Below are 70,638 nucleotides of genomic sequence, written 5' to 3'. Positions count from 1 at the left end.
AAGGTTGGTGTTGGACAAATATGAATGTTGAGTAATCTTTTCTATAGGAACGTTTGAGAGAAACATCTGGCAGAAAGGTATTTAACCATTTGTAAATTAACTTTAAGATTGTCCCTCTATATCGGGGGGTCAAACTCAAATACACAGTGGGCCAACATTTAAAAATGGGTACTAGTCGAGGGCCGAACTTGGTTCAATGTTTATTGCAAAACTTATTGAAATGACTTATTGCACATATTAAACCTGGAACTAACAAAGCTTAAATTATTGCCTATAAAAACAACATTAAACATTAAATACTCAGTTGCATTAATTTCTTATGGCTCTATCTGCAGCTTTTTCGGAGTCATTTCTTATGATTACATTTTTCCACAGGCCAACAACAGCTTCAAAAAAACGATTTCCCTCAAAGAAAAAACTAGGGATACTCCGATCGAGATCGGCCGATACTCACTCTCTAAACATGCCGATCGCATGACGTAAAATACGTGACACTTTTCTCTGTGTGCGGCAAAACAAGCTCGCCAAAATGGCTTCACCGGTCTGGCAGTATTTTAAGGTGTCCGAAAAAGACAGTAAAATAGCGGAATGCAACGTGTGTGTGTGAAGCAGAAATCCTGCAGCTCCGCCCGCCGGACCGGTGAGCGGAGCGAAACACACAAGAGTTGAACCTAACACACTTAGCTATTTGAACTAGCTAAACTAGTTATACATATATTTATTCTTAACTGTCGGGTCACTCATTACTGGATCAGTGAGCTGCATGAGACGATACTGACGGGCTTTCAGGAGAGGAAAAGAGAGCGCTTCCGCTCATTTCTCCCGTGTTATTATCCAAAGTGAATGTAAACTTGAATAATGTACATCATTTAAATGTAATAATTATGTTGGTGGTTGTTTCTGGAAGCTCCAGTGAATGAATCTTTAAATAGAAGATTTAAAGTGATGTTTAAATCTTCTATTTAGGCCCCGCCCACCAACCAAACATGCCCTGTTGTCACAAGAAAAAAAGTGCAGAAGGAAACATCCATTGAAACTCAGTTTGCTGCTCTGTGATGCTAGTTCAAGCAGATACTTGGCATCTCATCTTGGGTGCAAGTTCATCAATGTTTGGGCTCAGGCTCTGAGCGGAGGAAATCCTCAGGGTTGAGTGAAGGTGTGCGTGCAATATACCAGCGGGCCAGATCTAATAGTAATTAAAATGATCCTGCGGCCCAAATTAAATCCACCAAGGGCCTGATATAATTGTTTTGGGGGAAACTGTCCCTTGACTGATTTGAATTAAAGTCCAAGGTTATTTTATACCAGTCATTGTTCAGATTTCATTAATAGATGATATCCTACTGTTTGCAGGTGGATTTGAAGGTCCCCAAAAACATCTCAGACGGTGCACGGGACCTGATCTCCAAGCTGCTTCGCCACAACCCCGCCGATCGTTTCCCACTACAGAGTGTCATTGATCACACATGGGTGCGTGCCAACTCTCGCAGAGTCCTACCGCCCGTCTGCCCTGGGGACCAATCCTGAGCCCGCTTGCCTGCCTCCCACTGAGGGGTGTTTTATCTGTCCTCCACAAGAGACTGGGCCTTTAGGTGTCAATGGCATGGACTTCAAACTGCCATCATATCAGCACATTGTATGATTGGTATTGGGATGGTTTACCCACTTTTTTTTCTTGTACAGTGTGATGTCCTTATCTATGTTTATCTAGAGGTGTTTTTATGGTCTTTTCCTTCTTGAACCTTTGTTTTCTTTATTTTAAATGTACACGGTTCTATTTTGACTTTCTGTATCAGTGTTGAAAGTACTACTGTTGGACTGATTGAAGCTGACTTTTCTCAATAGTTTGAGGGTTGTGCTGGATGGCATGTTTTATTTCCCCTCAAGCTATGCTTTTAAATTCTAATAAATATTCTAAAACAATGGGTTGACATTTAAGTAATTGATCTAAATGTTTTTGTCATTCTGCCAATCCCAACAGTTGGTCATAACAAATGTTATATTCTGCTTTTTAAACAGTTTTACAAAGTTGTTCATCCAACTAATTTTGGAAGCATTTTTTATTTTGTATCAACCTTATTTACATATATGAAGCAAAAAGAGTTTAGTTAAAAACAAAACTGACCATTGGTTGATGTATGAATTACTGCTGTAACAGGTTTTTCTAGTTCAACCTACCAAAACAGAACTTGGTGTAAGAGATTTGCTGAGATTCTGGCCCATTATAAGCCTATCCTGAAAAGCATTTTCATAAAGCTCCAAGAGTAAAACCTCTCGGTATAACTTCCTTGTAGGTAATTTGCTACCATCTACTGACTGTTACGGGAACACACAAATGCTCACAGAATATGTGTATGCAGGTGAGATTTCCTTAAAAATAGATAAGACGGAAGAATTGTCCCAATTGTGAAAAGTAATTCATAACATTTAAATCATTGTTACGTAATTGCAACAAAATCTGATCATGTGGCATTTTTTTCAGATTCGCACTTGATCACATGGCCGCACGGTAGCGTGGCCGAGCGGTCTAATAATAATAGATTTAATTTGTTAGCGCTTTTACAGGTGCTCAAAGACGCTTTACAGATATAGAGAAAAGGAAGGAACAACAAATAAATACATAGTTAAAGTCATAATACAAAAACAATCACACATTAAAAGCCAGATTGAAGCGGTGAGTTTTTTGAAGGTGGTGAGGTCAGTGCAGTCTCTGATGGGTTGTGGGAGTGAGTTCCAGAGGGAGGGGGCAGCGACGGAGAAGGCTCTGTCCCCCCAGGTCCGGTGATTGGTGCGGGTGGGGATTGATAGGAGGTTGGCTTCTGATGAGCGGAGGCAGTGGGAAGGGGTGTGGTGGTGCAGCAGGTATGTGAGGTAGGGGGGTGGGCTGATTGTTGAGGGCTTTGTGAGTAATGAGGAGGACTTTGAAGTTGATTCTTTGATTCCACTGACGCCAGTGGAGGTTCTGGAGGACGGGAGTGATGTGGTCTCGGGAGCGGGTGAGGAGGCGGGCAGCAGAGTTCTGGATATGTTGGAGTTTATTGAGGAGGTTGGATGGTATGCCGTAGTAGAGGATGCTATTGCAGTCGAGTCGTGAAGTGATGAATGCATGAATCAGGGTTTCAGCAGCAGAGGAGGGGAGTGATGGGCGGAGACGGCCAATGTTTTTGAGGTGGAAAAAGGCGGTGATGTGATTGATGTGGTTGTTGAATTTGAGCTGACTGTCGAAGATGACTCCGAGGTTGCGGATGTGAGGGGGGGAGAGAGAGTGTGGCTGTCAATGGTGAAGTTGAAATTCTGGATGTCTTTGATACGGGATGGGGGGCCGATGATGATGTCTGATTTGGCACTGTTCAGTTGGAGATAGTTTGTTTGCATCCATGCTTTTATTTCTGAGAGACAGTTGGTGAGAGTGGAGTGTGTTGTGGGGGTGATGGCTTTTGTTGAGATATAAAGTTGGATGTCATCGGCGTAGCAGTGAAATTGAAGGTTGTGGCGACGAATGATTTTGCCAAGGGGGAGCATGTAGAGGATGAAGAGGAGGGGGCCAAGCACCGAACCCTGGGGGACGCCTTGGGACAGAGGAGCAGTGGAGGAGGTGCAGTTGTTGATGTTGATAAACTGATGTCTGTCGGTGAGGTAGGATTTCAGCCAGGAGAGTGCAGTGTCGGTGATGTTGAGGGATGATTCGAGGAGGGACAGCAGGATGGCGTGGTTGATGGTGTCGAATGCTGCGGTGAGGTCGAGGAGGATGAGGATGTTCAGATTGCCGGAGTCAGAGGAGAGGAGGAGGTAATTTGTGATTTTGAGAAGAGCTGTTTCGGTGCTGTGTTTTGATCGGAAACTGGATTGAAATGGCTCAAAGAGGTCATTGGAGCTGAGGTGGGATTTTAGTTGTGAAGCAATGACACGTTCAAGTATTTTTGACAGAAAGGGGAGATTTGAGATGGGCCGGAAGTTGGACATGATGTCAGGTGTGAGTCCAGGTCTTTTGAGAATGGGTGTGACAGCAGCCAGTTTGAGAGAGGGGGGAACTGATCCAGATCTGAGGGAGGAGTTAATGATGGTGGTGATGAGTTGGGAGATGGCAGGGAGGCTCTCTTTAACAATTTGGAGGGCATTGGGTCAAGTGTGCAGGTGGAGTTAATTCCAGTATACTTTTTTTTAAATTTTATTTTATTTTTTAAAATGGTGCTATATATTGTGAAGTACGTTATAAAAACTGTTATGGAAAACCAAATGAGAAGCTCTTGATGTATGAAATAAGAAGACTGTCTTCAAGGTTATTCATATGTACTAGAGATGTTAAGATTCACCGATTCGCATCGGTGCACCGGCATAAACGTTCAAGATGCGAGTGCACCGGTTGAAAGAGTGCACATCGGCTACAGTTTGGGTTGAACCGGGTTGAACTCGCGATGCATCGATTGCGTAGCGTCTTTGCATCGGTAAAAAACCGATTCATTCATATAAAATCCCCTCATCTTGTCAACGCTCAGCAGAGACGATCTTTGATATTTGCTTTGCCATTACGGAGGCCGAGAGTCTCAGTTATCAACACACACGGAAGTTGAGGAGAAAGAGAAACACAGCGCACCGAAAAATACCTACAAATCAAACGTTTGGCAACACTTCGGATTGTTCAAGAAAGACGGTGTAATAGTCCTTTATGCTATATAGTTGACCGCAGGTCATGGAGAGTAATAAGGTATCCGTAGACCTTTGTATGAGGTATCTTTATTACTTAACAGGTCTACAGCCATGATACATAGATCCGTCCTAGATGCGGGCTTGCATACACACAGTATCACTCCGCAGCCGCACCCCATCAGTAACGTCCTGATGGTATATGTGTGCGGCACTATATACTACAGACGGTCAACTTGAAAAATCGCTCGCAAATTGTTAACGATGCCGAGCCGCTTTAAAGTACACAAGTAGTACGAGGAACTTAGCGACGCACATAAAGAGGCGACATGGGGTCTGCGGCTGAAAAGATAAACCTGAAAGTTAGACATACGAGTTAAATCACTCAGTGAGGTGTTCTGTCAGAGAGAGTGGTGTTTAGTTTACAGCAGCCTGTGACGGCCAATAATAATGTAAATGTCTTCCTTACTGTAAGCAATACCTGTTTGTGAAAGGTTATTTGTGTTCTTTATTGTTCATATAGAACCCACTGCTTTCTGCTCACTGGTGAGTTAGCCTATGAATGAGTGTTAAGCACATCAGGATGGCAGCTGTATGGGCATTGCACTATGGTAGCTGTTATTTTCACATTGTTAATGTGAGCAATGCATCCTTACATTGTTGGATGTGGACTGTGAGGTGTTATAGAATTGTACTCTGGAGAGCTTTTAAAGGTAAAAAAAATAAACGGCATGATGGGATGTGCAGTACCAAATATGTAAAGCACTTTTTTGTTAATGTATGATTTGCTGCATATAAGGAATAAAACAAAAATCCTCTGTCGTACCATATTGAAGTATCATTATTTTTGCATCGTGTTGAATCGCATCGTATCGCACCAAATCACATAATGTTGAATCAAATCGTATCTAACTGTATCGCAACAGGGGTGAATCGTATCGCATCGCCTGGTGTTTCAAATGTATCGTTAATGTATCGTATCGTGGCAACGTATCGAGATGCGCATCGCATCGGCCTCAGTGATGGAGATGCACATCCCTAATATGTACTCTTTAAAGTCACACTAAAATAACACATTATGAAACTGTCACAGCTAGAGGGTGAAGCCACAAGCAGGCGTATAACAGGAGCGTACCGCTTGCACTTGTTTCCTGTTCCTTCGCTTCACAATGTATACAATCAGAAAAAACATCAACATCTGATACAAGCAGGCGTTTGGTTTTGGTTTGACAGCAAAACAGCAAGGGATATTTAAATGAGTCTTTAACAAGTCCCAATTCTGTTTCACTTTTATTTGTAGAAATAAGAAATGGTAATTGTTAATGTCTGTTTGATGTGTTATTGAAAACCATTAATGTATTATTGGGAAAACCATTGCCAATATACAATAGTGGAAAACATGGAAGATGTATGTCTTTGAAATGAATTGTGATGCATTGGTACCAACCATTTTCACTTTAACACTGTAGAATACATATTAGAAATTGTTCAGAATAAAACTATTTTGAACAAATACATATTTTGTATCATTTGTCTTTTTTTTCTTCTAATTGCACCACATACTAAAAACTCCATAAAAGATCTAAGTTTTGATTGATAGAATGACATTTATGCATATTAGAAAAAAAAACGTGTAGGGGAGAGAGGGGTAAGTTGAGCCAGTGGGTAAATTGAACCACCCCCTGTAACCAGGCAACGCCTTATAGTTGTAATCAAGTGACCAGAAATTATGCAAGCTCCACCCATTTCTCCTTGCCTGTGAAAGAGAGATCCTCATTGTGTTCTAGTAAGTAAACATTTTTAGAAAAAAACGTTTTTTGCTTGTCAAAGTAAATGTTCTAGATGTTAGCTATATTGGCTGGCATGTAAAAAAAAAAGTATCCAGGTTTAAACACTTATATTGTATATGTTGATGTGTTGGCAGCGTATTAAACCATGTGAATCATTAAGCTAAAGATGACTCTGAATTGTAATGCTAGGCTATTTTTTCTAAAATGGTGGCTGTGGGGTAAAGTGAACCATGGGCCTTGGGGTAAGTTGAGCCACTTTTTCAATGGAGAAATGAATGAAAGTAGGCCAAGTTGATGATAAGAGCTCATTGTTGGCTACATTTAAAGTTGAATTTACCCTGTGTTTGATTGGTAAGATGTATGAAATTGTATCACCATTTTTTAACATGTTAAAAAAAAATCAATCAATTCAATAGAAATTTATATAAAAAATATTTGAAAAACTAAGCTTGTATTTGGTTTGTTATTTATTGTTTATAGTTACCTTTAAGATGTGTTGTAGGCAGGGGCGTCGCCTGGACCTGGAAACATTCGGGGCTTAGCCCACAGTGGCGGCGCTACAGTCAAATTTTCTACTCCAAGACTCCCCACATGCACATACACAATTGCGCCATCTGATGTCACAAACGTGTGCCTGCATTAGCTTTGTTACGGCAATGGATTGTGGGAGATTCTCATAGCACGTGAGGATCTCTTGAGGGTAAGGTGCCTGTATTATCTCGGTGGACAAAATGTATGTTTTTATTTTATAAGGACAATAACGTACTGTTGTGTTTGTTTAGTTTAATGTTAATTGTTTAATGCTCACAGTCACAGCAACATGTTTTTAGTGTGATTGGCTATTTGTTTTATATGATTTATCAACGTGATCATCAATAGCTAATCTGAGCACCAGAACCCAGCTCACGAGTCCTTTTATGCTGTCCATTGAAATGCAGGTATGCGAGTTTTGTACACCAGTTTATTTATGTTTAATGTTTCACATTGCTCCACATGATGCCTTGACTACAAAGTAGGGCTGAACGACATACCGTGTCATGGCGATAACCGCGGTATGCGCATGCGCGGTATTCACACCGCAGGGACGTGCGGTTTTATTCATTTAAAAAAAAAAAATATGCTAACGCACTTTAACACAGAATTCAAAATAAAGATACCCTTATTACTTATCGAAACTGCACATACAATATATCCGATTAAAGCTGAGACTCCACAGATTATTTAAAGTATAGTATTCTAAGGCTTCTAAGCGATCCGATCTCGCAACAGGGGAAGCAAACACAGACATCACAACACGTACCTTTTACGGGAGATCGTCTCACCGTAGCTGTCAATCTGATCAAATGACGTGTTCAATGGCATTAAAACGAGAAAGAAAAAACGCGGCTGAATCGGTTGATCCATAGGTTGATAATGTATCTGTGGCTTTGAAGCAATGGTTTATAATCCATAATTCCATTTTTATGTAAAAATCGGAGCACAAAAGTTAGCTGCTAATGGTAGCCACCTTGGTGGTATGCAGCTTCCGGTTTTGGCTACGCGTCGTCACTCTCACTCCTTAGTTGGTTATGTGTTGGTGTGTGTAGAACTTCCCCTGATATTTGACCTTTTTAGACAGATTTAGCACCAAAGAAAACCCTCTTTTGGGGCCATTTTCAATATCTCTGGCCCACCTTGCTGGATTTTGACATGTGACATCTCTTTCTGACCGTCAGAGCCAATGGAATCGAGGGGAAATCACACAGTCCTTATTTGGTAATGTGTGTGTGAGAGACTTCCGCATAGCCAAGACCGAAATCAGGCATATCTTGCCTCAAAACGATGCAGAGAAACTAGTCCATGCATTTGTTACTTCAAGGCTGGATTATTGTAACTCTTTATTATCAGGGTGTACCAAGAAGTCAGTCAAGTCGCTTCAGCTGATTCAAAATGATGCAGCTCGTGTACTAACCAGAGTTAGGAAAAGGGACCACATTACTCCTGTTCTGGCTGCCTTACACTGGCTCCCTATAGAACACAGGATAGAATTTAAAATTCTTCTTCTCGCCTACAAAGCCCTTAATGGGCAGGCGCCATCTTACCTTAAAGAACTCATTATACCCTACTGTCCTACTAGGGCATTGCGTTCCAAGAATGCAGGGTTGTTGGTTGTTCCTAGAGTCTCTAAAAGTACAATGGGAGCCAGAGCCTTTTCTTATCAAGCTCCACATTTGTGGAATCAGCTTCCAGTTTGTGTTCGGGCGGCAGACACCCTATCCGTTTTTAAGAGTGCGCTTAAGACCTTCCTTTTTGATAAAGCTTATAGTTAGGGCTGATTAGATTCAGCCCCTAGTTTTGCTGATATAGGCTTAGTTTGTCGGGGGACATCTTACTTCTTCCTTCTCTCTGTCTATACCTGTGTACTCTCATGTTCCGATTAACCCAGCTTCCCCAAATGTCTTTCTTTTTGGTGTCTGTATACGACGGGATTCGGAGTCATGGATGATCCTGCGCTCCTCTGTCCTGGATCTTGAGTCGTGGCTGTGGTCCTGGATCATAGGTCCTGGATGGATATCCTCGTGGATTCATCTTCCTATTATACACACATGCATTTCCAAACATTTGGACTACCTATGTTGCAAATGTATTATCTTTTCAATTTACACACGGCATCTATTGCACGTCTGTCCGTCCTGGGAGAGGGATCCCTCCTCTGTTGCTCTCCCTGAGGTTTCTCCCATTTTTCCCTTTAAACTGTGGGTTTTCTTCGGAAGTTTTTCCTTGTACGATGTGAGGGTCTAAGGACAGAGGGTGTCGTATTGTCATACTGATATTTTGTACAAACTGTAAAGTCCACTGAGACAAATGTAACATTTGTGATATTGGGCTATATAAATAAACATTGATTGATTGATTGACCGGAAGCAGCAGCCACTATGGTGACTACCATTAGCAGCTAACTTTTGCTCTGCGATATTTACATAAAAATGGAATTATGGAGACATCTCCCCTCGAAGCTACGTAAAGGTACGTGTTGTGATATCTGTGTTTGCTTCCCCTGTCCGAGTTCAGATCACTCAGTGATGATACTATATACCTAAATAATCTGTGGAACCTCAGCTTTAATCGGATATCTTGTAAGTGCAGCTACGATAAGTAATAATAAGGGTACTTTTATCTTGAGTTCTGTGCCAAAGTGCGTTAGCATTTTTCGCTCAGGGGTCATTGAGATGCTTCTTATGAGACTTGTGTTTTATTTTGGTATAAAATGGTTTGTATCGTCAGTTAGCTGAGATTATTTCCGTTAATCTGGTATAACACATTAATAGGTTCTTAAATATTACGATCCCCTGAGACACTGTCGTGAAAAAAAAAGTAAAGTACCCGCCGGGACTTTGGGGTTTAACAGGTTAAAAAAAACGCAATATATACCTACCGCAGGGGGGGGGGGAAACCGCGATGTCAGTTTTTTTCAATACCGTGCAGCCCTACTACAAAGTCTTCCATGTTTCTACGCTTCTTCCTCTGTGTCACAGTTTCGGGAATATCAAGATCATTGCACAGGGCCTTGGTCTTGTCATAGACCTCATGTGCTTTCTCGTTACTTTGGTAACTTTTCAGTGTGTTCTCAACTGCTGTTTTGTAATCTACTGCCTGCACCAAGTCAATTGTTTCTTTCTGCAGGTATTTGTGCAGGCCCTGAGTGGTTGAGAGCAGTGTCTGGAACATGACAGCATGTAGATGGTACTGCATTTTCAAAGCTTGCTTTCCAGTCCCTTTACTAGAGGGACTGAAAGGCTCCCTAAAGTCTTGATCAAAGCAGGGAGGTTTTTGACATGCCAAGCAAACAAGTTGTTTGTCCCCTACCTCTAGCTGTTTCTGAAATGTTTGCAATCTCTGATGGTGGACAAGAGATGTGGAGAAGAAAGAGTAGAGACACTCCAGGAGATCAACGCAGGTATGTGAGTTTTGTACACCAGTTTGTATAAGTTTAATGTTTCACATTGCTTGTGAAAAATATACTACCACAATACGATCACTGATGTTTTGTTGTTGACTGGACACTTATTTTGTAAAAGAGATAGCATGAGAGGATCTCTTAAGCAATGCAGCTCACGTGTCCTTTTTATATGCTGTCCATTGAAATGCAGGAAAGTAATCACCAGCTCTGAGTGATCTGTTGACGAGGGGACACTACACCGGAGTTACATAAGCAGAGATAAAGTGCTATTTTGGGGGGAACTCACCTCCTCTGGGGTCCCCCAGGAAGACTTTTTTTAAATACTGAAGTTAAAAGCATCAATCTTGTGCACTTTGAGAGCAACATTAAGAGATATAGATACATCTCTCAACACCCATATGTCAAAAAGAAATCAAAGAATCAGAATCAGAAACGGGTTTATTATTTAAAAACACTTCATTTTCCAATTAAATCATAAACTATGTCAAATTATTAGAAGTTGTTGGTAATCAGATTAAACAGAAAAAAGGGATGGAAGGAGGAAATAATAATCCCTCATCACTTGCTGTTTGCGGTTGAAATGATCTTTTTTGCTGGCCAAACATGCTGGATGGAAAGCAGTGATGTCTCACTTGCCTTGGCCCTGTATCTGCAGTCCCTAAATCAGTCATGTTACTCATTGACTCTTGTCTGTTCTGGTGTTCCTGTTCATTGTTGTCTCCATTGTCGTTCTTGTCTGTTGTATCTCCTTCTTGTGTGTCCCTTTCTCCTGTTCTCCTTTCTTCATCCTCTACTCTGTTTGGCTCATCTGTGATGACTGTGTAGGTAAACACAAACAAGTATGTATCAGTTTCCAGCTCTGTCAAATAAATGAATTTCAAGATACACACATTTGTCTTCATTAAAATGAGTGTCACCACACTGTCACAAAATGTAATACTAACCAATTGAAAATAGTTAAATTTACATCTCTTGTAGATATCACTGTTAGAGTAGTTATCTGCCAATAGGACAGAATCATTCCTATACAAATGCAATTTGAGTAATTCACTTAATATATTTACTTAAAACTTTAATATAGTCATTTTCACTTAATACTCTAATATAGTCATCTTTCTGCATTCAACACTAAGGAAAGCTGTACAATTTGACATGATAATGAGGAAAAAAGGCCTCCGACAATGCAGATCATTTTTTGATCATATCAATTTTAAGATGCGGGTCTAGGCTTAATATTTGGGAGCATAGTGTCCCTTGCTCCCTTTCAGGAGCCTCACTGGATTGGCTTTGATCTGAAATATTTGTATAAAAAGCTTGTTAGCTGGCTGTCCATCTCATAATGTTCACATAGAAACTAGCTGTCAATAGGAAATATAAATCAGAAGAATTATATTTTCATGCAAAATCTGTCACAAAAAGAGGTTGCACATTTAAATGCAGGTGTTGTTATGGCAACGTCAGTGGCCAGACAGCCACATTTACTGCTGCAAATACGTTCAAACCATAGACTGTATATATATAAATGGACGTAGGGTCCGTGACGTCACCCATAGGATTCTGCAGAGTTGCCGTGAAGCCCTTAGTAGGCGGAGTCGGCCACTAACGGCTCGACAGTGACGCCTGAGTTCAACTCCCGTCTTCCCCAAATAAGGGCAAAGAGGCGGAGCCGAGGCGGGATCTGCTGCCACCGAACTGGAAGTTCCAGAGCTAGCTGAAGCTACCAAGCTAAGCTAACATCTGCACCCATGATCTGCATGCTGCCGTCGCATTTTACGTTTCTAAGGTAAGCGGACATGAAACTATACAGCAAAACTATAAATAATAATCTAAGTTATTGAGCTTTTAGCATAATACTTCAGAATCTTAAAACCCCTTAACGTTTGTATGCAATTGTACTAAATTCAACACTGGAATCAAGCAAATATTAATATGTTTGCATGACATTAGTTATTTATATTTTGATATCACTTAACTATACGTTTAATACATTTAAGTCAAGCTAAGGTACATGTGATGGTAGCTAGTTAGCGCTCTTACCTGTGAAGCCTCCTCCAAACAGCATAATAACCAGACTGTATCATTAAAACTAAGTACCAGTTATAGATCCTTGACTTTAGACAAACAATTCAAAAGACAAAATGTATTTAAAGACCAATCTTTATTATTTGAATATGCCTCTTAACCTGAGATATTAGTTATACAGTAATAGTATTGACAATCTAAAAAAACTGAGCAACTCAACAGTCAACTTTATGTTTCTTATTGTCTAAAGCATTTATTATTTTCATTTTCCCAATCTCATATTCAGTGTGGACGGATTGAGACAGCATGGTGTCCAGAGAGCAGCAGAGACTTCAGGGAGAAACCTCCGTGTGATGGACGTCCTGTCTGTTGGTTTGGAGAGGACTGAGGGTCTTTCCTCAGCGAGGAGGACCAGGCCTGATGAAGGAGCCCATGCTGGGCAAAGCTGATACCAACTGCACAGGCCTAGTCGGTCACTTTATTTGACTAAATGTGTTTAATACATTTAATAGGTTTACACCTTCTGTCCATATGTGCTTTATATTTAAAACATTTGATTAACTTTTGGTTCACATTTCAATAAATTGTATTTGTATTTGCTCTCCTTTTGTCCATTATTCTTACTGAAAATGTTAGATTACACATTCACATCTGACTGAAGATTGGCCCCATTTATTTGTGACGTTGCAAAACAAGGTACATGTTGTGAAGCTCATAAAGTGAGGCACATAGAAATAATCTGCTGATGGAGTGTAGATGTGGAAATAGCTGCATTCGATCAGCTGACTGTTTTTACAATAAAAGTAGTTTCTTAGTGAATGTCCTGTACTGGTCTTAAAATCTCATAACATCAGCTTTTAATGTTCCTCTTGGATGTTCTTCTGGACCCTCAGAGAAGGAGAACATATCGTGTCTTTCAGGCATGTCCTTTCCTAACAAAAATGACAGGACACATAAAACATATTATTGCAGAACAAGTGTGTTATTTATGAAAGCGGTGTGTTTGTGTGTTTAGGGGCTGTAGATATAATTATTTTGTAATTGTAATGTTTTTTTTTTATTTCAACAGTGAGCTACAAAGACAATCAGATTATGAATGAACAGTATGAAGTTCATCAACATATAAATATATGTTATTATCAAAATAATATTTAACTGTTATCAAAACGTAGTGCAACTGTAGAAGCTTGCTCTGTTGTCTCACTGAAAGAATCACTTTTACCACGTTTTTTACAGACAATATTGAGAGATAAATAGTAGCAGTTAAATTAGAAAGCTGACAAAGTCATATTGCTTGTTATCATCTAAATGTAACTTTTTGCATGGAAAAAACCCTCAACTTCACTGATGTGTAGGTGATCTAGTATTTAGTATTGTTTAATGGAATGTATATCAGTGTATTCAAGTCAATACTTCATTCATTTAAACCAATATCTTTCTTGATTCTTTGTACAGTATGAAAAAAGAGTCTTTGTACCTGTGCTGAAGTTCACTGCTGTGAGGAGTCCAGTTCTGTCTCTCACTCTCTGGTCCAGCCTGTCTGCATCACCTGGACACCTTAAACAAACAGATATATATATGTAAAGTACCATGTGTATAAACAATATAACTGATTCTCTTCTGTTGAACATGTTGGATTGTGTATTGTCCGAGTCAGGGGCCTTTTTATTTTACTGTAACTTTGGAAGTTGTGTTACCAATGCTTACTGTTTATTTCATAACCATTTGGTAATGCAATTAATAAAAACAACAAGGTTTGGGTTCGTTCTTCATATGACTGTGACGTTACCGTGTAAGCTCAATAATGAACTCCAGCTCAACCAACCATATTGTAATATCTAAGTAATCATCTTGAAATATGACATTAATAATTGTAATATACACACATCTTATTGTGAGGTTGATTTCACATACACTACTTCGACATTAGCTTGTCTACATACTTGAGCATAGCCAATTTAAATTAACCTTAGATGCATACAGTCCTACCTACATAATAAAATATCTCTAAGTTACAAGGATGTAACCTTATTTTATCAACCTCAAACAGAAGCCGTTTGTTCAACAGTATTATCCCACTTAACACTTGTCTATTTCGTTGTAACCTTTATATATACAGTCTATGATTTTAACTTGGAGGCTACGATTACAATCGTTAGCACCGATGTAGCTACCACTAGCTTACATGCTAACCCAAGCCTTACCATTCATTACGTAGATGATTAAAATCATTAACACATAAATAAAGCACTAGAATTTCACTTACCGCAAAACCGCATTCATGCACCGTCTGTTTTAACCGCAGAGCGAGTCACAATAGTCCGATATATAAGCATGAAGAACAAACAACCACGGCCGGCTACAAGTTGTGTTTCTTGGATGAGCTGAGCAGGCAGAGTCCCTGTAGCTAGCTTCACGGAGCAGCTAGCAGAGAGACAAGAAGCTAACAGCGGCAGGCACTTGACAGAGCCGTCACTCAATGTGACCACGCCCTAATTTATGCACAAACTTTAAGACCTAATATAAATAAAAGGGTCGCGTTAGAAAACAATTCACTCACAGATCCATAATCATGAAGGTGGAATCTAACTATATCGATAATAAAATGTATGGAGCCAGGGGTAGAAACATGTTTTTTTCTGCTGTAAAGTTGGGCATTTTAACATGGGGGTCTATGGAAATTGCTCCTTTCTGCAGCCATCGCCTATCGGCCAATATATGAACTGCAGTGTGTGGCACTTCCGTATTGGTTCAAACATGCTGTCGACACGTAAAGCAGTGACAACTATGCCACCATTTCAGCTGACTTTTTCTCAGAAATACTGTCACATAACATCCATATATATATTCAGGGTTTCCCACACATAGACTATACTTGGGCGGGCCGCCCAGGTATATTAACGGCCGCCCAAGTATATTTCGCGACCCATTTAGTTTTTTTTTTTTTTTTTTATAAGTTTTTTTTTTTAATATATCTTTTTTTTATTCGTCCGTGACCACGACGCCATCTGCGATCGATTAACTTGTAGACAATGATCCCTTGCTCTGATCTCGCCTCCTTCTGGCCTGTTAAGTGGCCTGCCTCACACAGGGTGACTGGCTGTCCACATGATGTGGCCTGCCGACATGGCCACTGTCATACAGATCATAAATCAAAGCCCTTGATTGGTCTCTGTGTGTCATTCAAGCTCGGGATAACCTCAGCTCAGGTGAGGTAAAGGACTCTCTGAGTGTTTAGATAGTTAACTTAGTCTAAGTTCTCAGTGGGTCTCAAACGGTGTGGTCACCATTTATGTAAACACATATTTCCATTTGAGAGGGTAGTGATTGGTCTAATGGATAGTGAGGTGGGCTGAAGATGGGAAGGCTGTGAGTTCAAATCCCGCCAGGAACACCAGCACTAGTGTGCCCTTGAGTAAGGCACTTAGCCCTTAGTTACTCCAGGGAGAATGTCCCTGTAATCGGTCATTATAAGTCGCTTTGGATAAAAGCGTCAGCTAAATGAAATGTAATGTGATTAGTAAAATATGCATGAATAAATAAATAAAAAGTTAACTAGGTGAAAAAAGGTAAGATACACTTTTAAAACTTGTTGAGAGAAAACTAGTCTTTGCTGCTGCCTCAAAGAGGAGGGGGGGAGAGGGGGGAGAGGGGGAGAGGATGGAGACAGGAGAGGCTGGTTCAGGAGCACAGACACACTCACAACTATAAATGAACCAAAACTAAATTAATAAACAAGTTTCAGTGTTTTTTTCATATTGGAAATGGTATGTTATTGGTTATGGCCTTGATTTTATAATTATTGAAATGTATACAGTTCTGTTAAATATAGGTGTTTCCATAGATCTAGTATCTTTATTTTCCCCTCAAAATGCACCAGATTGATGCATTTAACTCCAAAATAAAAAATAAAATCTTACCGGGGGGGCATGCCCCTGGACCCCCCTAGAGGATTTGAGGTCGACCCCCACTAAAAATCACATGGATAGGTTCCTAAATACATTAATAAATACATTTATTTTTTTAAATAGTAACCCATTTCCATATGTTCATGTGTGGGTAGTAGATTTAAACTATAGGGCTATCATTATGGACCCTGCATGTACCTGTTCGCTCTGCCATCGCGTGAAGGGTCTGCTAACAAGCGACCAACAGAAAGGTTAATGTTGTTGCACGTCACCTCAACCCCCCCTGCTACCACCACCCCCCAAAGTATATTTCAGATCTGTGGGAAACACTGGCAGTTAATGGACCAGCACCAGAGGCATTCCCATACACACAGGCGTTGGAGCTGTTCTTCATGAAATCCCAGAAGGATGAAGTGCTCTGACAAACAGTGCCATCTTTGCGCAAAATGATTATACCGGAATGAAAAGTCAATAAATAATGTTGTTAAAACTTTTTTTTTTTTTTTCGCGCACCCCCCCCCCCCCCCCCCCCCCCCCCCCCCCCCCCCCCCCCCCCCCCCCCCTTTTCACCACCCGCCCAAGTATATTTCATATCTGTGGGAAACACTGATATTTCAGTGCTAGGTTGATGCTTAGCTAAGCTAACTATGAAACACTTTAACTGACAGGACTCAGGAATCAGGATCAACTGTGTATACTGTAAGGTAGCTTCTAGATTCATGTCGAACACAGACAGTAAGTCAACATTTCCCAGAGAGCTTTCTTTGAAATCACCAAGTAACGCTAAAAAACACAACATTTAGATTGTATGACAAAGTGTTTATTTAATATATCTGGCTAGCTATAGCTACTTGCTAACGGTTTAGCTTACCCGCGCGATTCAAAGTAACGTCAACGTAGCTATAATGTATGCTTTGCTTACATGTTCGCATAACTTGTAAATTTACTGACAGGTACATACCTTGTTCATCTGGCTCAGGTGGTGGCTCTGGGGTTGTTGTGTGAGCCTGAGCCACCACTTGAGAATTGCCGTATTTTTTATTAAAGAAATGTCTAATGTCCATCTTCAGAATCTCCGCGTCCGAGGCTGACAGTTTAAAGTTTAAACATTGTCACAGAGGAGAGGTACGTACCTGTCAGCCAATAAAACACGTTTATTTCCATGCAACTCTCTGATTGGTCTGGTGGCGTCGTCTTGCCTCTGTGTTGCATTCACCGAACATGGGAAATTACAATTCTGCCGTCCGTCCTATAGGTAAAGTAGGTTAATGTATTATATTATTGAGGGAGAATTTGTCCGGGGCTAAAGAAAAAACATCCGGGGTTGTAGGCAGTGCTTGAATTGGAATGAAAAAGGTGCCAGTACTCTAAAATCAGCAACTTTTTCAAGTCAATTTTATATATACAGCCCACAAACAAGAATTTGGCTACTATAATGTTGGTGGGTTTGTCTCTTTACTACTGTATATTTTAGAAAGGTTCACTGTATTTAACATTTTTTATGATAGGCAGCGGATATGGCTAAAGCTCAGTAAGGTCAATATTAACTGAAAATATAGCAATCAAAGTCTAGATCTTCTGCTGAAGACACATGAAGCAGAGACCTTTCAGGTGAGAGCCCCTCTGGTGGTGTTCAACATTAATGACAAGGAAACAAAGCTCTGGTCAGAAGCATTTTTTATAAAAAGCTTTAACAAAATTAAGTATTTCTGTACATTTTGAATGCAATCTAACTTTCCAACTCAGAAAACGAAAAACGAAAAAGTGCCAAAAGTCTTCTCACATGGCTGAGCTGCTTTGCAATATACTTCACCACTGAAGAATACAAATATGTATAAAGTAAACTATGATGCAATCTAACTTTCCAACTCAGAAAAATGATAAAGAGCATGAACAAAGAACATGTAAAAACAAATGCAAAATTTGCACAATCTAAAATGAGAAACTGTAACTGCAAGTAACAAAGTCTGAGCCATGGTAAAGAGTTACATTGAACACCAAGCTGATCAGATAACTCCCTGGTTGGTCTGAAGTCCTTCTATCTCCAGGATCTGTACAAATCGGCACATTATGCCAAAAGTCTTCTCACTGGGTGAGCTGCTTTGCAATATACTTCACATTGTTAGAAAAGGCTCCAGAAGGCCTTGGGGACATCAGTATCAGGGGCTGGAGCTGGACAGGCTCTTTCATCAGCACTTCTCCTTCCCTTTGCCAGCCAGGACCTCACATACTGTTCCGGATTGAACTGTCCTAGTGATGGTCCATTACATTTAATGAAAACCAGGCTGGACAGTCGGCTGACAGAGAGAGCATTCCTTTTTGCAGTAAGGATATCGTTCATGCAGCTGAATGCCCGCTCACACTCACTAGTGGAGACAGCGATGGTTCGGACTGCTTTCAGTAGAGGCTCCATGGCAGCAGGTGTACGGGATGCCCTGGTTTCCTTGTATTCGCGAAAGCCCTGAACAGTCTCTCTTCTGTCCACTTTCAGCACTTCGCACAAACGTAGCACCTCTACGTCCCCATACTGTACGTCTAACTCCTCTTCAGGCCAACTTCCAGGATGGATAACTTTCATGTCCTGGATTAGCTGATTGTCCCGGGCCTCCCGGCCATGTAATGGGATTTCTCTTGTGCTGACATGAGAGGAGGTTGTGGAAGTCATTCTGTGTCTCAGATTCTCTACCATACTGCGGAAAAACTGACCTGCATGAATCTGTACAAGCCTGCCATTCTCACGCAGGGCAACACCCTTGAAGGACTTCTCAGCTAGAGCTGTATGAACTGTAGTCATGTGTGGGCCAGGCATGGTGACCATGGATTCAAAAACTCGTATTTCTCGAGTTAAGAGCCTATCTGCTGTAGGCAGTGTCATCTCTCTTTTTTGGAGTTGCCGAGAGAGGTCACTGAGCTCTGTGAGCGCATCGTACATCAGTCCCAGATTGCTGACAAACGTTGCAGATGTGAGCACATCATCCAGGCCCTTGTACTTTGCTCTGTCTCTGGAATCCCTGCTCGTGTCGTTTGCAGCATTTGTGAAGTGATCATGAAGCACTCGGTAGTTTTCCCAGACTGCTCTGACGCTCCTTTCACTTGAAGCCACCCAGCGGATGGACAAAACACGCCCTATCACCAGGAGACGCTGTCCGACTGCTTGCGCACACTGCGCTAACGGCCTCTGATTTTTGGGGGAGGCATGGAACAAGGAATAGAGTTTGTCAAAAAAGATCTGGAAATGATTGAGCCCTGAGACCTCCTTGACCACATCCCCAACTGCCAGCTCTAGACGATGATTGGAGCAGTGCCACACAAACAGGCTTGGGAATTTACTACACAACTGGGTAGCAACGCCTGTTCTCTTCCCTAGCATGACTGAAGCCCCATCACATGCAAAAGAAACGAAACACTGACCTAAAAAGTCCTCGTTAAAATCTCTTCCAAGACACTCCATTAACGCCTTTGTGATGTCATCAGCCGTTGTTCCATCCAACTCGATCAGCTCCCAAAAAAACGTTTCGGGCTCAGCATCAGCTAATGCTGAGCGTAGACACACAACAAGCACCGTTTTACCACTAATAGTGGTAGATTCATCGACCAAAACACAGAGTTTTCTTTGGTTTTCTGTAATGTCTTTTGCCATTTTTTTCTTCAGCTCATGAGCTATGTGGTCGATGATTTCGCCACAGGTTTTATTGGAGTGCAAAGCCCTGCCCACGTTCAGCCCATTCAGTTTCTGTACATTCAAATCAATTGGCATGTCTGTGAATGGCCGGCTATGTTTGCCAATTTTATATGCCGTTCGAAAAACTCTGATAGTGGTGTCTAATTCAGATTTATGCATAGACTGCACTTGATGTTGAATAGTTTCACGTGAAGCAGATGTAAGGATGTCAGCAGCTTTTACATGGGCTTGTGATTCTTTATGTTCTTTGATTTTTTTTCTCAGGCTAGCTTGTTGTTTGCCCTTGTCAACACCGAAATGAGACACTGCACACTCACCCCATTCAGTTGACAGTTTCAGTCCTTGTCCAGTGTGTATTCCCAAAGATTTGACATCTCTGCATATCCGACATCCTAGCTTCTTATCTTTAAGAAGGCGCCATGCATTGGTCTTGCAAAAATATTGCACCTGGTCCGTTGTCCAGCAGTCAGGTGCATCGCTTTGCCCGGTGTTGGTGGTGGCAGTTGCGCCAGCAGCAGCTAACGTTAGAGGCTCTGGAGGAGGCGGCGGAGCTAGTGCTAATGCTAATGCACTAGAACTTGGAGCAGGAGGATCAACCAAAGAAAGCTCCCCATCAGACACAATTTCCAACACAGGCACAGCATTCTCTGTATTTGAAGTTTCTTCCGGCGACAACCGCTGTCTTTTTGCACTTTTATTAATCCACGCTAACATTTTAGAAATGCTAATTTGTGACGTGACTTGCTTTCCTTCTCTCGGGGGCGTGCCTGCTCTGTTCTATCACTCTACATAGCCACCCACTGGGTGGGAGTTGCACTGCATAAACACAACACACGTGCATCTAGGTATGTAAATTGTAAAGCATTAAAACATGGTTTTACTAACAGTTTTCAGTATGTTGTTACTTCGGCATTATTATTATTATTATTTTGAAACGTGTATTACTATTAAATCACGGTCAAATAGGTTAATTTTTACATAGTCGTTTCCACCACAGTATTTACATGGAGAAGATAAGCCCCGCCCCCTCTCCAGCACGTTCTGTTTGAATGACAGGAGTAAACAGCTGACAGCCGCTGTGAAACTCCAGCGGTTAGAGCGATGAGAATGTCCGTTCGGCACCTCATGACGCATCTACTGAGTACCGGGCGGCTGTATACAGGCCCGGACTGGCCATCGGGAGGACCGGGAGGTTTCCCGATGGCCTGGCCTGTTAAGTGGCCTGAGATTTTTTTTTTTTTAATGTATGTATTGTGAACGCAACGCTGCGCAAATGTGGGTCTGACTCTGCCTCTGCCTCACAGAGGGTGACTGGCTGTATACATGATGTGGCCTGCCGACATGGCCACTTTCATACAGATCATACTAATGCCCTCGATTGGTCTGTGTGTCATTCAAGCTCGGGAGGGTGTGTGTTAGTGTGGCGCGATAAAGCGTGCGCACCGGTTACGTGTATTGTTGTTAGCATCTGGTGCTAGCTAGCTGCGCTAATGGATATAAGGAGCTTTTTCAACAACAAGGTGGAGGAGAGTCCTCTCCTGTCAGACTAACGGCCAGGTGAGGTAAAGGACTCTCCGAGTGTTTAGATAGTTAACTTAGTCTAAGTTATCTCTGTGGGTCTCGAAGGGTTTGGTCACCATTTATGTAAACACATATTTCCATTTGAGGGGGGAGTGATTGGTAAAATATGCATGAATAATACAAAAAAAATGTTAACTAGGTGAAAAAAGGTAAGATAAACTTGTTGAGAGCTAAAACTAGTCTTTGCTGCTGCCTCAAAGAGGAGCAGGGGGAGACAGGTGAGGCTGGTTCAGGAGCACAGACACACTCACAACTATAAATGAACCAAAAACAAATAAATAAACAAGTTTCAATGTTTTTTCATATTGGATATGGTATGTTATTGGTTATGGCCATGTTTTTATGATTATTTAAATGTATACAGTTCTGTTTCATATGGGTGTAGTCTCTTTATTTCCCCCTCAAAATGCACCAGATTGATGCATTTAAGTCCAACATTTTTAAAAAATCTTACCGGGGGAGCATGCCCCCGGACCCCCCTATAGGATTTGAGGTCCACCTCCACTTAAAATATGTTCACATAGGTTCCTAAATAGATTTGCACATTTTTTTAAATAGTAACCCATGTCCATATGTTTATTTTTGGGTAGTAGATTTAGAGGGCTATCACTATGGGCAGCAACGCTGTAAAAATTGACAAATAAAACTGGTAGTGGCCTGGCTGGGTGTATAATTCCCGGCCTGACTTATTGTCCCAGTCCGGCCCTGGCTGTATATATATATATATGGATGTATAATAAGAACGGCGGGAGAGTGTTGAGTACTGGCACGGTGCATGAGTACCGGAGTACCGCCAGCATGCCGGTACTGAGCAAGAAGTGCCGGTACTCCATGGGTCAGAACCAGAAGTGCCGGTACTGCGTACCGGTGAGTACCGGCCCAATTCCAGCACTGGTTGTAGGTATGCCCAGGTTTGAACAGGTATGCCCAGGTTTGAACCGTGGTTCAATTTACCCCCTGACCTGGATCAACTTACCCCTAACCCTTTTACTGCCCTTGATCAAATAAGGGGGAGGAGTCCGTCCGTCCGTCAGTCTGACTGACGGACAACTTCTCACTTCAAAAAAGAAGAAGAAATCTAGACCGCAAAAGTAATTAAACAAGCGAGTACCTGTTTTTCCTGGCCAAGGACAGGTTCCTTGAACACAACACAAGCGTAACGTGTCTTCACGTGGAATATGTCTCGTCTGAAAGGAGTGCTGACAGAGAGCACCGGAACGCCGCTCCAGCCCTTAAAATATTGCAATACCCATAAGGAGCCGTACACATGCCGCAGTGTTTGCGTGGCTGTTTCTTTAGTTGTAAGCACAGTGGCGATCTGTTGTTATTAGCATCTGGTTAGCTAGCTATGCTAACGAATTTAAAGGGCTTTTCTACAACCAGGTGGAAGAGAGCTCTCTCCTGAGAGGCTCAAATAACCTCAGCTCAGTGAGGTTAAGGCACACCTTGATATGGTCATTATAGTTATTAATGAGACTAAATGAAAAACAGGTATAAAATACTATATGACAGTAACAAAAAAGTTGTTACAAATAACAAGAATAGAGTTTGAAAGGGGAGTGATTTGTAAAATATCCAAAAAGAAAAATATGCTTACAGTTCTGTTTCATATGGGTGTTGAGAGATGTATCCATAGATCTCTTAATGTTGCTCTCAAAGTGCACCAGATTGATGCTTTTAACTTCAATATTTAAAAAAAAATCTTCCCGGGGGACCCCCCTAGAGGAGGTCTAGGTCCCCCCCACTTAAATCATGTTCACATGGATAGGATACTAAATACATTTGCACACATCTTGTGTCCATATCTTTCTGTGTTGGTGGTCATGCCACACCATGCACATGCATGCATACGTGAGTCATGGTGAGATATCTGGATTAAGAGGTTGCTTTTTCTTTGCACAGCATGAAAGAAAGGCCAAATGAATGGGCTGTGATTTTAGTTTTTTTAAGCAGAGGTTGAGTTCAATAATTTGTACGACCCTCGGAGGATGTTGTAAAAATTGAAAGGAAAAAGGTTCCCCACCCCTGCTGTAAATAATAATAAAAACCCTTGATTTTTAACTTAACATCTCTGTCTCCTATTGATCTGAGTATATTAAAGAATAGCCAGTTAATTGAAGCATTATAGCACAGGCCTTTGTCAGATGGTATATTACACTGTTTTTTTTCTGCTTCGAATAGTTCTCTCTTTTTTCACCATACCTGTGTTTGCATCACTGTAACCAATGAGCACCTGCATGTGTGTATGAGAATGGCCCTGACTCCATGTCGGCCCAGATTTACAAACTCCTGGCAGGACAAGCTCAATTCTCACACTGAATTTAAACAAAGTGAGTGAGGGACTGCAATATAAGAGGGAAAGAAAGAGAAACTTTAAAACTGTTCAATTGTTATGATGTAAAGACTGATATTGTTCTATAATCGGCTAAAACTGTTAAGTCATGATGTGAAACGGTTAACAAAGAAAAAGGGACTCTCAAGCTGCTGCTACACTTTATTTTATTTATCTAAAATTAAGCACTTTTAAGATGCACATATTTTCAAAAGCTATTTTATTTATTTTCTCTATTTTATTTGTAAATGCAGCCCGAGAGGAACATTACACATATCCACAGTATTTACTGTATATCTGTAGAGTTCAATGTTAATTGACGATAAATATTGTTGTTTATGAATTGTACTTTCTTTATTTGATTGGCAGTCAGTTGTTGATTACATGCAGACGTTGATAAAGCTACAGGCTACTTCAATATATATCACACTAATTCATGAAGCAAGTTAGACATTTTGATGTTCCGGACCTTTGCATGGGGAGATTTTCTCTAACTGGACCTCGTTGAATTTTAGTTGAAGACCCCTGCTCTAAAGATAGGTGGGGAACTATCGGGAACTATACATCCATCCATGGAACTAGTAGGGCGGGTCGACGTTTTACTGACGTCAGTGTTGTTTAGAGTTTTGAGAGGTCCTGATAATTTATTCCGGTAAATTACTCTGACCTCCTAATTGACCTTTCCGAAGATTATTGAGTCTATGTAAGTTTGCTGCTTGGCTCAGATCCACCAACGTCAGCAAGATCTCACCTCTTCCTAACCCCCCCGAAGAACCAGGTTCAATTAACTGCTGTTTCAATTCAGACAACTCTTTTTTAATCTGTTTAAGCGATCCCGAAGGATTTTGATATCAGTATATCAGAGTGTGCTCCTACCTAAGTGTGTGTGGCAGGGTGCAATCTTACCTTTGACGCAGGAGAGGAGAGCACAGGTGTCTTTTAAAGGATCCCAATCCAACAGGTGGGATTCAGTTTATTTGAAGAAAAATAGGTCCAAACTAATACAGGGTTTTCATTCATCAATCATCCTAACAAAAAACCGTGCTGTGATCATGTTCAAATGAAACTTTAATTCACAGTCTTACATTTATTACCAAAATGTTTTAATTTCAACTGCCCATTTCAGTTGTGACATTTTAAAATTCTCCCGATAAAATTTAGAGGTATTTCCTCGTAAAAAGACCGGTGACAATAAAAAGCGCATTCAACTTTTTCATTTTCACCAACTCAATTCACATCAGTTTCATACCGTTTTTTCCGACACAGACGGCGGGTATAACATTTAAAAACCCATACCTATCTGCAATTTCGGAGGGGAGATTTTCCTCACAGATGGCAGTATTTATAACATTCATACACTTTTTCTCTCATCAAATCATTCCACTCAGCCAACAACCAATACATTCGAGAGATATTTACCCCGTCTAGGAGGACCTTACCGAGAGCTATTAACCCAGCTCTGAAGCACACAGCCTACCCGGAGAGAGTCTACCAGGGGTCACCCCCCCTCTCTCGCGCTCTCTCAAAAAACCAGTCTCTTTATGCTAAAAAAACTGGATCCTAAACCCAAAAAAAACAAACTCCTCCTCTTCACGTAATTTGTGAAGAACTGCGCATGTCCTATAATGTACAAGGCTGAACATGCCTCAACATGTTCCACAGCTGTTATGGGATAAGACACCCCTTCATATGAGGTAAAAAGGACATGAACTCTCTTTGGCCTCTAATGTTTCTCCCCTTAGTGTGAAGCCCCCCCCCCCCCCTCTGTGGACTGCTGCCAGAGGAGAGGAAGAAAACTCAACCTAAACATACCACTTTGTTTTGTTTATACTGTAACTATAGAAAACCTAAAATATGAAGCATTTTCATCGTGGGTTATACAAGAATATAATTGATTATATTTGATTATAACTAACTTTTCGTTTTTAAGTATTAAACATACTATGAAAACTCACAACACCCTCTTTTCAAAACGCAAAGTTATCAAAATAGCAACAGAAAAAATTGTAAGCATAGATACATATTCAAAAACCGTCAAGAAGCATTCTCATTATGGGTTTATACAAGAATATGATTGATCATGTATGATTTATAATTAACTTTCGTTTTTTAAGTATTCACTTCATACCATGATCTCAATTAACTTTCGTTTTAAGTATTCACTTCATATGAAGATCTCAACACCCTCTTTTCAAACGCAAAGTTTTCAAATATCAACAGATAAAATCGTAAAAACACATACATATTACATCCGTAAAACTCCAAGCATCAATATCATGAAAAGTTCTTCAGTATGTGTAATCAGGACGACCCTTTGATGAACCTGGTGTGAAAAAACACCGAAAACATAGTACTGTACAGGAATGTCCTTGGGCGAGGGGCCCATCTGTTGTAGACTCCTAAATCCATGTTGCTATCTGATGTATATCCTTGACCCTGACCATGGAGGGGTTGCAGTTTTTCGCTGGACGACATCTCCAAACGAAAAACCAGATAACTCGGTCGACAGTTGTTATGGATTTTTTAGACCTCGTAAATAATCGCTCATGACTTTGTGACAAGGTCAATGAGTCCCCACACAATGATAGCACAAACGAGGAACCAGAGGCATATGAAACAGCTTAGCTGGCACTCGCTCATGACATCCTGTGTGTGCAGTGTGAGATTAGGTGTATGTGGTGCCAGTGTGGTGCTGGTGGTACTTGTTGTCGTCTGTTTCTACCGTCTCTCCTGGCCTGTGACTACGACCTTGCAGTGGCTGGCATGGACCCATGTGGCTCTCTCGGTGACCTTGACCGCTGTCTGGGTGATGAGGAGCACCTGGTAGGGACCTTGCCAACGGTTGGATTTCCAGCTCTTTCTCCGGAAGTCCTTGACCAGCACGAAGTCACCGGGTTGGAGATGGTGAAGTGGACCAGTGGCAGGGGTAGGTAGGGTTGCTGCTACCTGGCGTCTGATATCTGACCATGCAATTATCAGGTAGTCGTCATCCTTTTCTGGGAAATCCACTACGATCTGAGTGGCTCAGCGGGTAGAGATGCAGCCTGTCCCACAGAGCTGGAAGAATCATCCTCCTTCTCTGGCGGGGTCATAGGTGACTCAGCCGCTGATCCATTAATAATTGTTTCAATTGAAACAATTTCCCCCAGGAATCCTTCCAAGGGGTCTGGTACTCCATGTTCCTCTGGAATGTCTATTGACAGCAAGGACATCTTTTTGGCTTGGGCACCCGGGGAGACCTCTGAATCAGATCGCTCTTTTCTCTTACGAGTCTCCTCTTTTTCACCGCTTGCCCCTTCCGGTCCTTCTGCACAGGTTTCCTGGGTCCAGGAGTCTACTTAGCTTCACTTGAGGCACTGTGACTGAAGTTTCCCCGCTAGGCAGGTTCAAATCCTCTTGGTAGATTGCTGAGGTATTAATCTCAACAATATAGCTAAAATCAAGTTTAAATCATTTCTCTGATTCATAAAAAGTTGTTTCAGTTAAAATAAAAACTTCCCCAAGGGTTTTCTCAAGAGGGTCGTGTATTCCATATTGCTCTGTAATTTCTATACACAGCAAGGTGATTGTTTCTCCTCTTACTCAGTTGGCCTCTAATGGCAGAAAGCACTGGGCCATAATTTACTCTTATCAGTTTAACGACCTGACAGCCCTACACCTTCATGCTGTGTGAGAACCAGCAAAAAAGAAGGAGAGATGTGCTCAAAAAATCAAATTTAAATGAATACTCTTTTTAGGGTGTAAGCGTATATCAATTAAAAATAACTGAAAAGAAAACTAATAGTGTAAAGTTAAAAAACAATGAGAAAAATAATATAAAGGTCATTTTCCATTTCCTCTTTGATACTGAGGTATTCTCCATCCAAGCTCTAATGATCCATATGCTAAATAGGCAAAGTTTCGTCTTGCCATCTTTCTGCATAATTCACTATAGATTCTAACAGTTCTACTGCTAAATCCTTTGCATTGGAGCTATTGCTTGTTACTCAGATTTAAATTCCCTCTTTTGCTCTATCAAATAGCCCTTGGCACAGAATTTACCAAGACAAATTCTAACTTATTGCGGGAAGATCCCACAAAAAGCCATCCTCTCCTGTGGAAGAAAGCACATTAACTGCCACGTGTGTGTGCAAAACATGTCATGTGATGTGAGACTGATAGCATCAATAGTGGATGGGTAGGCCGCAGTCATATTCCTATCTGGATTCTAAACTCAGTTGGCTTGGGTGAACCGGTCCTCTCTTCTGGAGTGAAACTACTTTCCCAGAAAATTGACTTCACTGTATCCAAACTTTCTGATTTAGTTTTAAGCTAACCCTTCTCTGGACTTTGCCCCTTTCTGGTCACCCATACACAATTTCTGAATTTAAACGGAAAAGGTGTGATAGTTAGATATGACCTGACCTTTGCCCTAGGTAGCTTTTCCATACTTATAGGAATATATTCAGCCTTGTCAAATTGATTGGAATGTCCCAATTTGTCTTACAGTTTTTTATACTCCACTCTTTGGCTGCTCTAATGCCTGATACTTATATGGTAAAGACCAGATAGGTGTGATTTCTTTATCCTGCAAGGGTGACAAAAACGTTCTCATTTTTAAAGTGAGTGACATTATCCATTCCTATTTTCTCAGTTTTTAGGAAAAATACTTATATGTTCCGCCATTTTAGCAGACACTGTGTTCCAGTTACTCTGGTCAGAGGATAAACATGTTTATGACTCCCTCCATTTATCAAAGGTCACAAGGAAATACTTATTCCCACTGGGAGTGCGGGTCAGAAAAGGACCTGCTTATGTCAGCACTAAAAATGGTTAGTGGTCCTTCCTCTATTATTTTAAGATGCTCAGGATGAACTTTCTTAAACCCATCTACCTCTACACATTGAAGACATGTTGACCATGTGTGTTGTAGGTGCAATCGCAGTTTTGGTAAGAGGATTTTATTGTGGAGACAATATTTCCTCATCTGAAATAGGCCCACATGGCGCTAAACTGCTGTGTAATTCACGCACAACCTGAGGAGCTTCTTCAGGTGGTACGTGAATGCTTCCACCCTTTTTCCATATTCTAGGGAATATGGCAGTCCGGTGGTTAATTTGTCCCGTGCTTTAAGCAAGGTAAAACTTCTCTATTACCCTGATAGTTAAATTTGATCTTATCTGTATGACTACGGACATGATTCCATTCTACATGCCTGCCTTTAACTCTGCAATAAGACCCTCAATAGATGGGGTGTCAGCGCTTCACCTTTCACATTTTTTGAACTGCCTTTGTTCCCAATTATTAAGCTCTTCTTTACCCGCTTTTTAATAATAATCACTATCAGTAATAATATGGATGTGTGCTATTTTTCCTTTTTTAGCAAAAGGAAGTCCCTCAACAAATGGCCTTTTCCTCAGCAGGCTGTACCTGGTATTGCACTCTTTTGCTTGCAAAGTACTTCACCTGAATTCGTTTTCATTATAAAGGCCCAAGTGGCTGCTTGGTCACCTTTTCGCAAACTCCCCTCTGTAAACAGTGTTATCTGTGGAGTAGCGGTTTTCTGTAAGGGTTTCAATGTTTCCCTTTGTGGCTTACTTCCTGTGGTCCTCTGCACCCCACATCTGGATCAGACATTATCATCTTCTATTTTCTTCATCTACTCATCATTGTTTTTGCTCCCTGAACAGTTTGTTTAGTAGCTTCAGATATTGAAAAATAAAGAGTGTATATGCACATTCTGGTACCTTGAGACATTTCCCTCAGGGCTGGATAAAATCTGAATGCAAGTGCAAGATGCTTCTCTTCAGGTGATAATTTTCCCTCTGTTCCTGATCAAGTCATAGACATGAATAACACAGATTTTCTATCACCCTGGTTCCTTATCTCCACACCTCCTCCAAAATCATTCGTGGCTAGATGAACTTCTCAAGCTTTCTTCTTATCTCCACATTGTTAGTTTCTGAGAATTGGTCTCAACATACTATTTTGGTTTTTGATATTTGATATTATTGTTCTGGTGTTAAGATAATTTTTTGAATCTCCCTCTTTTCTTAACAACTGGAGCTATGTCTATTTTAGATCCGACTTGGTTAAGAGTTGATTTATTCATTGGTGAGAGGAACACTATTTCCCTTGTGCTGGGGTGGGGGATGCTTTGGGAGAGTTCCTTAAAATCTCCAGATCTTCCTCTGTGCTGAGGCCATAAAACTTTTAATGGTCTTTCGTGGTCTGCTCAAATTTTCTTCCCCTCCAGAGGTCACGCCTGTCTTTGACCCCGTGTGCTGCGTGTTTCTGCAGCACCTCGGGAGCAGAGAAAAGAGGAGACTTTTTTTCCAAAAGTGCAAGCTCCATTCATGAGCAAAATAGCACCACATTTAACTCTCATTGACTTGTCCTTAAAGCGTTCTTTAAGGCTTGAATTGAGTTTTCCGTTGTGTAACGGAAAATCCCATTCCCAAAAAGGGGTCAAAAGTAAATAGTTTAGTTGATTTTGGTAAAGTATTTGAGCTTTAGCTTTGCAAAAACTTTCTCATATTAGTTTTGAAGATATTTTTGGGGCTTGATTATCTGCTGATAGTTCCCACATAGGTTTTTTTTCTTAATAGTACATTCAAAACAACCGGTATTTGTGGGTCATCTGATCACCACATTGCCTTCTGACAGTTTAATAGTCCTTATCATATTATCACACTGTTATTGCATGCTAGGACCTATTCTCTTTGCCAGAGCTACTGCTATTTCTCCTGCATGTTTTAGCTTCCTATTAGCAGGGTTTATTAACATGGTTTGTTGATCCAGTTTTAGGATTTTCAATATTTGACATTATTATTTCCAACATTCCTTTTCCCTGAATATCATGTCTAACAATGTGTTTTCTTCTAGTCGTAGATGAGATACTCCTAAATGGCATTTTTGAGCTTTTATCCCTGTATGGTGGAGATAGGGTCTCAAACATTATACCACCTGCTTGTTGCTCTCTGTCAAACGGTAGTCTGACAGGAAAGTATTTTGGTCGCGGTACGCCCGTGGGTCTGGGCTAAGCTGACCAGGGCGGGCAGAAGCTCCGGATTTTGCTTCTGTGTATCCCCCCTGTGTGGTTGGCTCCGAGTCATTAAAAACTGCGTTCTAACCTCGTCCGCCATTTATTTTTGTTTGTTTAAAAAAACAACACAAAAATGTATTAAAGGGTTCAAGTTCACTCTTTTATACACATGCAAGTTCCTAGGCTTTACTCTCGACGGGTGATCAGTCCGACTATACCGTCACTTGGTTCTAAGTTCTCTTTCTGGATTCAGTTAGTACATGCGGGTACCTCAGCTAAGAGTGTTATGTACTGAGCTTCGAATTTTTTAAACAGCATAGGTACCTTTAGACCTATGTTTATCTTTATTAAATCTCCTATTAACTCTTCCCCACGTTATGTTTTAACGCAAAAATTCAAACCGCAGCTCTTGGTCAAGTCCTACCTATAAGTTTCAAAGTAATTGGACAAGTACTGAGCAGTGCTCCTACGGCTGACTTCACTTTAGCCACCTAAACCTGTGTTAAAGCGACCACAGGCTTCTCAATTTGACTAGGGGAAAATGAACCTTCTTTAGCTTCTTTAATCAGACAGCTATATCCGATATAATATAACCCTCAGTCCGGTGCAATAGTATTAACTTAAATTACTACACTTTCAGGTTTAATTATATATATTCTAGGATTTGGGGTAGGTATTTTAACAAGACTTTCAGCCTGTATTTCGCTGATTTGTATTCCTCGACTTTTTTCACTAGGTCGTTTTGGTTCTTGTATTTTGACTCTGTAAAAATATTACTTTTCACAGAGCCCCACGTTGGGCGCCATGTTTAGAGTTTTGAGAGGTCCTGATAATTTATTCCGGTAAATTACTCTGACCTCCTAATTGACCTTTCCGAAGATTATTGAGTCTATGTAAGTTTGCTGCTTGGCTCAGATCCACCAACGTCAGCAAGATCTCACCTTTTCCTAACCCCCCGAAGAACCAGGTTCAATTAACTGCTGTTTCAATTCAGACAACTCTCTTTTAATCTGTTTAAGCGATCCCGAAGGATTTTGATATCAGTAAATGGAGTGTGCTCCTACCTAAGTGTGTGTGGCAGGGTGCAATCTTACCTTTGACGCAGGAGAGGAGAGCACAGGTGTCTTTTAAAGGATCCCAATCCAACAGGTGGGATTCAGTTTATTTGAAGAAAAATAGGTCCAAACTAATACAGGGTTTTTACCTTCTCTCTCACAACATTATAATCATACTAACAAAAAAAAAACCGTGCTGTGATCATGTTCAAATGAAACTTTAATTCACAGTCTTACATTTATTACCAAAATGTTTTAATTTCAACTGCCCATTTCAGTTGTGACATTTTAAAATTCTCCCGATAGAATTTAGAGGTATTTCCTCGTAAAAAGACCGGTGACAATAAAAAGCGCATTCAACTTTCCATTCACCAATTAATTCACATCAGTTTCATACCGTTTTTTCCGACACAGACGGCGGATTAACCTGTCAAAAACACATTCCCATCCGCCAAGAGTTCGAAGGAAGGTCCTTACAGGTCGCGGTTATAATATTCACAAACACATCTTCCGACACAGACGGCGGATTAACCTGTCAAAAACACATACCCATCCGCCAAGAGTTCGAAGGAAGGTCCTTACAGGTCGCGGTTATAATATCCACAAACACATCTTTCATCAAATCATTCCACTCAGCCAACAACCAAGAAAATCGAGAGATATTTACCAAGTGTGAGAGGACCTTTACCGAGCTATTAACCCAGCTCTGAAGCACACAGCCTACCCGGAGAGAGTCTACCAGGGGTCACCCCCCCTCTCTCGCGCTCTCTCAAAAAACCAGTCTCTTTATGCTAAAAAAACTGGATCCTAAACCCAAAAAAAAAAAACTCCTCCTCTTCACGTAATTTGAGAAGAACTGCGCATGTCCTATAATGTACAAGGCTGAACATGCCTCAACATGTTCCACAGCTGTTATGGGATAAGACACCCTTTCATATGAGGTAAAAAGGACATGAACTCTCTTTGGCCTCTAATGTTTCTCCCCTTAGTGTGAAGCCCCCCCCCCTCTGTGGACTGCTGCCAGAGGAGAGGAAGAAAACTCAACCTAAACATACCACTTTGTTTTGTTTATACTGTAACTATAGAAAACCTAAAATATGAAGCATTTTCATTGTGGGTTATACAAGAATATAATTGATTATATTTGATTATAACTAACTTTTCGTTTTTAAGTATTAAACATACTATGAAAACTCACAACAGTGTAAACCAATCACATGCAACAAATCCGGCCAATCAGGTGCGTGCAAGACAGTTTTAAAACGTTGGCGGCTGAGGGAGTTCAAAATAGCTTGTTTGAGACGCGTTGCGGCTCGCCTCGAAAGTAGACGAGAGTAGCCGATCGCAGCCGGGGGAGGTCTCAAAAAGCTCGCCTGAAGTCGGATAGCTCGGAGTCGGCTTCGTCTTCTTCTTCTTCTTCTCTCGGTTTTTTGGCGGATTGCAAACAACTTTAAGGTGCATAGCGCCACCTCCGGAGTCGGCTTGACTCGGTTTGCATTTATAAAGAATGCACACATGTGTTTAATCGTTAATGTAAGATATGTACTAAGTAAATACATTTGTTCCTGCTCAAGATTAGATTCAACTTTATTGTTATTGCACATATTACAGATACTGAGACAACGAAATGCAGTTTAGCTTCTAACCAGGTGCAACAAGCAGTAAAGGGAAAAGTAATGTACACACTCTACAGAATAAAATATAGAATGAATTGAATGATGAATAAACAGTGAGGGGTATGAATACACTAGATATACACAGCAGCCTGAGAGCAGTATGAACAGTGTGTATGAATATGCTAAGATATATAAAGTATGAAAACGGTAAGCAGTGCAAGTATAGTATAAAATATATAGATATTAATTTCATGATGATAAACATTGTGGAACAATGATGAAAAATGGGAATGGATGTGGCGACGTAAAACTGACACAAAACAACAACAAACTTTTGCCAGCCAATTGGAGAGTTTCATCACCAGCACGTGGTAAAAACCACCAATGAGCGCTCAGCTCGAGATACCAGCGAGCCGTTTCCCATCAAGCATTTCGCTTCCGCAGCCCGTGGAGAGCAACTGCGCCAACTCGCCTCGCCTCGCTCTCAAGGCTGCGGGCGTCTTTGTCCCGCGAAATTTCAAAGTCTCATGTGGGCGGGCCTCCAGAGCAAATCGGACAAAAATGACTAACCATCATGCAACGCACTAGCAAGACGTTGATCGCAACTGCGCAGGTCTCCTTACTAAAACGTGTATACGTTCATCCTTCTCTACAATGCAGGTAAATCTATTTTTTAAATCTTTGATAGAGAAATAAAACCGTGTACTAGATTAAGCTAACAAAAGATTCGCAATACGCGCCAATTCTGAATGGTGTAAAAGGGATCAGGGTTTTTGCTAAATAAGTTAGCTTAAGCTAATTTAGCATTACACCATGTTATATTCTGTTAAACGCCGTATATAAGGTACGTAGATATTATTTACAATAGCAACTGTGGTTTAATCCAAATTAACCGGATTAGTAGGTTACATAGTCCCTGCATTACACCCAACCTGTAACCGGTCTGGTTTGACGCCACATGTGATCTCTGCGTTGTGTTATGTTGTGTAAATGAGAACGACTTCTTTCTTGCCAACCAGGATTTATTCTCTGTGCAAAACAGAATATAATAATTAAAGCAGGAAATGGCTTCATCAGCTTTCTAACTCTTCTCCTCAGTGGGGACCAATAACAATGGCCTACTGGACCTTTCTCATTTTGAAAAAAACAAACTTCTACGTTATAATTTAAACGTAGCCTACATACGGAATCCACAGGAAACACCTGTAGCTATTAAATTCAGGGTTGCCAACTCTCACGCATCTGGCGTGTGACACACGCTTTCACTCTCAATCTCACGCTCTCACGCTGCCCAAACTATTCTCACGCCAAAACAAGAATACCGAAGACTAGAAACGGTTTTGAAAACTGTTGTCACGCAGTGATCGTCTTCCCAATAGAACCTCTTTGATAATGTCTTCTGGCCAATCAGAATCAAGATAACGGCGTGGTGGTGTTGTTGCAGGAAGTCCCGACGGAGAATACTTTTGCTGTAGTACATCTCTATCGATACAACATTACGTGTTGATAGAAATCAACATGTAATGAAATAAGACCCCACGGTTTGATGATTGATAGGTGTGTGGGCTGTTCATTTTGACACACAGAACAATGGGGGCTATCCACCCTTAACCACAATGTAAAGTAACTCACACAGCCTCTTCCCTGTTCTCTCTGTGAGGAGCAGCAGGTTCAGCTTTCAGAACAAAGTAACACTAAAATGGCATTCATTTTTTTTTTTAAATATGTCGTGTAATAATAGATTTATTTATTTCTCTTCTCAAGAGAGTACCAGAATGTGTATTTTATGTTAGTATTTCAAAAAATCTCCTGGGGGAGAATCCCCCCAGACCCCCCTTCAGGGGTTGGGTTTTCAGCATGTCAACTCTTTCACCTGTGGGGAAATTGCAGGATTGGCTCCAGGTCGCCCTTTTTTATTTACTACAAGACAAATGTGCCTTTTTATTTCATACAGTTCAATTTGGATTGAGACAGGGAAATAATCTAAACCTCACGCGTGGCGTTTCACTGTCAAGGGGAGTGTGTAATTACATTGCAAATACTGACTTGAGCCCCACCACTGTATGGGTTAGCCCTACCATAGACCCCGGCCACACGAGGACGAAAACGGCTAAACGCATAGGATTAACGCAAACGCAATCGCAAACAAGCTTCCGTCCACACGCAATAGTTATCCGGATAGTGTCTGCCCACACGAGACCGCTCCGTTTAGCTCCAACCGCTGGAGAAGCTGCAGTACATATGCAGGAGCCTGTACGTGGCGCGGTAACTTCCTCCACAAAAGCAGCGAAGAAGCATGGTTGTCATGGTTGCCCTTCTGTTTATTCTCCGCGGTGGGGGCCGAGGGAACCGGGCAGAGTTTTTCGCCAGTCAACGTGTATTAAAGTTGAAATCTTCCGACAAAATTATAAAAGTGCCGGTCAAAGGTCTTCTTTGTTATTTATTGAGCTTTAAAACAAATGAATAATGACTCTATATAATATAATAATATAAATACACGGAGCCTCTCTTTTTCCTCCCTCTCTTCGGACAGCGCCAGTGTCTGTTTCATGCAGCAGCTGATCCAGTAATGAGTGACCCGGCCGACAGTAAAAATAAACATATTTATAACTAGTTTAGCTAGTTTGAGAGGTGTCTCCGTCCTGTCAGATTAGACTTCACTCGCGTTTATGTCCATATCGAGAGAAAGATAAATAATCTGAATTCAGTGTGCAGTTTACTTTGACGCGGGGGTGAGCAGCAGAGGTGGGGAGAGGCGGGGCTATTGCGCAATCATTATCAGAAAATGATCGCTGAAGCTGCAGTACATATCCACAAAAGCAGCGAGTACGATCCCCCCCGGATGTGTAAGTCTGCTGTAGATGTTGCACAAAGAACTGTAGCATGGTCAGTAGCGTCCGGAGCACGATAGCAACTCTGCGATCCGCCATTGTTGTTGTTGTTGGTGGTGGCGAAACACATCAGCAATGGCGCGGGGTACGCGGAGGTGAGCAGCAGAGGCGGGGCTATTGCGCAATCATTATCAGAAAATGATCGTATAGGGCGCACACACGGAGCTGTTTGACCCCCCAGAGCGTTGCGTATGCCGTTCTATCCACCTTGGGACCCGTTATCGTTTCCTCAGCCGTATGCGGTCGTCCTCGTGTGGCCGAATGGTCTATATGACACTAAACAGTAACGCAAACGGCCGTTTTTGTCCTCGTGTGGCCGCAGCCATAGATTACCCAACACAAATACTGCCGACCCGTATTGCGCATGCGCCGATCTAAGATCCAGTAGAAATGATAAAAAGTAAAAGTCTGCTGCTTATTGTTCTACTAGGCCAAAATAGAGTCAACGAGTATGAGAGTGTGTTAATTAATATATTTGGCAGTTTGGAGTAAGTCTGTAGATTTGTTTGTGTGTGTGTGTGTGTTTCATGTATAGGCCTCTCACGATAATTAATTTTGTTGGATAGATTTTCCCGGAAATTATTGCGATAAACGATAATATTGTCGGCACCGCTGTATGACCATTTTAGACCACTGACATAATGATAATATATCATAATAATTCAAGTACATCCTTTCAAACTGCTAGTCACATCCTCATGTAAATGGCAATTTATCAAGTTCATTTTTATTTATTGTACGATAAGTCAATTAATTGGCCTATGCACACAATAAAACAGTGGAAACAAACATGTGTTTGACTTTCATTAGTGAATGAATACGACTTTATAGTCTGTGTCCAATATTGTGTATTTGTACAGTATATATTGTATATATATCCTAAGGTCCCGCTACTGACACGATAGCAGTCATTTCGTGCGCTATGTGTAATCAAACCCATGATACCAAAATCTCACTCCAGCCAGGTACCCAAAGTTGGCAACCCTGATTAAATAATGCATGCAGTGACTAGGAATATGGCAATCATCTGGCATTAGAATACATTTGACAAAAAATGCGCCTTTGTTATCCTTATACAACGTAGTAAAACCGTGCATCAATATCAAACAGCAGATATTCTCCAACGTGTTGCTGAAAATGAACACTATAATCAGGGCTGCACATAACTGGTGCGCATGCGCACCTCCGCCAAAAAAAGAGCACCGGTGTCAGTACCAGATATGTTCGGGCTACCAGATATGTTCGGGTGTATTTCCGTCGCATCCGTCATCCGTCATATTCGTCATATTTTACGGCAACTCAAGAGGGCCATCACGGTCAAATTCCGAACATTTAAACATAGCCGACACTTCATTCTTTACTTTGTCCGTTATTATATGTAGAAGATTATACTTTTTCTCCGTCATGTTGTTTCCTTGGCAACAACTTCAAACAGGCATAGCCTACACTTCATTCTTTACTTTGTCCTTTATTATATGTAGAAGATATTAATTTTTTCTCCGTCATGTTGTTTCCATAGCAACAACTTCAAACAATAACAACTAACCGCTAGCCGCAAAGCTAGCTTCACAGCCACTGCTCCGTTTTCCGAGACTTTGCACATGTTTTTCACATGCTAGGAGTACTTCCACTAGCTTCGTCTTGATCTGTAGATGTGATTTGATGTGTCGTGTGTCCCCCAACTCCTCTCCAAAGTTCAGATATTTAATAAAATACTCAGGGGAGTTTCCTGAATTTTCATGCCCAAAGCCAAGCACTAGGCCCTGGGTAAATTAAGAGGCTGATCTCGGGTACTTTTGTCCACTTTCCCTGGTGGTCGAAACTCAAGCCAGACATCCCTGGAATCGTCTCAGAGAGTAGATGATCAGTGGGGCCTTGTTTTTACTGAATGATGTGTTTTTTTATGGGGAATTCAAATATGAGCTTATTTTTAGGATTTTCGGAGACTTTGCACACGTTTTCACAAACATTTTCATGCTAGGAGTATGGGAGTACTTCCATTCGCTTCGCCTTGATCTGTAGATGTGATTTGATGTGTCGTGTGTCTCCCAACTCCTCTCCAAAGTTCAGATACTATATACAAATACTAAAAGGTAAATAAAACATTAAACATGACAAAATAACAACCTGAAATATATGTATTCTATCTACACATTTCGTAATTATCTAATCTAGTGGCCTTATAAAAGTGTTGGCTAAAGTAACGCAGAATATATATTTTTTTTAATTGTAAATAATTAGAAACATTATTTATGTGCACAAGTACATGGGACCCCACCATAGCACCCCACACATAACAAGCTGTCCCGAGTTCCTCCGGCTGCAGTTCCGCAGACAGCCGGTGTGTGGCAGCAGAGCGCTGGGAGCAGAGGGAGGTGAGTATATGACGGATATGACGGATGACGGATGCGACGGAAATACACCCGAACATATCTGGTAGCCCGAACATATCTGGTACTGACACCGGGGCTGCTTCTCAGGTCGATTACATTAAATCCTTGCTTCCCTCACTTGCGTCGTTTCCCTGCGTTTAGTCCCTCCCACCAGGGAAGCATGGAGGGACGCAAGGAAACCACGAGAAGCAGGGAAATGAGTTTTAAGAGCAATGGGACGCCCTTTCCTCCGGAGCGTCATGTGAAGCGACGTCCGTTAGTGATGACGCTGCACAGCTGTTCGTCTGGCAGCAGCCAGCTCTGTACCCGTTATTTCCACAAACACCCCCGCCTCTGTTAGTGCACATTTACTGACGTAAACATTAGTATCATCTGTTGTAGATCCAAATACATGAAATAAAATAAGAACTAATTCTCAAAAAAGATAAACGCCATTCTTAAAATGTATTTAAACGAACAATAGTTTGATTAATATTGATTAGCGTGCACAATAGAAATAAAATAATTGAGAGAAGAAAAAGAGATATGTTATCGATCAAAACCCAGTTAGATTAACATTCATTGGATTGCACACTTTGTTTGTTTGGATATGTAGCAAATTCACATTTTAAATAGCACTTAATGACTGACTGAATGGAAATGACAATAAATGAAAATGTAAAACGAAAAAAGCGATCATGAAAATGTTTCCAAAAAATGAATTAAATGATTTTTGACCACTTTGTTGTTCAGATATATCACATATTTGTAACTAAATGATACATGACTTGAAACAAAACACGGTATAAACTGAGAAGTGACTCCCGTGAGGTTCATGTATTTTCTTCACTCTGCTCTCATGTCAAGAAGCATCAGATCAGTGCATGCGCTGCATCGTCCAATCAGTGAGCGATACACAGTAAGGGGGCGGGGTGAGTATCTGAGGATTTCATCGGAGGATGGTCTGGTGGTTCCTCGGTTATCGCTCCTCCATGATCGCTCCTCGCTCCTCGATCCTCGGTCCTCCGGCAGAAATAAGAGCCATGGGACGGTACTCAAGATGGCGCAGGCAAATCAACTTCCGGTGAGACCGAGGAGCGAGGAAATGAAAATAGTCGACCTGAGAAGCAGCCTGGGTCTTTTGAAAAAAGGCGCATTTGCGTACCAACATTAAGAGAGGAGAGAGGAGAGAGAGAGGAGATAGAGAGGAGAAAGATATTTGCGAGTTGCATATGAACTCAGGGCCGGCCCGTCGCACTGGGGTTATAGATGTTCGCCTAGGGCGCCAGATCTGTGGAGGCGCTGCGCTGGCAGCTCTGGGAGGGAAACACATTTTTTTGACCGTTGGGGCTCATCCTAATTGTCGGCCTTGATGTAACAACATTCATAATTAAGTAAATGTAACACCCTTTTCATCCCGGTTACACGTTTCATTTGCCCTGTACGATGGGCGCTGTAAGTGATGAAAATGGGGGATGTTGGCTTATCTGGCGCCCGCAGCTCACAGCCAAAATGCGAGTGAGCGAGGGAGGGTGCACCGGTTCTGGCGCAGTTGTTATTAGAATCTGGTGCTAGCTGCTCTAACGGATATAAGAAGATGTTTCTACAATGATGTGGAGCGGAGAACTGCGCACAGCAGCTGAGGCCCTCTGGGCGGGGCCCCCTGCGCAAGGCGGGGTCCCATGCAGCCTGCGTGTTTGGCCTGTAGGGAGGGGCGGCCCTGTGTGCACCCCTGACTATAATACAAAAAACACACAATCCACTGCAGTAGTACAGATTGTCTGACTCTGAACTGTATATCCAACTGTACAGTGTACACATCTTTTAATTTGAGCACAAAACAGTTTGTGATCAAATAAGGTTCACTATTAAGTACGACGTGGGCAAATAGTTAAAAACGGACATTTAAAAATTAAATTGCACCGTTAAAAATAATCTGTTTCCAATTCGGAGTCTTGCAGCATATAGGTTTGAACTTTCACCTCAGTTTAGAGTCTGAATGACAAGAACATATGCATTAAGTTCAATTGTATGGTAAATTAATGTGATTGCTGTATTTATTTCTTTACAGAATAAGGAAAATGATGAGCCCAGGGGTTTCACACGACCGGTAAGATGTCAAACAAAAATATATACATATATATTTCCAGCTGGGATCAAGCAATATTTAATAAATTGAACTACAACTGACCATTTATCATGCCAATATTGGTATCAAAATAGATCAGAAACTATTATTGGCTGGAACAACATTTTAACAATGGGTTTCTTATTATTTGTGTTTGCTTCTGTATAACAGTTCGCACCCCCAAGCATGGTGGCAGGCCCACAGCACGTTCAGGTGAAACCACGAGCAGAGATGGACAAAAATGCCATCACAGGTAACATTACCCGCCTCTTCTATAAATAACATTTAAAAACCATAAGACATTTTCCAGTTTTAATTGTATTATCATTTCAGGCCCAGGGCGACAGTGTGTTGGCTCATCCTCCAGTGCAGTCGCAAAGTACGTATAACCCTTAAAAACATCACGGTTTTGTTGCCAGTTGTGTTTTTTGTAATGCTTTCCCAAATCAAAGTGGTTAAAATGAGTATAAATATCCATCTTTTTACTTTCATAAGGAAAATGTCCATCAATGACTTTGACATCGGTCGACCTCTGGGGAAAGGCAAATTTGGAAATGTCTACCTTGCGAGGGTGAAGTCGTTGCAGGCCGTCGTGGCACTGAAGGTGTTGTTCAAGTCACAGATGGAGAAGGAAGGCGTGGAGCATCAACTCAGGAGGGAGATTGAGATCCAGTCACATCTTAAGTGAGTATCCTAAAAAACATTTTGATAAATGACAAGGAATTACGCCTCTCAGTATAACTTCCTTGTAGGTTATTTGCTACTATCTACCAATGGTTACAGGAACATCACAAAATGCTCAGGAAATTATTTGTAGGTTAGATGTGCTTAAAGCTTTGTGATTGCTAATAAAGTGGATTATAGTGTCACATTTTTCATTTAATTTCAAACCTTTATTTACCCAGGTATATCCATTGAGATCATTGATCTCTTTTTCAAGGGAGACCTGCTCAAGTAGGTTCCACATGAAACATAAACCGAACAACAAAAAGGACATCATACAGTATCATTACAGGGTTTACAATTTACAATAACTATCCACATGAGCAGGTACCAACAGCTTCCGATTGAGTAGCATCCAACCGAGCTTTAAAAACATTTAGTGGCACCAGATTGCTCAGTTCCCATTTAATTTGCAGACTGTTCCAAGACAGAGGAGCTGCGCATGTAAAAGCTATCTTCCCTAAGACAGTCCTAGCAGTTGGCACATTTAATAAAACCACAGCATTCGATCTCAGGCAGTAGCCACTTGCAATTCGCCGTGAGATCAGGGAGCAGATGTAGGATGGAAGTTTCCCTAACATGGCTTTATATATAAAAATTTACCAGTGACTGAGCCTCCGTACAGTTAGTGAAAGCAAACCAGCCCTTGCATACAGTGATGGGTTAATGCTTTACAGTTTGTCACAAATCTCAGTGCACTGTGATACGCAGCATCTAACTTGACCAGGCAATTGGCAGGTGCATTCATATACATCAAATCACCATATTCCAGCACAGGTAAAAAGGTCACAGTGACTAGCCTTTTCCTGGCCTCAAGCGAGAAACAGGACTTGTTTCTGAAAAAGAAACCTAGCCTAACCCTCAGCTTTTTCAGCAGGTTATTGACATGAAGTTTAAAAGTAAGACGATCATCAAGCCAGATACCAAGGTATTTGTAACAGGTAACCACTTCAAGTTTTATTCCTTGCGTAGTTACAATATCTAAAACAGGCTCTGGTGTCTTTTTAGCTTTTGAAAAGAGCATTACCTTGGTTTTATCAACATTTTAAAAGAAGCTTTAGTTCAGAGAGCTGAGTCTGAATAATGTTAAAAACTGCTTGCAATTCAACAACAGCCTCATAACATAAAATAAAACAGGATGTTTGTATCTTCTACCACAAACATGCTGACCTGAAATGTATTAATTTGTTTTCAAAACAAAGACTAACAGTTTCCTCAAAACACCCTCTGTTTTCTCCTCAGGCACCCCAACATTTTGCGCTTCTACAATTATTTCTATGATCAGACCAGGGTGTTCTTGGTGCTTGAGTATGCCCCACGTGGTGAAATGTACAAGGAGCTACAGAGATGTGGAACATTTGATGACCAGCGCACTGCAACAGTAAGACATGATGTTGCTTCTTAAAGGCATTTTATTTGCGCTGTTATTGTTTAGTCAGTGAACCTAGTTTTGGAATTCTTAATTCCTTCAATCCTTGCTGTGCCCTGTGTTCAAAGAGAAGTTTGACTGATCTACAATTTAGTTTTTGTTATCTTGAAAAATAAGTATTCTTTAAAGTCTTGTCTATTAAGTTAACCTCTTTACATTTTTAGTACATGGAGGAGATATCGGACGCACTGTTGTATTGCCATGAAAGGAAAGTGATTCATCGTGATATCAAGCCAGAGAATCTGCTTCTGGGCTTTCGTGGAGAGCTGAAAATTGCCGATTTTGGATGGTCCGTCCATGCACCTTCTCTAAGGTGAGGATCCAGTATAAAGTTCTACTGTGTTTTATCAGAGCTGTCTCAATACTGATGAGTCACACGATGCTTGTTGCTGTTTTTCTTAGCTCACTTCTTGTTTTAAAATCCCTCCAGGCGTCGTACAATTTGCGGGACTCTGGACTACCTCCCTCCAGAGATGATTGAGGGTCACACTCACAGTGAGAAGGTGGACCTGTGGTGCGTCGGGGTCCTCTGCTACGAATGCTTGGTCGGGAACCCACCTTTTGAAACTGACAGCCAAGCAGAAACATACACAAGAATTAAGAAGGTTGGTGTTGGACAAATATGAATGTTGAGTAATCTTTTCTATAGGAACGTTTGAGAGAAACATCTGGCAGAAAGGTATTTAACCATTTGTAAATTAACTTTAAGATTGTCCCTCTATATCGGGGGGTCAAACTCAAATACACAGTGGGCCAACATTTAAAAATGGGTACTAGTCGAGGGCCGAACTTGGTTCAATGTTTATTGCAAAACTTATTGAAATGACTTATTGCACATATTAAACCTGGAACTAACAAAGCTTAAATGATTGCCTATAAAAACAACATTAAACATTAAATAATCAGTTGCATTAATTTCTTATGGCTCTATCTGCAGCTTTTTCGGAGTCATTTCTTATGATTACATTTTTCCACAGGCCAACAACAGCTTCAAAAAAACGATTTCCCTCAAAGAAAAAACTAGGGATACTCCGATCGAGATCGGCCGATACTCACTCTCTAAACATGCCGATCGCATGACGTAAAATACGTGACACTTTTCTCTGTGTGCGGCAAAACAAGCTCGCCAAAATGGCTTCACCAGTCTGGAAGTATTTTAAGGTGTCCGAAAAAGACAGTAAAATAGCGGAATGCAACGTGTGTGTGAAGCAGAAATCCTGCAGCTCCGCCCGCCGGACCGGTGAGCGGAGCGAAACACACAAGAGTTGAACCTAACACACTTAGCTATTTGATCTACCTGTGGAACTAGCTAAACTAGTTATACGTATATTTTAGGGCTGTCAAGCAAAAAAAAATGAATGGCACTAATTATTTTAACGCGATTTAACGCATGTGTATTTTTTTTCCTCGGCCGCCCCGTAGTTTCAGAGCGCATCGAGTTTAAAATACCATCTACAAGCTGATGCTGACAGCCCCGCTCCTGCCGCCCGCTTGTGGCAGACCACACCGACTGGCTGTTGGGAGGACCGGGAGGGTGTGTGTATGTGTGGCCCGAGCGAGCGAGAGAGAGACCTTACGTGCATTGTTGTTGTTAGCATCTGGTGCTAGCTAGCTGCGCTAACGGATATGGAGCTGTTTAAATGAAAACAGAGGAGCGACATTTCGCCACAACTGCGCCGAGCACTTGACTTTATGCAGGAAGCCAGACAGTGGGACATTGTACGAGAAGTCAGCACACTCGGCACGGATAGTGCGCAACATGATTGCAGCGTCCAGGCAGCTCCCGTTCGAGCATATGCCTTGAGTTGCACATAGCTCCAATGATCCATCACACACACACACACACGCGCGCACACACACACACCATTTGTATTGAATTATTGTATGAGAGAGGTTCCAGGTTGAATTGAGGCGAATATTTGTAATGTTCAGAGGTTGTTGTGTTTAATATTCATGAGAATATTTGTCATTGTTCAAATGATAATAAACATTAGCATAAAGCATATTTGTCCACTCATATGTTGATAAGAGTATTAAAAACTTGAAAAATATTCCTCTAAGGTACATTTAGAACAGATCAAAAATGTGCGATTAACTATGGACAATCATGCTATTAATCGCGATTAAATATTTTAATCGACTGACAGCCCTAGTATATTTATTCTTCACTGTCGGGTCACTCATTACTGGATCAGTGAGCTGCATGTGACGATACTGACGGGCTGTCAGGAGAGGAAAAGAGAGCGCTTCCACTCATTTCTCCCGTGTTATTATCCAAAGTGAATGTAAACTTGAATAATGTACATCATTTGAATGTAATAATTATGTTGGTGGTTGTTTCTGGAAGCTCCAGTGAATGAGCCCCATTAACTGAGTTGTAATCATCACTTTAAATGGAAGATTTAAAGTGATGTTTAAATCTTCTATTTAGGCCCCGCCCACCAACCAAACATGCCCTGTTGTCACAAGAAAAAAAGTGCAGAAGGAAACAACCATTGAAACTCAGTTTGCTGCTCTGTGATGCTAGTTCAAGCAGATACTTGGCATCTCATCTTGGGTGCAAGTTCATCAATGTTTGGGCTCAGGCTCTGAGCGGAGGAAATTATATAATGATATCCTACTGTTTGCAGGTGGATTTGAAGGTCCCCAAAAACATCTCAGACGGTGCACGGGACCTGATCTCCAAGCTGCTTCGCCACAACCCCGCCGATCGTTTCCCACTACAGAGTGTCATTGATCACACATGGGTGCGTGCCAACTCTCGCAGAGTCCTACCGCCCGTCTGCCCTGGGGACCAATCCTGAGCCCGCCTGCCTGCCTCCCACTGAGGGGTGTTTTATCTGTCCTCCACAAGAGACTGGGCCTTTAGGTGTCAATGGCATGGGCTTCAAACTGCCATCATATCAGCACATTGTATGATTGGTATTGGGATGGTTTACCCACTTTTTTTTCTTGTACAGTGTGATGTCCTTATCTATGTTTATCTCGGGGTGTTTTTATGGTCTTTTCCTTCTTGAACCTTTGTTTTCTTTATTTTAAATGTACACGGTTCTATTTTGACTTTCTGTATCAGTGTTGAAAGTACTACTGTTGGACTGATTGAAGCTGACTTTTCTCAATAGTTTGAGCGTTGTGCTGGATAGCATGTTTTATTTCCCCTCAAGCTATGCTTTTAAATTCTAATAAATATTCTAAAACAATGGGTTGACATTTAAGTAATTGATGATCTAAATGTTTTTGTCATTCTGCCAATCCCGACAGTTTGTCATAACAAATGTTATATTCTGCTTTTTAAACAGTTTTACAAAGTTGTTCATCCAACTAATTTTGGAAGTATTTTTTATTTTGTATCAACCTTATTTACATATATGAAGCAAAAAGAGTTTAGTTAAAAACAAAACTGACCATTGGTTGATGTATGAAGGTAGGATTTACTGCTGCAACAGGTTTTTCTAGTTCAACCTACCAAAACAGAACTTGGTGTAAGAGATTTGCTGAGATTCTGGCCCATTATAAGCCTATCCTGAAAAGCATTTTCATAAAGCTCCAAGAGTAAAACCTCTCGGTATAACTTCCTTGTAGGTAATTTGCTACCATCTACTGACTGTTACGGGAACACACAAATGCTCACAGAATAATGTGTAGGTGAGATTTCCTTAAAGATAAGATGGAAGAATTGTCTCAACTGTGAAAAGTAATTCATAACATTTAAATCATTGTTACGTAATTGCAACAATCTGATCATGTGGCATTTTTTTCAGATTTGCACTTGATCACATGGCTGCACGGTAGCGTGGCCGAGCGGTCTAATAATAATAGATTTAATTTGTTAGCGCTTTTACAGGTGCTCAAAGATGCTTTACAGATATAGAGAAGAGAAAAGGAATGAACAACAATAAATATATAGTTAAAGTCAAATAATACAAAAACAATCACACATTAAAAGCCAGATTGAAGAGGTGAGGTCAGTGCAGTCTCTGATGGGTTGTGGGAGTGAGTTCCAGAGGGAGGGGACAGCGATGTAGAAGGCTCTGTCCCCCAAGGTCCGGTGATTGGTGCGGGTGGGGATGGATAGGAGGTTGGCTTCTGTGATGAGCGGAGGCAGCGGGAAGGGGCGTGGTGGTGCAGCAGGTCTGTGAGGTAGGGGGGGTGGGCTGATTGTTGAGGGCTTTGTGAGTAATGAGGAGGACTTTGAAGTTGATTCTTTGACGCCAGTGGAGGTTCTGGAGGACGGGAGTGATGTGGTCTCGGGAGCGGGTGTGGGTGAGGAGGCGGGCAGCAGAGTTCTGGATATGTTGGAGTTTATTGAGGAGGTTGGATGGTATGCCGTAGAGAGGATGCTATTGCAGTAGTCGAGTCGTGAAGTGATGAATGCATGAATCAGGGTTTCAGCAGCAGAGGAGGGGAGTGATGGGTGGAGACGGGCAATGTTTTTGAGGTGGAAAAAGGCGGTCCTGGTGATGTGATTGATGTGGTTGTTGAATTTGAGCTGACTGTCGAAGATGACTCCGAGGTTGCGGATGTGAGGGGGGGAGATAGTGTGGCTGTCAATAGTGAAGTTGAAATTCTGGATGTCTTTGATACGGGATGGGGGGCCGATGATGATGTCTGATTTGGCACTGTTCAGTTGGAGACAGGGGCGGACTGGCCATTGGGAATACCGGGAGTTTCCCCGGTGGGCTGGCGCTGTGTGTGGGCCGGAGGGCCAAAAAAAATAAGTAAATAAAAAAATAATTATTTTATTTTGCCTACATCCTACCGGCCCACATTTGTAAGTGTTCCGACCCAGCCCAGTGGGGTGTGGCCAGGGTTGGGTTGTAACGGAAATACATGTAACGGCGTTACGTAATCAGAATACAAAATCAAGTAGCCTAACTGTATTCAGCTCGCGTTACATTTGAAAAACGAGTAATCTGATTACAGTTACTTTCGTAAACCTGAAGTGAATACATTTTGGATTACTTATTGTAATTATTGGTGGAAAGATTTCCTCAACATTTAATATTCATTACTAAAGGTACAGCCGAATCATCACAGCGCACAAAACCTATTACCGCCGCAGATGGACCAAAAAGGGGAGCGTTTGAAAAAAATGTGCGGGTCCGCTCAGTGAAACAATAACAACGTAACATGGAGGAACAAAAGTCTGCGTTTAAATCGTGTGTGTGGGTGTGTGTGTGTGTGTGTGTGGTGTGTGTGTGTGTGTGTGTGTGTGTGTGTGTGTGTGTGTGTGTGTGTGTGTGTGTGTGTGTGTGTGTGTGTGTGTGTGTGTGTGTGTGTGTGTGTGTGTGTGTGTGTGTGTGTGTGTTGTGTGTGTGTGTGTGTGTGTGTGTGTGTGTGTGTGTGTGTGTGTGGTTAAAACACATCAACGCAATCGCAAACAAGCTTCCGTCCACACGCAATAGTTATCCGGATAGTGTCTGCCCACACGAGACCGCTCCGTTTAGCTCCAACCGCTGGAGAAGCTGCAGTACATATGCAGGAGCCTGTACATGGCGCTGTAACTTCCTCCACAAAAGCAGCGAAGAAGCATGGTTGTCATGGTTGCCCTTCTGTTTATTCTCCACGGTGGGGGCCGAGGGAACCGGGCAGAGTTTTTCGCCAGTCAACGTGTATTCAAGTTTAAATCTTCCGACAAAATTATAAAAGTGCCGGTCAAATGTCTTCTTTGTTATTTATTGAGCTTTAAAACAAATGAATAACGAATCTATATATTATAATAATAAAATACACGGAGCCTCTCTTTTTCCTCCCTCTCTTCGGACAGTGCGCCAGTGTCTGTTTCATGCAGCAGCTGATCCAGTAATGAGTGACTCGGCCGACAGTAAAAATAAACATATTTATAACTAGTTTAGGTAGTTTGAGAGGTAATAAATAAAATAGCTAAGGGTGATGATCTGACTTGAAGTGTGTGTTTTACTCCGTTCACCGCCGCATCACAGCGGGAGGAGCTGCAGGTGAGCAGAGCTGCGTGTCTCCGTCCTGTCAGATTAGACTTCACTCGCGTTTATGTCCATATTGAGAGAAAGATAAATAATCTGAATTCAGTGTGCAGTTTACTTTGACGCGGGGGTGAGCAGCAGAGGTGGGGAGAGGTGGGGCTATTGCCTCATCATTATCAGAAAATGATCGTATAGGGCGTACACACGGAGCCGTTGGACCCCCCAGAGCGTTGCGTATGCCGTTCTATCCACCTTGGGATCCGTTATCGTTTCCTCAGTCGGTTAGTGCCGTATTCGGTCGTCCTCGTATGGCCGAATGATCTATATGACACTAAACAGTAACGCAAACGGCCGTTTTTGTCCTCGTGTGGCCGGGGCATGAGTTAACCCTCCCGCTGCCTCCTGGTGCTGCAGAGATTTCATGAAGTGAAGGAGGTTTTCCTTCTATAAAACAGCTGCGGGCAGCAGATACTGTGAGTGTCACGGACATGAATACATAGATCAAGGCAGACTGGTGCACACACTCTCCTGTTTTGCCAATCCGGTGCTTAAACAAATATAGCTCTACACCCCTGGCCGAAATGTCCTTAAAATGAAGTCCGAGTTCAACATTTTAATTCATGTCCTGCCAACAATGGCAGGACAGAAGGCGACACGCCCTTTCTAAGCCATGTCCTCACATCCCAAGCTGCATCCCAAAAAAGTGTATTATGTTGTTACAACAGGGTTCAGGGGGAGTGGCTGTACGGCTGTACCCATAGGATAGAAAAGGGGGAAGTGACGTCTGACTCAGAGGTCGCGCGGCTGTGGAGAAGAACGTGTTGCCCACATTCTGTTACTGAGTTTAGGCTAATAAGCTAGCAGGTTTATTGTTTTGGGTGCAGTCACTTTTGCCTCGACTTGCTGTTCAAATAAATGTTGAAAGAAAAAGTTAATCTGTTTACAGTTCTGTTTCATATGGGTGTTGAAGAAGAAGAAGAAGAAGAATTGGGAGGGATGAAACCCTCTTTAATGGTCACACATGCAGAGCACACAGCACACACAGTGAAATGTGTTCTCTGCTTTTAACCCATTACCAGGAGTCTAGCACTAGGAGCAGTGGGCAGCTATTGTACAGCGCCCGCAGATCAATGGGAGTGAGGGGGGAAGGGGGATGTCCGGTGCCTTGGTCAAGGGCACTGGGACCTCTCCAAGTAGAAGTCCACACTCCAAATAGGTCTGGTCGGGGACTTGAACCGGCGACCCTACGGCTCACAGTCCAAGCCCGTACTGACTGCCATAGATTTAGTCCCTAATGTTGCTCTCAAAGTGCACCAGATTGATGCATTTAACTTCAACATTTAAAAACAAATCTTCCCGGGGGAGCATGCCCCCGGACCCCCCTAGAGGAGGTGAAGTCCACCACCTGCCCACACCCCCTGTTAAATTGTCTCACCCACATTGAGGATGCTTTCTACGCCCATGTTTTATTCCATGTGTCAAGTCAGGCAAATTGGGTCAAAATGTTATTGCATCAATGATCTGTTAACATTAAAATCACTAAATATATGCCGTAACTATTTTGCTCTAGGCAACTCAAGGGCTCAGGTAATGTGATTACTATATGAATAATTGTCCAAAATAACAAAATGCATAGGGTTTTTTGTTAAGTAACATACTTTCGTCGCCGGCCGGCCGATACATGCCGTGCATTAAGTGGGCCTGTCTGTCAATTAATCCCCAGGCCACTTTTTCCCCCCAGTCCGCCCCTGGTTGGAGATAGTTTGTTTGCATCCATGCTTTTATTTCTGAGAGACAGTTGGTGAGAGTGGAGTGTGTTGTGGGGGTGATGGTTTTTGTTGAGATATAAAGTTGGATGTCATCGGCGTAGCAGTGAAATTGAAGGTTGTGGCGACGAATGATTTTGCCAAGGGGGAGCATGTAGAGGATGAAGAGGAGGGGGCCAAGCACCGAACCCTGGGGGACGCCTTGGGACAGAGGAGCAGTGGAGGAGGTGCAGTTGTTGATGTTGATAAACTGATGTCTGTCGGTGAGGTAGGATTTCAGCCAGGAGAGTGCAGTGTCGGTGATGTTGAGTGATGATTCGAGGAGGGACAGCAGGATGGCGTGGTTGACGGTGTCGAATGCTGCAGTGAGGTCGAGGAGGATGAGGATGTTCAGGTTGCCGAAGTCAGAGGAGAGGAGGAGGTCGTTTGTGATTTTGAGAAGAGCTGTTTCGGTGCTGTGTTTTGATCGGAAACCGGATTGAAATGGCTCAAAGAGGTCATTGGAGCTGAGGTGGGATTTTAGTTGTGAGGCAACAACATGTTCAAGTATTTTTGACAGAAAGGGGAGATTTGAGATGGGCCGGAAGTTGGACATGATGTCAGGTGTGAGTCCAGGTCTTTTGAGAATGGGTGTGACAGCAGCCAGTTTGAGAGAGGGGGGAACTGATCCAGATCTGAGGGAGGAGTTAATGATGGTGGTGATGAGTTGGGAGATGGCAGGGAGGCTCTCTTTAACAAATTTGGAGGGCATTGGGTCAAGTGTGCAGGTGGAGTTAATTCCAGTCATGAAGTCGGACAGTTGCACGGGGGTCACAGGGGAGAAGTGGAACAGGGGCTGTGGTGAAGGGGGGGGAGCCAGGAGGGGAGGTGGGGGGTGCTGATGAGGGTGTCAGATTGCTGTAAATGTTGCTGATTTTGGTTTGGAAAAACGAGAGGAAGGAGTTGCACTGTTCGGTGGTGAAGGATGAGGTGGCGTTGTCACAGGATTTGAGAAGTTTGCTGATGGTGGAGAACAGACGCTTGGGATTGCTGGAGCCAGACTGAATGAGTTGTGAGTAGACCGGGCTGCTAAGGCGCTGGATTAAGGCTCCAGTCTCTTCGGAGGTGTGGGTTCAAATCCCACCGCTGCCAGAATTTGTTTTGTTCTCTGTCAAAATCCAATTTCCAATATCATCATCCAATCTATACTCGTTATCCAATGTAGAGTGGACCTGAGCCAATCACGCCGCGACTAACAATGGACAGAGCCAATCACCTCGCAAGGTTACAATGATATTATACCGTGAAAGCACACATAATTATTCGTTACTTAGCCTCGCAAACTTCTGAAACAATTACATTTTTAGTAGATCAGTTCATAATATCACAAGTTTTGTTTACCTTATTCAATTAAAAACACAAATCGATTAATGAGTGAATGTGTAAATGAAATGTGGATTATTCTTGATGCAATAATCATTCAAACCACTGGATGTCGCCAAATAACAAGAAATAACTAATTTCCCTTTAGTCATTCAACCTCATTGAGTTCAACAAGGATACAAGTCCATAACGCTGAATCAAGACCATTTCCGACACTGACTTTTATAAACTATCATGGAAATCTGTTTCAGGCATGTGTGTAAAATAAAGTGGTAATTAACTCGTTTCACGGAAAATGTAATCGTGTTACAGCTTTTATTTAGGTAAGCAAGCCATCCCTTTCAAAGTATTTCCGGTTCAGTGGAAGCCAACCGTTTTTCTCTTTCCGGTTCAAACCCGCTTCGAACTGCACAAACCACAACAGAAGCCTGGGCCGTTCAAGTCGGATATATCCTCATGTGGTTGTCATTATTGGCTAATTTTATTTAACCGAGTGCAAGATAACGCTTACTAGATTCAGACATGGCAGGTTTACCGCCCGGAGACCCACAGCTGGTCTCCATGATCGTCAATCATTTAAAAACTCAGGGTCTCTTCGACCAGTTCAGGAGGGACTGCCTGGCAGACGTTGACACAAAGGTAAGGAAACAGTCATAACGTCTAATAATGTGTAACTGTTTACTGTTTTATATAACTGGTAATGTAGCGTCAACATGTGAATCTTTTTTAGGGTACATTGATAGTAGATATCTGTATTGGGTCACCAAAGCTACTCCTCACTTTAGGTGGAAGAAGTACTCAGATCCTATACTTAATTAAAAGTAGAAATACCACAGTCTAGGACAAGTAAGAGTCATTCAACATGTTACTCAAGTTAAAGTACAACAAGTATACTTAAAGTACCAACACTAAAAGTACTCATTATGCAGATTGGCTCATATTATTATAACATATTGGTTATTTGTTGGTTATAATGAGTGATGCATTCATGTGTTTATCACAACTGTTAAATGTTAGGTAGCTTGTGAATGTTACTCCAGGTGTAACCAAAGTCTTATTTAAGTGTTGTCTATATTTCACTTCATAAAACAAAATCTATCGAAAGTAACTAAAGGTACTTAATAAATGTAATGGAGTAAAGTGTTACCTCTGAATTGTAGTTGTAGTAGTAGGAGTGGAAGTACAAAGTAGTAAAACATTGTGTTTAAGTAGTGTACTTCACATAATTTCATCCCGCTTACGCTTAGGGTTTTATTTGGGAAGGCATAGTTGTGTTATTTGTTTGTGACAATCAACCAAATCAATTTCGTCCATTACTTTTTTTTAAACTTTAAACGTAAACAAGTAATGTTCCTGTAGTTTTAATGAGGTTGAAAAAGTACAATAAATACCACTGAACATTGTTATGATACAGAATAAGTACATATGAATGTGTTGTTGCAACAGTAATTCACAATCATTCATGTTACATAGTGATGAGGAGGTCAAGTTAGACCTCTATGATAAACAATTTCTATTTACATTATTGTGGGGTTTATATGAGACATGCTACTGACACTTTTTGCACAACTGATACCAATTTGACAAAGGATGTAAAAGGACAATATGAGGGACTATACGTTTAGTTGCTTGTTGCAATTTCGCAGCTGACTTTCACATTTGCTGTTAAAACAACAGAGACCGAACACTAACTATTTTCTTACTACATTTCAATGTATTTAACTATACCAGTGGCTACTTCAGAAGATAAGTTAACCGCTTAAACTGACATTTGATGTACTAAAAGAGAAGTAAGTATTTAGTAAACATGCAAAAGTAGCTTCTCCACTGTGATCATGTTGTTGTTTTTTTCGCCTGCAGCCAGCTTACTTGAACCTGAAACAAAGAGTGGACAACTTTGTGTCCAATCACCTTTCTAACCACACATGGAGCCCTCATTTGAACAAGAACCAGCTGAGAAACAACATCAGACAACTTGTGCTGCAGTAAGTGAGAAAGGAGAATTATACATGTTCCACCTTCTATTATTTAAATCAGCTTTTGCTTATGCTTTTCAGGAATGGCTATGTATTTTTTGCGTTATGTTGTTTTAAACTAGTTTTACTTAGAAAATGAAACTGTTCCTCTTAGATCTGGGATGCTGGAGCAGGGGGTGGACAGGATTGTGGCCCAGACGGTGGATCCCAAAGTCAACCATATCTTCAGGCCGCAGGTGGAGAGGGTGGTTCGTCAGTTTCTGTTCCCTGGCAGCTGCTCGGAGGAGGAGCCGCCGCCACCACCGCCTTCAGCTGAGATCAAACCAGACAGCAGCATTCCTGAGCAAGGTACACCGCTTTTGATCCATCAGTCAACCATGATAAACAAAATGATGAATTTCTCACAAAAGTTAACGGTCTCCTATGATGCAAAATGCACTTTTTGATGTCTTTTTATACATAAATATGTGTCCACGGTGTGCCAGGGAACTCACAAAGTGACAGAAAACAAAACCCTCTGTCTTTTCCTCCGTACCCATATCTCTAAAAACGGGGGTACAACAGCTGATCCAGATTTGCTGCCGATGTGACGTAATATCGGAGATGTGGGCTGGCTTTAGACCCACAGCCCTATCAGAAACGTTGCTATCAGAAACAATGTGCGACGTGTTTTTGAAGTAATATGATCTTTGTTTACATTAGCAAGCATCGCTAACACTCAGAGCTAACGCTGTAATGGAGAGTAAAAAAGCCCCCCCCATCTCTTTTTAAAAAAAATGTCTATGAGGCATGGCTACAATGGGTGATCAGTTTGGTATTTTGAGCAAAACACTTCATAGACAACATGTTTTTTATATTTGTATATATATCTGAGACCTACAAATAGTATATTAGGAGACCATTAAAATAAAAAGGCTCACACTTACATAGTTAAAATGCAACATCATATTTTTTACAGCCTCGTCATCTGCTCCAACTACCACGGCAGCCAGCGACGCCATGTCCATCCTGGACACCATAACCTCTCTAAACCATGAGGCCAGCGTGAGGGCGAGCACCGATAGAGGACGTAGAGATGAGCCCATGATGGGGGAGGAGGGCGAGCAGGACATGTGTATTGTTGAGGAAGGGGACAGCCACCATGAGGACGAGGAAGAGGAGCTGGCTTCAGAGGTTCAGGCTCTAGAAGTGAAGACGGAGGACACGCAGGAAGAGGTGGATCTGGGAAAAGAGGGGTTAATAGAGGAGGTGAAGATGGAAGAGGAGGAGTCAGGAACTCTGGAACAGACCGAAGAGGAGAAGGAAAAAGATGCAAGCCAAACAACTGGGAAACCCACGGAGGAGAAGCAAGATGAAGATCTTCTGAAATCCCCAAGTCAGGATAAGCAGAAAGCCAGAGAGAGGATTAAAGAAGGTGAGCTGTTGTACTCTGTATGCACTTCCTGTTATACTGTGATTTAGTCAGCATGCATAATAATATATCTTGATAAAACCACGTGTTAACATTCAGGGTTTTTATATTAATTTTCTTCTGGTAGATAAAAGATCAAGCAGAAATTATTAGTTGAGTAGTAGTCCAGCGACAGAAAACTAACTGTTGTTGTGAAAATACGAAGATTTTCTACATTCATCTAGTTTTATGTCATTGTACAATTAATATATTGTTATGGTTTTGCATCATTGGGTGTATAATTTAAAGAGGACCTTTTTAAGAAACTGTGATGGGCATTTTCTGGATTTCCTAGTAGAGAGAATTCAAAGATTTTTTTCAGAACTTATAAAAAACTTCTATCATTGTCCAGATGTGTATGGTGAAAACATCTGTATGTCTTATGCAATAGATAATCCACTGAACTTGAGTAACATAATAATAATTACATTTTGGAAAACGGGGACTTTTTGATGCACTGCTGTTGTGTTGTCTTTATTTCCTTATATGAGTTATTACAGCAGATAACAAAAGGTTCAAGGCATATAAATATATGAAAACCTCAATGCTAACCATTTATATGTCAGTAGGAATTGCAGTTTTTGCTGGATTTTAGTTTAAATGTTGATGTATCTTTGCCCTGCAGAATACCTTTTGGAGGACTCGGACCTGGACGGGCTGAGTGACATCACAGTGAGCTCCGTCCACACCAGCGACCTGTCGTCGTTCGAGGAACAAAGTGAAGACGACGGGCTGTCGGACTCTTCTGAGGAGGGGGAGCTTCCATCAGATGGTCTGAATCCTTCATCCCTGTGTTAATTGTGGTCGCTACTACCAAACATTGCATTTTCAACCCTGTCTCTATGTTAGAGTCTCATGTTTCAGTTTATCTTGCCTCAGATCAAGATGAGAATGCAGAGAAGAAGCCGACAGACGCAGAAGAAGTGGAGCGCAAACCTCGCCGCAAGGCCTACGTTCACAAGCCCTTCCTTTACTCCCGTTACTATAGCGACTCGGATGATGAAGTCACTGTGGAAGAACGAAGGAAATCTGTGGTGAGTTTTTATTAATGTTGACATTGAAGGCATGGTGTTAGCAGAGCATCTTTACTTTACTGCTTTTACAGTTAAATCAAAGGATTTACTTGGCAAATGAGTTGATCGTGAGCTTTAAAACAACACATAATTGTTTTAAATGTACTTTTCTGTCATTTTTGTCCTTCAACCTTTCTCTCATAGGCAAAGGACAAAGAGGAAAGGCTGCTCAAGAGACAACAGAACAGAGAGCGAATGGAAGAGAGGCGTAAACAAAAAGCAGCACAGGCCGAAGAACAAGGTACTTTCATCTTATGTTTTAATAAAATCTATTTTGTATGTTCCTCCAAACTGAGAACTACCATTTATCAGGGTTTGTTTCCTGTACAGATCAAAAAATGCAGAACCTCCCCAGAGCCAAAGAGGCTCGCAAGGAAAGGAAAGTTCTGGAGAAAAAAATGGCTCTCAACAGGAAGAGGAAGCTAGACTCAAGGTAGTTAACGCTGCTGATGATAAACAAAACAACCAAAGTATACACAATATATAAATGCATTCAATGATTTCTCCCTTTAGGAAAGATGGAGATGTTTCAAGCAGAAAGAGAGGAGATACGGAAGGATCCAAGAAAGCGGTATGTGAAAGACTTCATGAATAAAACGATATCATAGGGAGCAGGATTGCCGAGATGTAACAAGCGTCCTTTTTGTTTTGTTGTTTTAATATCAGGAATTGAGACCTACACCTTTAAAGCCTCCACAACCGAAATTAATGAGAAATCTATCAGAATCAGTTTCGTCTGATGAGAGGAACAGAAGGATGAGCGGCAGCGTCTCAGAAGACTCCAGTGAACCCAAAAAGCTCTCAGAAAAAAGCCGGACTCACTCCTTCATCCTGGAGCTGGAGCAAGGTTCCCAAGAGACTCTCAAACCACGCACCAGTGGGAAATTTGATCGGTTGTCCCGTAAGGAACCTCACCCTAAAGAACGCAAAGACAAAGAACGCAGCTTGTCAGATGAACGTTTCAAACTCAAACAAAAGCAGGAGAAAAAATCAGAACAGCAGGCAGAAGAATCTCAGCAGAAGGAAGCTATTAAAGTGTCCTCTGAAGACAAAGGGGAGAAGAAGCCTAAGATTAAAAGTGAGAAGAAAATGGCCGGGACTACAAGAGAGGGGAAGTCGTCAGAAGCTGTGGCAGAGGAGGGTCCTAAAGATGCTGCTGTCAAGAAGGTAAGAGCTCCATCTATTGATACTGTTAAAACAGAGAAGGACAAAATAAGGGAAAAGGGTAAAGACAAGGTCAAGGGAGAGAAAGCTTCAGCGAAAAGTGAATTCAAGCAGCTGCTCCGCCACGATTCTGCCGGCTCTTCTGAGGACCGGTCAGACCTGGAGCCGGGGTCCGACAGCAGCAAGAGGAAAGATAAACCCTCAAAGGAAGTCCTGAAAAGGTCAAAGAGCCACACTGAGAACAGGCCAGGAGACAAACCCAAATCTAAAACTGAAGGTAAAGACAGCGAGAAGGAGAAGAGCAAAGCAGATCAAGACAGCCAGAGATCAATCAAGTCTGGCTCTGAGATGGACAAAGATTCAAAAAGGGTCAAGCCCACAGAAAAAGTTAGAACCGTGGATAAATCGAAATCAAAATCTAAAGAGGAAACAAAGACTCCATCGTTATCGAAGACGGATATTAAAGTTCAGAGTTCAGCAGCAAAACCTGAGACGTCAAAGGAGAAGAGAAAAGAGGTAAAGGAACAGCCAAAGGTTTCAGAGGAGCTTCCCCAGGAGAAATCTGAAATCAAGACTGCAAAAAAAAAAACAGAGAAGAAAGACAAAGTCCCAGAAAAGACAGACGATAACGAGGAGGAGAAGAAAACCCCCAGAGAAGACAAATCGGACAAATCTTCAGTGTCCTCACTCGACGCAGAGGAGCAGCAGAAGAAACCTTCCCTTCTGCAGGAAACCAGCACCGACTCGGACCCCGTCACCACCCCCTACTCAGACGATACCTGCGACGCACTGAGCGACATCACCCCCGAGCCCCCCGAGGGCGACACAGAGTCCCGACTCAGCGAGATCCCCGTCCTGCCCGCCGAGGCCGACGCCCTGCTGGCTCTCATGGACGTCTGTGCTTCAGCCGAGGCCAGACTCCCCCCCGAGGAGCCGGAGACCCTCCTGCAGGACGCTGATCTGATGAAGGAGGCCGCTCTCACTCTGCTGTCCATGGATCCTAAAGGTGCCTCCAAAATAATTCCCCCAAATAAAGGGGAGGTACCAAAGGAAAGTCAGACGGCCCGACAACTGGAGGAAACTCCTGAAGCTGAACCGTCTCCAGCTGCTGTCGTTGAGGAACCAAGCACTGCAGGTAAATACAGAACAGTGTGGGAAATGTGTGCATTATTCACTACATAAACATATCGGGAGGTTTCCTAAATAGAAATATGTTTCTCTTACAGATGTGTCGGAGTGTTCAGAGAAAGAAAAGGATGTAGGAAAGGAGTCTCCTGCTCCACAGGTAAGAGCATTTTCCACATTGTCAAATTAAGTTGCCTTTTTTTTTTGCTGTTTATGGATAAAAACATTCTTCCTTTGGTTTTCATTTGCTCCTATTTTCAAATGACCTGGTACATTTCTACTACTTTTCAAAGTATCATTTTATAAGGTGTTATTATGCTTTGGAAAATCACAATTTTGCTTCTACACAGGATGATGAAACTACTTCAAATCAATCTATTTCAAATATGGATGAAGCTAAAACTGCAGAAATCGCTCCTGAGAAACAGCTGGATGGAAACACGGCACCGGCAGCAGCATCAACTACCAACGAAGGTAAACGTTTTACTATAATGATTACCACTCAGTTTGTCGTTTGGTAAAATACCTTTTTGACTAAGCATCAGCTGTGTTTCAGCCTGACGATGCTCATTCATTTAATTTGACTGTCTACGATATTTCAGATGCTAGTACTTTAGTGTCAGAAGAAGTTGGAGAAACCACAGATGAAAGCACTACTGCAGTTGATACCACTGAACAAGTCTCAGATATTCCCACTGAACAAGTCTCAGATATTCCCACTGAACAAGCCTCAGAAGTTTCCACTGAACAATTCTCAGAAGTTTCCACTGAACAAGTCTCAGAAGTTTCCACTGAACAAGGTGAGTGCTTAAAAACATTCTTGTAAAAAAGTCAAAGATGTGTTGTCTTAATCTGACCGTTAACTTTTCATGTTACCGTTATTTTAGAGCAAACTGAGGCAGAGGTTGTAGACACAAAGACGAGCCCGAAGGTGAGGTACCATTAATATATTGTATTTGTTTACATTGTTTAATTGTAAACTAAACTAATTTATCTATTGTAAAACAGGCCGAGGAAGTGGTAGCTGATGACGACCAGGACAAGATGGATGTAGATCATAGTAAGATGTTTTCTCATCTAACTTTGACAGACATTCTTAATACTGTAGGCACTATCTTTAACACTGCTTCTATTCACCACTAGGTGAAGCTGAGAGTAAGACAGTGGAGGAAGGAAACGTTGCCACAGAAAAGAGTGAGCCACAAACTGTAAGTGTTCGCCTCCGTTACGCTCACTCTGTTCAGATGTAAACCACCTGTAACATTTCCCCATGCTCCGCTCTGCCAGGGGGACCCAAGTTCCCATCAGCAAAAACACGTCGGTTTGCTATCCTGGCTCCAAAATGGTGGAATGAGCTCAGAGGCGAAGTCCCGCCCATCTACTTCCGACTCATGGATCTTATTTCGGAAACATTATGTATTGAAGTCAATGGGGAGAGAAAACGTATCTTTCGATCCCATTTGAATTGTGCCATGAATTACACATATGATGTTTGTCAATCTTAAAAAAATCATTTCCATGTCAAAAAAGTCATCGTTTGTCTTAAAACTGTTGAAATATAAGACTATGAAAAATACGCAACTAGAAAGACTACAAATCCCAGAGTCGCGTAAGGGAGCACGTTAGTTAGCATTAAAGCCTTGTCATTTGTATTAACCTTAACATGAAGTAACATTAAAGGAGACCTATTATGCTATATTTGAATAAAATATTGTAGGGCCATACCTATATAAGGTATATTTAATACGTTTTCTTTTTCAAAATACCAAACAGATCATGCATTTTAGCCATGCCTCATTTCGCTCTATTTTGCTCTCCCCTGTCTTTGCATGCGCTGCAGCTGACCACGCCCCCCTGCAAAGGAGGGGGCCGAGTTACGAGTGTCATGTTACCATGCTGTTACCATGCCACGGCAACCTCTCATTCCCCTGATTGGTGGAGAGTTGGCCATATAGGCGGAGCTCCTCGTCACTGACGTCAGACTATTTTCAAATCTGTATCAGATCCGTTAAAGCCCCGTTTTTAGAGATTTTGGGTATGGAGGAAAAGAGAGAGGGTTGTGTTTCTGACACTTGGTGAGTTCCCTGACACACCGAGGACACATATTCATGTATAAAAGACGTACAAAGGTGCATTTTCCATGATAGGTCCCCTTTAAGTAACCCAAAATGTTAAACAGTAAGAGTAGTAGTCATATTTCCTGAACCCTTTGAAGAGTACTGTTACACCGGTGTGATCATTCTATAATACACCGTTTAAGCCCGGATGCCCCCGGGGAGACATGCTAACGCTAACGCTACATTAGCATCGGCGATCTGTTCTACTTCATGCTATCTGCACAAATGGTTAACATTGAACATTAAAAAGATCAGGCAGGCAGCTTTGCATGACATTCTTCTGGACGTGTTTCATTGTGGTGATGGTGAGGGTAGTCAACCCCTTGTTTGGCAAGACAGTAGTGATGGCCATCTTGGTGTTGGTGACGTGTGTTGTTGTGCGAGACCAGAGATGTAGTTCATTGAGCGGTTTCACACAAAAAAAGTCTTACTTCAAAGTTTTACGGCAAAACATATTTTTTGTTACTTGCAAAATTATCTTTTAAATTGACAAACATCATATGTGTAATTCGTGGCACAAATTCAAACGGGATCGAAAGATAACTTTTCTCTCGCCATTGACTTCAATACATATTTTTTCCGAAATAAGGTCCGATGGAGGTCCACCGGAAAGGGAGGGACTTCGCCACTGACATCAGGACAGCAGAAAGCTTACACATCTTCCGGCGCAGACTTAAAACTCATCTCTTTTGACTCCACTTCGAGCGATAGAATTACTAACAAAGCACTTATATACTCACAAAGGACTGGCTTATCTAAAGCCTGTTGAGTAGCACTCAAAATGTTTTGCTCTATGAAACCTGATGTACTTATATGATTCTGTTTTCTTCAAGTTTGTATCTTCTTGGTCGAATGCACTGTAAGTCACTTTGGATAAAAGCGTCAGCTAAATGCAATGCAATGTATTGATATTATCTGATCCAAATCCTTTTGTTGATCTGTAAATGATATCCAGATGGAACACAATGCACCGCAGAAGACTGAGGAGATCAGAGAAAGTGGATCAGTGGGTCAGTCCGTACTGGTCAAACAAATTAGTGAGTCATGTGACTTTTGTATCATACCATTTTTTTTTTTCCTCAACTGCTGCCTTTAAATAAGATATTTGAGCCATGTGTCATCAACTCCTCTACTGTCGGTCAGCCATTTTTGTTTGTGTTTTCAGGTAATGTCTCCAGTACAGACAGCCAGGAAGATGAGAAGGGGTCAGATCTGTCAGAAAAGGTAATGCAACAGTTTGTGTACAATGTGGCTCTTACGGCCCGTCCACTTTGAATGGTGTGACGTCACGCTTTGCCAAACTGCATTGTGGTTCTGTCGCTTCGCTTTGCTCGCGTTGCTTGACGGAAGCGTCAGCCAATCAAATCTTATGCCAGTACAAGCTCTAGCCAATCAAACCGCGTGCTTGTGTGTCCGGGGCGGGAGGTTCATGTGATTGGTTGTTGGTCGAGTTTCAGACATGCCCACTGGCAAGCTTCAACACACGCCGCCGTGTGGACGCTGCGTTACAGATTTGATAAATGTAGGTGTGGACGCAGTGTCCTAACCTCTTATTTTGTGTCATAGGAAGAGAAGACGGAGGGACGAGGAAGACGTAAGCGAAAGCTGTCCACTCAGAAAGTTGCCGCAGTGAAGGAATCTGGTGAGATTTTCTTTCCTCGCCCACTTTTCAAGATTCAAAGCCTATAATTCATCAAAGTTTCTGGCGAAGATTTTATATTTTCATTACATGTGAAAATCTAAACATTTAGCTTAAGACATTAGAGTTGCAATGATAAGTTTAAATGAATGTTTTAAGAGAGAATAGGGAGGGATGAAACCCTCTTTAATGGTCACACAGCACACACAGTGAAATGTGTTCTCTGCATTTAACCCATCCTAGTACCAGGAGTCTAGTACTAGGAGTGGGCAGCTATTGTACAGCGTCCGGGGAGCAATGGGAGTGAGGGGGGAAGGGGGATGTCCGGTGCCTTGCTCAAGGGCACCACGGCAGTGCAGGAGGTGAACTGGGACCTCTCCAAGTAGCAGTCCACACTCCATATTTTAGGTCTGGTCGGGGACTTGAACCGGCGTCCCTACGGGCCCACAGTCCAAGCCCTTACTGACAGAGCCACTGCCGGTTATGAGCTATCCAACTAAATAGGAACCTTTTTAAATGTTATATCCAGTCAGTAGATAACATTTTGATTCCACTGAAGGGATGAGTTTCATGTGTTCACTTGTTTTCTGTTCCTGATCAGGTGATGAGAGGGATGAAAATGAAAGTAAAGAGCAACCGTCTGCTGAGGTAAACACAGCCTTTTTCCTAAAACCACCATGTAATTATGAAATTGGTGCAATGTGTGTTTTTTGGGGGTTTTAAAACCTTTCTTGAATTGACTTCTGTATATTTTTATTTTGACTACACACTGATTAGCTCATGGATTATTGTTACCTTCAGGAAACGGACCAGGAGAAGGTTGTGGAGGTCAGGACGCCTCGCAGGGGTCGATCATCCAAAACCAGCGAGGAGGCTGAGAAGGAGCAACCTAAAGAACCTGAGAAACCAGAGGAGACCCCGAGCCGCGGGAGGAGGCGCTCAGGAGCGGCTGCCAAGGAAACCACCTCTGCTGGTAAGATTTAAAATTAGCAAACACAATTGTTGTTAACGTCTGATCCAGGATTTCACTTTGAAGAGAACTGTTCTTCCTGGTCATTGTGCAATATCAGTCCATTGATATAATGCACTAGCCAAAATATTCAAGTTGAGTCAAGATATCAGGATCTGGAAAATATAATTTAATGTTTTAAAAAATGTATTCCTGAGGAACATTGTTGCACAATATTGATTAAAAGAAGCGGTACCACTTTACAATAAGACTACCCTTATAAAGGGTTTATAATTAGGTTGTAAACACTTTATTTATCATTCTATGATTCTATATGCAATTCTAGCATACATCAACACAGGCTCACTATTTGGCAAGATGACTTGGGCCCTAGCCACACGAGAACGGTAACGGACGTATCTGCTACAGTTCTCTATCATATATACGGTTCGGCCGACATGGAAACACATAAAACGATAACGGGTCCCACCGTGGGTAGATCTGCGAACAAAACGCTCTGGGGGGGCAAACGGCTCCGTCTTTACGCCTATACGATAATTTCCTGATAACGTTGAAGCAATAGCCCCGCCTCTCCCCCTCTCTCCTGCTCAGATCAGCTGCTAGGCTGTCAGAAGAGGTGGAGGAAAAGAGCGGCTCCGTTTTTTATTCTTATATTATTATATAGAGTCGTTCTCAATTTGTTTTAAAGCTCAATAAATAACAAAGAAGACATCTGACCGGCACTTTTCAAATTTTGTCCGGAAGATTTAAATTTTAACGGACATGTTGACCGGCGAAATTTTTTTTTAACGGAAACTCGTCCCTTGGAAGAGGTGGAAAGGTGGGTGTTTTTCATCTGCTGGTGGAGTACCGGAGAGATTTACAGCAGGAGCAAACGCTTGCCTCGGGGAGGGAGAAAAAGAGCCAGAGCGTCCACAGTGGAGAATAAACAGAAGGGCAACCATGCGCAGGAAGTCTTCTTTGCTGCTTTTGTGGCAGGACTACAGCGCCACTTACAGGCCCGGCATATGTACTACAGCGTCTCCAGCGCTTTCGAGCGGTATCGAAAGCGGTCCTCGTGTGGCTCCAGCCTAAGCCTTGTATTGGCTACTTAGCTTACTTCTTCATCATCAGCCTTCCTATCTGTTGTTCACGGAGTTGATTCCCCCCATCCATCTTGATGTTTCTTGGCATCTCTTTATGACCATTTATTTACGAGTTACTAACATTTATAACTGCCAAAAGGGAGCCTTATTGTAAAGTGTGAAACAAATCACCATTTATTAATGAGTTACTACCATTTCTAATAAGGCTTAGCTGTACAGATAAATGTGGGCTCACTATTTGGCAAGCAACCGGTCAACTGTTTAGCTCATGTCTTATAAAAGCTTATTAATGATTTATAAAGTGTTCACAACCTAATTATTCGTAAACCCTTTATAAGGGTAGTCTTATTGTAAAGTGGTACCAAAGAAGCTATAATAAAAAGACTATAAAGGGTTCAGTTGTATGTCATTCCCTAAGCTAGTGTAGCTAAAAAGTGTTCAAAATATTGATTAATTTGAGTTTTCTTTCATGTTCTTTTTCCAACCTCAGATAATCAGAAGAAGGAGGAGAACAAAGACGACAAGAGCACCGAGACAGAAGAGGTACGTTAACAGAAATGCAAAATGTACATTGATAATAATATCAATTGTCTTTAAAGCCACTTTAAAAACTAAGTTACTAAATGCTTTATAAGACAAACATCAGAATCAGAATCACATTTTTGTACAGTCTAAAACATTGAACAAAAGGAGCTACAATTAGGGAAAAGTACAATTCCACAATATAAATTGATCAATAAAATAAAAGTTAAGAGAATGCCTTTGTATATAAATGGGTTAAAATAAGGCAACACAACCTGATGTTCGAAAAATTCTACTTTTTAGATACACTTTTTCTTCTTTCATTTCTGATGATTGAGCCAACCAACAAAATAAGCAATATTTCGCTGTATCTGAATTTTCATCTTGTTTATCACAATATCTTTTCAAATCTGAAGGCAACAGAAGAAGAAAGTGGACCGAGGAAATTAACACGGCGAGGAAGTCAAGTCGCTCTGCCGTCGACTGTTCCAGAAGAATCTGCCGCTGCAGGAAGCTCCGACTCCAAAGACGCCACTGACACACGTACGTTCAAGTCTTTTTTGTGTTTTTTTTGTCCCTTTTCTTTAAAGGACTGACACCACTGTGCCTGCTATGAATGGTGAATGAGTTTCTGGCGAGGTGTGGCTACATGCAAGCTAAAAGAATAAGTGAGCCAAACCTCAACAGCTAACTGCAACATTTCATAGCATGATGTTGAGAGTAAACCACGTTTCATTTTGCTGTCATCACCGCTAAAAGCCTGTCAAATAGTATGATTGAGTATGTTGGCATTGGTAGTAGACGTGGGGGAAGGCTGGCTGCGTTGCTATGAGTTAAACAAAACAAAATATTTTCAGGGTGTTCCCTGTATGTGAGAGAGATGATGGGATACATATTTTCATCATGTTTCCATCCCAGGTAAACCAGCGGTGAAGAGGAAGAGGTCCGAGGATACGGAGGAATCTGTGGAGGTGAGTTGACGTATTTGTGGATTAAAACCTTCGCTGTCTCCTGGTCTGCAATTCCTCCATCTAATTCTGTATTTACTTAAAGGTAGGGTAGGTAATTCACTTCAGAAACACTTTTTGTTGTATTCCATGGAATGCTCTTAACATCCCAATAGCAATGGATACATTAAATGCTTTGACAATAAATACATACAACAATGTCATCTGTGGAATCCGTGGCGCTGTAAAAAGCACGACCAATCATTTTAGCCGTCTAAATTTAAAATAACTGGATGGCCTGCCTGCCTGTCAGCCTTCCATCTGTGCACAAACTTATCTCGTGCCCTCATTGGTCATGTGTGCGTTCGTGTGTGTTGGAGGAGGTGCTCTGTGAGGAAGTCTGAAGGAAGGGGCAGATTTTTTTCGGCTGTGTACTTTCAAATACCAGCGCACTCGAGCTGGTTTCTCCATTCTTACCTACCTTTAACTTTTTATGTGTCTAAATGTGTATTTCAATGATCCTTTTACAGGAAACTCAGGCTGAAGAGGAGGAGAAGAACGACTCCAGTCAACAGGAACCAAGTGAACAACCTGAAGAAGACAGTGGTGAGAAAGCATGCACATCCAAGATAAATCATTACTCTGTCATTTTAGCAAGGGTCCTTGCATACTGTATCTAAAAAAAACACAAGGCCTGGATTAGGGCTGCTCAATTAATCGTATTTTAATCGCAATTACGATTTTGGCTGAAAACAACAATCGAAATAAAACGATAATTTTTTTATTAGTTTTTCAGTTGAATTCTACTTAAAGTTCAGGGTAATCAACTGTTAAAAACATAATGTTCACATTTTTTTTTTCAATAAATGGATGTTTTCAAAGTAAATGGATAATCGTTTTTAATAATCGTGATATCAATTATTGACCCAAATAATCGAGATTATGATTTTTGCCATAATCGAGCAGCCCTAGCCTGGATACTTATTTCGTTTTTATTAAACTGAATATGAATGTCCTTTTGTACAGTGTTTTCTTTGCACCTCGTTGAATTGCCTTGTTGCTGAAATGTGCGTTATAAAAAAAATAGCCATCCTTTTAGAATGAAAATGAGTTACTTTGATCATTGAAGTCTCTGTATTGTACATTTATCTTCTTCCAGTTTTGTCCCCTGCAGCGAGCCAGGCAGAGAGTGAAGAGGAGATCTGCAGCGAGAAGAAACCAGACGATGTATGTTGTCCGCTCAGGCCTTTAAATATTCATCTGTATGTTATTAACACTATGTGCATCATTCACTGTTGCCGTACTATCTGACTTGTCTGTGTAAGAACTTAAAAAGCGTGGAACTGCTTACCTTTTGGCTCTGCACTGCTCATATCTCATTCCCCCAATCTTTTCCAAACTCTGATCAGATGTCAGGACTTTAATATTTGTTGTCTTTTCTCCAGGTTGAAGAGGAGGACCAGGAAGCGACTCCAAAGAGAACAGGTCGGAGGGGACGGCCGTCAAAGTCAGCGGCAGCCCCCGAGGATCCAGGTGAGGAGATTAAAAGCTTTATCAAAGTCAAATGATTGTTACTTTGTTGTTATTAATACTCATTATCATTCTAAGCTTTTCACTAGCAAGTACATAGGTGAAAGAAAACAGTTTCTTGTCTTAATGTTATGGATGAGCACCTACGAGTCGCTATAGTTTCTAACAAGTTCCTACCATCCATGTTGACTTGGCAATAAAAAACATAATTTAGAATGTATTGTCATGCTAACCCACAGATAAAAAGGAAGGAAAGGCAGACGAGAGCGAGCAGAATGATGATGAGGAGGACGACGACGACGATGACGGTGATAAAGAAGACGGAGACAAAAGAAACGCAAGGAGAGCAACAACACGATCTGCAGCTCGCCTGGAGGCCGAGAAGTAATTGAACATGGACACAAACGCACCACAATAACAACAACATCACTATAAAACATACCACGTAATTCAAACTGTACTGTAACATCATTATTTGGTAATTGCAGTAAAAGCAAGTCATTAGAATTGAATGAGACCAATTAACTATTTTAAAAATCGCTCGTCACAAAACACATGCTGTTAAATCCAGACAATAATCCATCTTTGATATCGTGCAGTCGCAGTGATGAGACTCTCTGTGGAGATGAAAGGGTTGTTTTAGTGCTGAATGTTTACTCTCTGAAACACCCAGCAGGCATCATCACTGTCACATCCTGTTCAATTAAAGCGTGAGGGGGGGAGATTTAGCACTATGTTTCATATTTGTTTTGATTGCTCCTCAGGAACAAGCCGAGTAAACCCTCCACCCGGGCGAACCGACAGAACGGCCAAGAGGAGAGCGCAGCTGGCACACGGTGAGTTCCTCTGAGGGATCCGACCAAAACTGAGCGCTATGAGGTCGCCGCTCTGAGAAAGACAACATTAGAGCTAAAGCTTTCCCGGAAATTCTAAATAGCTTTTAAGTTAATACCGCCCCAAATAAGACATACTTTTGAATGGCCTGTGCTGTGTATCAAACATTGGGCATTGCACATAAGCTATAGGATCAAAAGAACTTGTAACGTTTTTAATAATTTGATAATATAAACAGTATTTTTTATTTATTAATCCAGTATTTCAGGTGAGAGGCTTGTGTACTTAATATGCTTTTTAATAAATTTAAGTCATGTTAAATGATAGAAACCTTGTACACTCAATAAGTAGTCTCACTTTTTCCATTTTACTTTTTATACACTCATAATTATCTATTTTTTAAGTTTTACAAAAACAATATCCCTGTTTCTTCAACAAAGATACACTATCAGTTGCTTTATATATAAGGTAAGAAATTAGATGATTAATTCACATTACTACAGTATTATTATTTGTTTTAATTACATCCCTGAGAACATCTTTCTTCCAATTCCACCCATTGTTTTTTCCCATGAAGATTTAGTCAGAAATGTTCCTTATTCTGTCTTTGATCTCAGACTAAATTAAAGTCTAAATGGGTCTTTTAGAAATCTGTCTCATGCACATTTTCTCTATTTAAGTGAATGTGGACACACCAAGTCCGGCCCCGTCTAGAGTTGTTCGTGAAAAGAGTTGCAATAACAAGTATTCCTTCATTGCAAACAAGTGCACTGAGACACATCTCCCAGGGCCTACATATGAGTCTTTAGACAAACGGCCTGACACTTGTTCCTTGTTTCCCTCCTGCAGCGGGACGAGGGGCCAGGCAGCAGCAGTGAAGGGGCGCAAACGGGAGGCCAGCCCCCCTGCTGTGCGGATGCGGGGAGGACAGAAATCTGAGGAGCCCCCGTCCAAGAGAGCCAAACGCTAAAGCCTCAGACTTTCTGTTTGCCCCGGCGGCGTTTTCTCTGCACTCCATATTATTAAAGTCCGTTCTGTTGCCGGGGGGGTCAGAGGGTCTCTGCAGTCAGTTAGCATGTCGAGACGTTTCTGCTTCACTGACTGCAGATATTGAAAAGCTCTGGATAGTATTAATCTGATGGTTGTGTGTAAACCTGAGGATCTGTGCGGGAATCCCCCCAGAATACCTTCTACCGCACTACGCCCATATGGTTTGCATCAGACTTCATCATCCCACCGTTTATTCAGTAATGCCCAGCTCCAGCGTGCTCCAGCTCCAGCGTGCTCCAGCTCCAGCGTGCTCCAGCTCCAGCCCAATCTCAGGCCTAACAGCAGCCCAGTCGTACTTTCAGGTAAAGAGGCTGAATTCAAATCTGCGTTCCTGCTGGGACTTTGTGTAAATTCAAACACTTCAATCATTGTGAAGCGTCTTGGCCATTCATTGGGAGTTTTTCAATATTCATTCTGTGAATGAAAGGAGAGGTTTTCCCTCCTAGTCTTTTTTAAGTTGTGTTTTTTATACTTTTCACACGGTAAGGGACACGTATTAGTTTGTTTTTTTAAATAACGGCAGTATTAGCATCAGACAGGAAAAACCTTGAACAGTGACTTTATGAACTGAATCTACTTCATGACACAAGTGTAACAAAGAACAGTTTGTTGGTGTCAAACTCATGTGATCTAGTTATGTGTATTGTTTCAACTGTATATCAATATAATATGTTGCCTACCTGTCAATGTAAAGACATCTTTTTATAAATGTAAAAATACCTAATATTGCTTCACTTCCTTTTTTCACTGTTTCAAGCTATCTACATGTGGTAAGTAATTATAAATATACATACCTATTTTAAAGTAAGGTATCACTTTTTCCTTTTTACACTTCTGTGGTTAATTCACGGATGTGGTTAAAACATTAAAACATGTTTATTTCTGGAATATGTTTAAATTACAGAGCTCATAGATTTCCACTTTTCCAAAACAACCTCTACAATAATCT

The 70,638-nt window shown here is 41.6% G+C and overlaps 3 protein-coding genes across 5 annotated transcripts in view; all 3 read left to right on the top strand.

Annotated features, from left to right (window-relative positions):
• Window positions 1-1,923, top strand: part of LOC117541070 (aurora kinase B-like) — a 5,764-nt gene extending 3,841 nt beyond the window's left edge. The window contains exons 8-9 of the mRNA XM_034208145.1: window positions 1-3; window positions 1,354-1,923. The exon at window positions 1-3 is cut by the window's left edge and continues 172 nt beyond it. Of these exons, the coding sequence (XP_034064036.1) occupies window positions 1-3; window positions 1,354-1,527 (177 nt within the window). The 3' untranslated portion in view covers window positions 1,528-1,923. The remainder of the gene's footprint in view (window positions 4-1,353) is intronic.
• Window positions 1,924-34,186: 32,263 nt separating this feature from the next.
• LOC117541075 (aurora kinase B-like) lies at window positions 34,187-46,337 on the top strand. The gene is made up of 9 exons (XM_034208153.1): window positions 34,187-34,254; window positions 40,929-40,967; window positions 41,157-41,238; window positions 41,319-41,364; window positions 41,481-41,669; window positions 42,951-43,089; window positions 43,302-43,450; window positions 43,568-43,742; window positions 45,768-46,337. Exons 1-9 carry the CDS (start codon window positions 34,249-34,251, stop codon window positions 45,939-45,941), a joined length of 999 nt encoding a protein of 332 aa, XP_034064044.1. The 5' UTR covers window positions 34,187-34,248; the 3' UTR covers window positions 45,942-46,337.
• Window positions 46,338-52,601: 6,264 nt separating this feature from the next.
• On the top strand, window positions 52,602-70,413 carry bod1l1 (biorientation of chromosomes in cell division 1-like 1). Of its 3 annotated transcripts, none has more exons than XM_034208180.1 (30): window positions 52,602-52,846; window positions 54,068-54,192; window positions 54,338-54,531; window positions 55,142-55,597; window positions 56,259-56,405; window positions 56,513-56,667; window positions 56,851-56,947; window positions 57,037-57,139; window positions 57,220-57,277; window positions 57,373-59,005; window positions 59,097-59,155; window positions 59,346-59,469; window positions 59,598-59,745; window positions 59,881-59,926; window positions 60,004-60,055; window positions 60,139-60,203; window positions 62,068-62,149; window positions 62,278-62,336; window positions 62,679-62,754; window positions 63,353-63,399; window positions 63,553-63,724; window positions 65,297-65,349; window positions 65,745-65,871; window positions 66,247-66,299; window positions 66,806-66,881; window positions 67,435-67,502; window positions 67,721-67,808; window positions 68,045-68,189; window positions 68,570-68,641; window positions 69,489-70,413. In XM_034208180.1, the coding sequence occupies exons 1-30, from the start codon at window positions 52,730-52,732 to the stop codon at window positions 69,607-69,609; spliced, it is 4,818 nt and encodes a 1,605-aa protein (XP_034064071.1). In that variant the 5' UTR covers window positions 52,602-52,729; the 3' UTR covers window positions 69,610-70,413. The 3 variants fall into 3 exon arrangements, with proteins under 3 accessions (XP_034064071.1, XP_034064070.1, XP_034064069.1); XM_034208179.1 differs by having other exon boundaries at window positions 59,598-59,795; window positions 59,883-59,926; window positions 67,450-67,502; XM_034208178.1 differs by having other exon boundaries at window positions 59,598-59,795; window positions 59,883-59,926.
• The last annotated feature ends 225 nt before the right edge of the window (window positions 70,414-70,638 follow it).

Source organism: Gymnodraco acuticeps, unplaced genomic scaffold (genome assembly GCF_902827175.1).
Source record: "Gymnodraco acuticeps unplaced genomic scaffold, fGymAcu1.1, whole genome shotgun sequence".
NCBI lineage: Eukaryota > Metazoa > Chordata > Actinopteri > Perciformes > Bathydraconidae > Gymnodraco > Gymnodraco acuticeps.
The sequence above is the reverse complement of the archived record's forward strand: the minus strand, read 5'-3'. Positions and strand labels throughout refer to the sequence as shown.

Coding starts and splice junctions, on each gene's coding strand:
- LOC117541075 (XM_034208153.1), top strand. Junction 41,239..41,318: donor GGACAAAAATGCCATCACAG/GTAACATTACCC, acceptor TTATCATTTCAG/GCCCAGGGCGACAGTGTGTT. Junction 41,365..41,480: donor TCCTCCAGTGCAGTCGCAAA/GTACGTATAACC, acceptor TACTTTCATAAG/GAAAATGTCCATCAATGACT.
- bod1l1 (XM_034208178.1), top strand. CDS start 52,730: ATGGCAGGTTTACCGCCCGGAGACCCACAGCTGGTCTCCATGATCGTC. Junction 56,668..56,850: donor AAGAACGAAGGAAATCTGTG/GTGAGTTTTTAT, acceptor TTTCTCTCATAG/GCAAAGGACAAAGAGGAAAG. Junction 57,140..57,219: donor AAGAGGAAGCTAGACTCAAG/GTAGTTAACGCT, acceptor TTCTCCCTTTAG/GAAAGATGGAGATGTTTCAA.